Source organism: Oncorhynchus nerka, linkage group LG7 (assembly GCF_034236695.1).
Source record: "Oncorhynchus nerka isolate Pitt River linkage group LG7, Oner_Uvic_2.0, whole genome shotgun sequence".
Classification (NCBI taxonomy): Eukaryota; Metazoa; Chordata; class Actinopteri; order Salmoniformes; family Salmonidae; genus Oncorhynchus; species Oncorhynchus nerka.
In genome coordinates, this window is record NC_088402.1 from 31310152 (window position 1) to 31382240 (window position 72089).

Consider the following 72089-nt stretch of genomic DNA (forward strand, 5'->3'; position numbering starts at 1 on the left):
TTGCCACATCTTTAATCTGAGTCTGGAGAAGGGTTTGTCCACAGACCTGGAGGGAAGCCAAAGTGATAGCACCGTGTTACCCCAAAATGGTAAAGCACCCTTTACTGGCTCTAATAGCATGCGTATAGGGAATGGTACTCAACATGTACTGCACTGACACACATTTCAGAATAATAATAAGTTTGTGGGAGCTGTATTGTTAGACTTCAGTACAGCCTTTGATATTATTGACCATCATTTGTTAAAATGAAAAAATATATATTTTTGACCATCATCTGCCATGTCATGGATGGAAAGCTTTCTATCTAATAGAACACAGATACTTTTTTAAATGGTAGCTTCTCTGGGGTAAAACATATAAAGTGTTGTATTCCACAAGGAACCTGTCTTGGCCCATTACTATTCTCTATTTTTTTTACTAATGATCTACCACTAGCCTTAAACAAAGCCTGTGTGTCTATGTATGCAGATGATTCAACGTTATACAGTGAACAAAAATATAAACGCATCATGTAAAGTGTTGGTCCCATGTGGTGGTCACACCAGATACTGACTGGATCTCTGATCCACACCCCTACCTTTTTTTAAAGTATCTGTGACCAACATATGCACATCTGTATTCTCAGTCATGTGCAATCCATAGATTAGGGCCTAATGAATTTATTTCAATTGACTGATTTACTTATATGAACTGTAACTCAGTAAAATCTTTGAAATTGTTACATGTTGTGTTTATATTTTTGTTCAGTCTATTTTTAGCTGTTTGAAGATGGTGTACAAAATCTATATTAAGATGGAAAAAATGAATCTTAACGGGAAGCATTGAAATAGCTATGTAAACTTGGTCGGGTCATCAAAGAAGTTACATATTGCAGTTTGAAGTTGAAAAATTGATAATTGGTGGAGCACTGTGGATACTAATATCCCTGTGAGCCTCTCAGGCCAATGTTTTTAAATAGGGAGCAAATTTGTTTTGAGCATTTTATTTCCATGACTGATCAAACATGCTTTCTCATGGCTCGAATTTGTCCCTCTGCAGCAGACATATCGTGAGCAATATGTTTGGAACATTGAATCGCAATACAATCACAGTATGGAATCACAATACATAGTGAGAATTGCCATACATATAGTATCTGCATCTAAGCATCGTGATAATATCGTATTGTGAGGTCCCTGGAAATTCCCAGCCCTAGTCTGTATGATGTCAGAGTAGTATTGAGGAAATTATCATTCCATCAAAAGCGCCTGGAAACCTCTATGCTTTGATGGTGTACAGCAGGGTTCCCCAACTGGTGGTCTGCGGGCAGGATTCGGCCTGCAGGTGGTTTGATTTGACCCCCCAAGTTATTTTTTATTGTTTGACATAAGCAACTATAAAAACACCAGGAAATCAGCTCTAAGTGATTTTAATTTTGTTAATGTGTTCTTAAGTATTCCAACGCATAATAGAGAGACACTTGTGATCGTACACAAACGTAAGCAAGGTTTGAAATAACTGGCTAAAGTTGGCGAGCTTGTTAGCTAAAACACAAATGAGAGAACACCTCACTCTGACAATTTTACTCATCCTAGTAGATGTGGTTAGGCTGTTCTCATGGAGAACTGGAAATAATTTAATAACGTTATTTTTGCTGACATTTATATTCAACAGGTGTTGCGTGTTTGTAAATTTATCAGTTATTCTGCGCTCTGATACACTCATACGAGAGTGCTTTGAAATTGGAATAGATAGCCAGAGTGAATTAACGAACACACTCAAAGTAATGGTTCATATAGTTCCTTTTCGTTCATTTTTTTAACCTTTGAAATCAACATCGTTTTTACATTTAGCTAATTATTTTACCTCACCAGTTAGCACGTTTAATTGGTCATTTAGGCTATTACTAACATTATAACTTCACAGAATTACGAAATTATATACTAGACATTAGGAATATTTTTGGAATAAAAAACAACATTAGTAATCAGTTCTCAAGAGTTGAAAATAAAGGTTCTGTTCCAGAATACTAGAGATAACTTTCGTTCTCGGTACTGTTTATATTACTCAAAAAAATGTTGTTCTATTTCCAGCTTTCAGTTCTGTTCCCTGAACCGGTTCCAACCCCTGGTTATAATTGCCATGTTGTCTGTACAATCTAAAATGCCCTTGATCCAGAGAGTAGAGGGTATGCAAATGTACAGGTCTGTTTCCAAATTGTACCGGATAAGCTCACCCCACAGCATTTTCAGTGGCTCAACTGGTTTGGACTTCAAGCAGAAGTGCGGTCATTTGTGTTGGCGAACACAGGACTATTGATTCGAGCCTAGTGTTTCTGTTTAATTTAAACTTTATTTAACTAGGCGAGTCAGTTAAAACCTCTACGGGATCGGCGTCCCCCCGCGGGACAGTTGAGCTAATGTAGGCTAATGTGATTAGCATGAGGTTGTAAGTAACAACAAATATTTCCCAGGACATAGACATATCTGATGTGGGCAGAAAGCTTAAATTCTTGTTAATCTAACTGCACTGTCCAATTTACAGTAGCTATTATAGTGAAAGAGTACCATGCTATTGTTTGAGGAGGGTGCACAATAATGAACTTGAAAATCTATTAATAAACCTATTAGGCACATTTGGGCAGTCTTGACACAACATTTTGAACAGAGATGCAATGGTTCATTGAATCAGTCTAAAACGGACACACACTGCTGTCATCTAGTGGCCAAAAGCTAAATTGTGCCTGGGTTGGAATAATACATTATGGCCTTTCTCTTGCATTTGAAAGATGATGGTACAAAAAAAACGTCGTGTTTTTTCTTTTTGTATTATCTTTTACCAGATCGATTGTGTTATATTCTCCTACATTAATGTAACATTTCCACAAACTTCAAAGTGTTTTCTTTCAAATGGTATCAAGAATATGCATATCCTTGCTTCAAGTCCTGAGCTACAGGCTGTTAGATTTGGGTATGTCATTTTAGGCAAAATTGAAAAAAAGTGTCTAATCCTTTTAAGAACAAATTCTTATTTATGATGACAGCCTACCCCAGCCAAACCTGGACCAAGTGTGAGCCACCCTATGGGACTTCCAATCACAGTCAGATGTGACAGAGCATGGATTGAAACCAGGGACTGCAGTGATGTCTCTTGCACTTAGATGCAGTACCTTAGAACACTTCTCCACTCAGGAGCCAGTAGAGGAAGCAAAGATGTTGGCAGGACAGTGCCATCATTCACACAAACACATGGCCCTTCTTTTATTGGAGATTAGATAAGACACATCAGATTTATTTTACTAGGCAAGTCAGTTAAGAACAAATTCTTATTTTCATTGATGGTGGGAACAGTGGGTTATAGGTGCCTGTTCAGGGGCAGAATGACTGACCTTGTCAACTCGGGGATTTGAACTTGCAACCTTCCAGTTAATAGTCCAACACTCTAACCACTAGGCTAACTTGCCGCCACAATTGATGTATAATAAAATAAATGTGTTCCTGTACAATAAAATAGCCAAGCCTTTTTGTGAAATAGCACAAAGGTCTTTACACTCTCGCTGTGCAATGGTACCTTTCCCAAACGGCACCCTAGTCCCTATATAGTGCACTACTTTTGAGCAGGACTGTCCTTCCCGCTCTCCCTCGTTTCCCTGTCCGATCGTGCTGGTATTTCTAAATAATCCAGTAGGTGGCAGCCCAAGTAAAGTGTGGCCTTATCTTTACCCTGCAATTTCAAAAAATGACCAGCAGAGATCAGAGTACTCACATTTTTGACAGCTGAAGAACAAGCATTTTAGCTTCGACAATGCAATCATATCATATTAAGATAACTTTATTGATCAATTGCACACAAGGTCCAACCGACATTTTACTTCCGCTTTTAACCCTACCCCCTCCGAAAGACACATACATACATAGGATTTTGGAGAGGCATGGGGGGTTTAAGTGCCTTGCTCAAGGGCACAATGAATGTGGGCAGACCCACGAGCAACTGCGCCCTCTCATGATGAGTTAATATTTTTGTGGCCACCACCCCCATCTATCGCTTGTTAGGATAGGCCTATCATCATACAGTCAGTCATCTATGATTTTGAAATCAACTCCAGTCATTTGGAGATGGGAAGGGATATTATTTTCCGTGGTCCAGCGAACACTAACAATGCACCTCACAGTCAAACAAACATTTTGTTGTGTCAAACTTTACGTGACATTTCATTACCATTCCATCCTCGGAGTGGCCGCATTGTTTGTACGAGCTTAGCTAAACATTTCTACCCTCGATGTATACGTTTGTTTCCAGTGCATTCTTTCTTTTGATTCTCAATGTTTGGAAAGCACAACCATCTACAATAGTAGGCCGCAAAAAAAAAACGAATAACCTACAGGTCACTGCAAATGTGGTGCGCCTCATTTGACATCTTCAGTGCGCCTGTGCAGACTCACTAATCTGTCCACTTTCAACAGCGATTTCTGGGCACAGTTTTCAAATTGGTAGCTAGCTACTACGTAAGTTAATATCTATCTAAGCAGTCTATGTGCAAATGAAAATGTATACACTATAGTAACCTGATATTAGTTGTTGCTTGAGTTTTGGCACTTTAGGTAGCTAAATTAGCTGGATATTTTAACTAGTTCCGGCGTTGTAGCTAACACGGGGATTTAAGTCGAGCGACTCAGCTTTTGGAACAATATTTCAAAGGTAAGTGCATAGCTAGCTATTATATCTTATTTTTCAAGATACATAACCGTCTCACTGAGAACATGCATTATTGTGTTCATTGTTAGGTCAGGAAAGTAGTTAACTGGTTAGTGAATAGCTAGTCATTCAGACATTAGCCGGAACTCTGAACTACTATAGCCACCTGTTGCTTGCTTACGTCAACTATTTTACTTGTAAGTTCCAGTACTTTTACTATAGTAGTGTATCATATCACATACGTTTTGTGTATCAACATGCTAGCTAGCCTTTTCATTAACGTTATAGGTAAGGTCAATCTTTATTCTGTCTGACTAAATGTTCTTATAGCTAACCAGCTACAGTAATTATATGATAAATTAGTGCAACTAGCTTGCTGGCTATCCAGCCAGGTAAAGTCGGGTGCAATGCACAACCCCATTTTCCATAACATAACTCGTTTGCCGATTATTTTGTGCCACTATAACGTTAATGGCACAGTCAACATTTTGCCGATCAAATACTAAGTTGATGGTAAGTTAGTTAGCGCATTAGTTATTTCTGCTTGATGATAGACTCAGTCAGTGCCCTGCTCTGGTTTGCCCACCTGTAATGCCAATCTTATAGGTTATTGAAGGCCGAATAGACTTGACTTTTACCACAATTTCACACTATTTCCATCTGTATGCCATCAAATAGGCATAAAAGCAGTTTAACACACACACACACACACACGTGCCAACAAAATCTGTTTTAAATGGGCTAGGTCTATTTTGTCTACGACAGTCATCAGTTGGAATGTAGATGATGTAGATGCACTATTGTAAAGTGGCTGTTCCACTGGATGTCTTAAGGTGAACGCACCAATTTGTATGTCGCTCTGGATAAGAGCGTCTGCTAAATGACTTAAATGTAAATGTAATGTAATGAATGTTTTCAGGACATTGTGTATCATCATGTCAGCAAAAAAACAGATTGGGCCATTGTTTACAGATGGCTCATTTCTGGGGTCCTTGATCAACCAAACCTAAACTATTAGTTTTCACCAAAATAACGTTTCATGTCGAGGCATATCTAATATCTCTTGAAACAATACTTACGATTCACCTCCCTACTATTTGGTGAACAAACGCTCACACTTGACTTTGCTGATAGTAAGTACATTTTAACTCAATAAAGTAACTATGACTGATATGTGGTTGTCCCACCTAGCTATTTTAAGATGAAAATACACTCGCTGTAAGTCGCTATGGATAAGTGTCTGCTAAATGACTAAAATATAAATGTCAGGTTGAATGTGTCTTTCGCTATCAAAGAAGTGTTTAAAACCCGTTTTTATCCAGGGTCTCTTGTAGTGTGATTTGAATGTCGCTTACTCTCGCGTGGTCTAGAATGGACTACAATGGCAGCCCACAGGTAGAAAATGGGAGACTCTAAATAAAACTTATTTTAAATGCTTATTTGATAGCGAAGGACACATTCAACATGCCAAATCGTAAGTATTGTTCCTAGAGATATTGGAAATGCCTCTGTTGATGGGAAACTTTATTTTGGTGAAACAGTAGTTTAGGTTTGGTTGATCAAGGGTGCCAGGCTGTAAACAATGGCTCGTTGCAGGACTAAGCAAACAGTAATAACCCTTTGAGGGTTGTCATTCAGCATGATTAGTTTCTCCAGTTTAATTACCCTGTGCCTCATTCAGTTTGATCTCTCTGGTTTCATTACGGTTGTGATTTGAATTGAAAAGAGACCGCTTGTGTAACCATGTAAAACATAAGACTGTCATGTTGCTGGGTGTTTTAGTTTCCACTCATTTAGAGAGTAGAGGAGCAAATACCTCTCAGGAATTCCTTTACAGCCATTTCTGCTTGTTCCAACAAGTGTCAAGTGCCTTCAGTGCTGACTGGAGGTGGTAAACAGCTCTGTAGAATAGGATACCTCAGGGTTTGTCTGAATCGTCCGTTTTTTTTTAGAGAGAAGATGAAAGAAAGGGATTGTTTTATCAGATCGAGGTACTCAATTGTATGCTAGTCAGTCATTTTAAAGGTAAGACTATTGTTTCACTTTGTTTTATATAGGCTGCTTTAACACTTCACTGCAAAAGGTGATGGATATCTGTAGTCTGGGTTCAAGTCCATGGTTTTAGTGAGGAGGTTGTAATGTAATTTTTCTGAACAGAAAATGATAGATTTCTTCACTTTCCAATTCAGCACATCGTCACATCCATGCTACCTGATTAATAGGCCTACATGTAGTTAATTAGGGCCTATTTGTTTCCAATGGAAAGTTAATGATGTGTGGTTCATTGTTTCAGACTTTTAATGGTTACTGTTCTGCTGTCAGTTGGCTATATGAATAAATTATAACAAGCCCCCCCCTCTGTGTGTTGACATGGCCAGTGCTGCAGAATGAACCCGACACAATGGGTGATTGTACCCACCCAGGTCTTCCAAGCTCTTCCCAGGCTCGCAGCATTACGCTCTGCTCTAGGAACAAGCCTTTAATAAGATGTCAGGGAGTACAGAATAAGCTGCACTGGTTGTTGCTCTCTACAATATTTATGAACGCTATCTCACAATGAAAATGGAGAGCAGCTGATTTAGCACCAGAAGTAAATTTATGTATGCATTTTTAGCCTGATGTAGGCGTTTTGTTGCTTCAGTTTGAGAAGTTACTTTTCAAATGCCAGGTACAGGTGGCATTACTAATCTGTAGCCTAATAGGTAAAACATCAAACATTAGGTAGGTGCTTATATTTGTTAGATCTCACATGTACAAGTGTGTATTATAAACGTGTGAATTGTAAATGTGTGTTTTTGCTTATTGTAACTCCCCCTGAGACACCCTCGGATAGTAGGGTCATGGCCAGGGTCTGGCATTATCAATGGCAATTCTGACGCAATTAGGGTTAGGTGCCTTGTTCAAGGGCACATTTGCCGATTTTCTTTCACCTTAATGGCTCAGGGATTTGAACTAGCAACCTTTCAATTACTGGCCCATGCTCTAACTGCTAGGCTACATGTCGCCCATGTAGGCAATGTGTGTATGTAATTGGTACAGTCGAAGGAGCACCCACACGGTCACACACGCACTTTCATTTTGATGAAAGTACCCAAAATCTCATGGCTGCATCACCTTACCAAACCTGAAAATCTGGCTTCCTTCACCTGTCACTTCATTCCTTTTTGTGTCAGGTTCTGGTTTCCTAATGCAAGAGAGAGGCCATAGGACTCTAAAACAGTCAAACAATCACCTAAACATACCAATAAGCACAGAGAGATGGGTCATTACCTGCTCTGCTCACCATTTTAAGTTCAATGGCGCTAGACCGAGGTGTGTGAGACTATCTGTTACTTTTTCAAGTGTTCAGGACATATTGTGCATTATGGAGGCCTAGTCTAACCTCTAGTTTACTCTCAGATTGGCCACACAAAGGAGCAGCAGCCAGGTGAACATTTTGTTTGCCTTTCCTGCCTGCTCATAACAGGTCATTTGTTGCTTTTTAAAAGCTAGCCTAGTCTACCTCTCCAGATCTGCATGGGAATTGAAGTAGTCTATGAGCTAGGCCCTAATGCACAGCTTGGAATTTTGAGTATGGAACTGAGTGAAGCACAGATCTTTCTCGGTAGTGAACAATTTGTGGGCAACCTCACATTGGCTTTACTCAGGCATCCATGTGAAGGTCAAAGACATTGGCTATATACATGTAGGCCTATAAGAAATAGTCTACTGATTATGCCATTCAATATAAGCAAGCATAATAACCAGGCAGATACTTGGCAAGCTCTGTCTAGTTCCACAGGTGCCTGAGCCTAATGCCCTGGCAGTGGGGATTAGTTAGGCTAATTTAAGTGGCGTACAGACGTACACTGCTACTGCCGTGGGGAATGACATCACGTGTGTCTGTTTCTGTGTCAGTGTCTACTCACTGCAGGGACATTGCCAAACCGGTTAGACAGAGCATAGCTGACCATGCGTGAGATTGCTGCAGCTGAAACAGGACGGCCTAGCCTATGTTCTGACTGTTCTAATGGTTATTTACATCTCCAACGTGCAGCAGCTACGTTCATGTTTAGGTTCATCAGTTCAAGCGGTTTGTTTTTCATGTTGTCAAGGTGAAGTTGTCATGATGTGTCTGGATGTATTAGTCCCTAGTGTCCGTCCCTGACCTTCTCCTTGGTAGAGATATTGATCTGTATGCGTTTTATCGGCCCCAGAGGGCTTCAGTGTTGTCAGCACTCTCTAGTACAGTACAGCGCTATACAAATCTGCAGTAGTAGTCACACCTCCAGTCTGTCAGGCTGTTTTCCATGAGGAGTATGTTATTTTGTTTGACCTTCACTGACTTTGTTTTTCTCTTTTTATATAGAAATAATTCAAGTCCTTCACAGAAGTCAGCAATCCCAGACACTACTTGGCTCTAATCACAGGAATCCCAGACACTACTACTGACTGGGGACGTTACAAGGCCTATGGTCTTCTGAAGTGAGTAAGTAACCTAGCTGTTGGCCCAGAACGGGCTCTACTTAGTCCAAGTCGTGCTCACTGGCCACCTTGCCAGGGCTGTTACCTTCTGATTGATACAGTGGTTCCTCCTTTAACTTCTTGACGCTACCCATCCCTGTCGCGGGATCATTGTCATCAGCAACCGCTGAATAGCATAGCGCAGCAGTCATAATATTACTAAAAAAATATTCATATTCATAAAATCACAAGTGCAATATTGCAAAACACAGCTTATCCTTTTGTTAATCCACCTGTCGTCTCAGATTTTGAAATGTTACTTTACAGCGAAAGCAATCCAAGCGTTTGTAAGTTTATCGATAGCCTAGCATAGCATTATGTACACTTAGCATCAGGAAGCTTGGTCACGAAAATCAGAAAAGCAATCAAATGAACCTTTTACCTTTGATCTTCGGATGTTTTCACTCACGAGATGTTCCTTTTGTTCCATAAAGATTGTTTTTGTACCCAAAATACCGACGTTTGTCGCATTATGTTCAGAGCGGTCACGACATCGCAGATGGAAATTCCAAATAGTCTTCATAATGTCCACAGAAACATGTGGAACATTTTTTATAATCATTCCTCAGGTAGTTTTTAAAATATATATTCGATAATATATCAACCGAGTGTTTAGGTTTTTCAATAACAGCGGGAGGAACAATGGCGGCTTTACTCTGTAGCGCAAAAACTCACTCCGAGAGCCCCCACCTATCCACTTACGCAATGATCTTTCTCGCTCATTTTTCAAAATAAAAGCCTGAAACTGTCTAAAGACTGACACCTTAGGGAAGCCAGAGAAAAATGAATCTGGTTGATATCCCTTTAAATGGAGGATAGGCATGCAAAGGAACAGAAGGTTTTCAAAATAAGAGGCGCTTCTTGATTGGATTTTCCTCAGGGTTTCGCCTGCAATATCAGTTCTGTTATACTCACAGACAATATTTAGACAGTTTTGAAAACTTCAGTGTTTTCTTTCTATATGCATATTCTAGCATCTGGTCCTGAGAAATAGGCCGTTATTTTTCCAAACATAAAAATAGTGCCCCCTAGCTTCAAGAAGTTAACACCCCCGCTTCATTGATTTTCCTCACTTTGAAATGAGGGGGTATATAAGCCAACCCGACTTGCTGAAGGTGTGTGCACACTACGGTCGGATATCCTCAAAAGGAAACCCAGTCGATCACGCCTAGCGGTATCACCGAGGCTTTTCTACTTTACATACTGTGCATCAGTAGATAAAAGTTGCGAGCTTACGCCGTGGGACTTGGAGGTAATTTGTGGTTCAGTACGGTACCCTGCGTCACCACTTCATTACTCCAGACCAGCGCGAAGGAGTTAGACACTGATTATGCTTTTGGGTCCTACTGTGTCTCTAACTGACAATGAATGGGCGACATAAACCTAAATGGTAACTGATAATTGTGCACGACTTCAGTATTACTTACTAAAATGTAACACTAGGGTTTTTAATATTTTATTTTGTTAGGATTATTTTGCTCATACTGTAGTACTGTATGCCACTCCCGTCCGGTCACATTGTACAGCACCTGAGTGGCACAATGGTCTGCATAGCAGTGCAAACTGTGTTGCTACAGATGTTGGTTCAATACCCATGGCGGCCTCGACTGGGAGACCCATGAGATGACTGTAGGTTTTTCTCCCTCTAAAAAAAATATTCTAAAACTGGCTTTATTTACAAATTAGTAACAATGTCTCGTCCCATGTTCAAGAAGGGCCTCTTTCTCCCTCATTTTACATTATTTGAAAACAAAATCATTTCCAATTATTTATTTTTTCAACAAAGTGATTATTATTAATTTAGAATGATATCAAATCCCATTTGATATTCTCACAGATATATTATTAACCTTGTTATTAGCAGGACAATATATATTGTGTGCCCGAGTGGCACACAATGGGACTGCCTTGAAGTTCTCCAGCTGTATCCACTGAAAGTGCGTAAGGTTCAAGGCGCGAGGGCAGGGGGCAGGGGGCACAGGATGGGCTGCAGAGCCACGCACAGAAGACCGACCGAGCCCATGGGGAAGGGAGGAAGGGGGAGGGGTTGGACCGCCACACTGACAACACTTTAGGGGCATTTCACTAATAATGGCGCTGACTAGGGAAACGTTCCCACTGTTCTGTTCTTAGTGCCAGTCTGCAGGTTCAAACTAAAACAATGTAATTAATAATGACATCTTTATGCTTTCGTTAGTAAAATAATAAAAATACTCTTTCAAAATGCTGATGTTTATTTAGTTATGGATCCATAATGAATTACTATCACTGAATTACAGAAATATTGGAACAAAGTTTTCTAATGAAGGTAAGCAAATTGTTGCATACTGGAAAATACTTTTCAAACACACAGTTAGGTTGTACGTACCATTATGGCTATTAAGCAGGGCTATATTTTGGCCTTTATGGGTGGTGCACAATTGGCCCAGCATTTCTCTCCCTCTAAAACAGAAATAAATGTTTTTGCCTTTACAAATATTTTTGCCTTTATTCAGATTACAATTGCTTTATTCAGATTACAATTGCTCTCTTTTAGTGTTTTTGAAAACTAAATAACTGTCGTTCTCATCTTCATTATATTATCAAAATAAGAATTGAACTGAAATAAAGGTAAAATTAAATTAAAATTAAATATATTATCAAGTTGATAGCTGGCACCTATATAAAGCTGAGTGACTCACTCATTCATGGCTTTAGATGAAAATAAATAAGTACCAACTTTCTTTCTGATAGTCTTTAACCTCTTGCTTCTACTCGGGACGCTTGCGTCCCAACTAGAGCTCTGGAAATGCAAATGCACTACGCTAAATGCTAATAGTATTAGTTAAAACTCAAAAGTTCATTAAAATACACATGCAGGGTATCGAATTAAAGCTACACTCGTTGTGAATCCAGGCAACAAGTCAGATTTTTAAAATGCTTTTCGGCGAAAGCATGAGAAGCTATTATCTGATAGCATGTAACACCCCAAAAGACCCACAGAGGACGTAAACAAAATAATTAGCATTTCGGCGTTACACAAAACCGCACAATAAAATAGAAAACATTCATTACCTTTCACCATCTTCTTTGTTGGCACTCCTAGATGTCCCATAAACACTATTTGGGTCTTTATTTCGATTAAATCGGTCCATATAAAGCCTAGATATCGTTATATGTAGACTGTGTGATAAACGAAAAAAACATCGTTTCAAAACGTAACGTCATTTTTTAAAATTCAAAAAGTCGACGATAAACTTTCACAAAACACTTCGAAATACGTTTGTAATGCAACTTTATGTATTAGTAAACGTTAATAAGCGATAAAATTAATCAGGAGGCGATGTAAAGATCATTAGCTGTCCGTCTGGAAAAATGTCCGGCTAGAAACTCAACGAAAATATCCGGTCCTAGACCTGAGGAGATACGGTGCCCTGCATGTGTTTGACCAAGAAAAAACTCGAAGGGAAATGACAAGACTCTAGACACCGTGTGGAAGCTGTAGGTACTGCAACCTCAGTCAATTCATTGTGGTTCACCTTTATCAATGGGTTCAAGTAGCGCATGGATATATTTTCCCATTTTCAGTGATCAGTTTTTCCTGTGCTTTTCGATGTAAATGCCGTTCTGGTAAAGCCACAGCAGTGATTTAACCAGTTTTATAAACGTCTGAGTGTTTTCTATCCACACAGACTAAGCAAATGCATATACTATATTCCTGGCATGAGTAGCAGGGCGCTGAAATGTTGCGCGATTTTTAACAGAATGTTCAAAAAAGTAGAGGGTCGACTTAAGAGGTTAATAAAGAAATGTTTTGGTAATCCTGACCTGGACAGCATGTACAGTATTATAATAGCCCATTATGGGCTATTAGCAGGACAATATACCTTTACCAACACCTCTCTGTATTTTGATACTTTGGATGGGGCTCCGGAGTGGATGGTAAATTCTTATTTACAAGGACAGCTTCATCCTTCCTCCCCGTCGGGGAATTGAACCCTGGTCTCCAGCGTGCCTACAGGACACTGGATTCTTTAGCTAAATAGACCAGTACTGTACTCCCGACCGTCATATTAGCGCCATATTTTACGTTCCATCCTAATGGAAACCCAGAGGGTTTTTGTTTTCTTTGGAAGAGAAACAACCTAATATTAATTAAGCAAGTACCAGTCAAAAGTTTGGACACAGCTACTCATTTCAGGGTTTTTCTTCGTTTTTTACATTGTACAATAATAGTGAAGACATCACAACTATGAAATAACACATATGGAATCAGTTAAAAACAAAATATTATTTACGAGGACTGCCTACTCCTTCTTCCCTGTCGGGGATTTGAACCCCAGTCTCCCGCGTGCCCGCAATCTCTAATACAGCTATTATTGCAGGCTTCCAAATGCTTCTCAAAGATGCCCTCTGGTGGTCAAACTAGCACTAACTAGCATTAATAGTACCAGTGGTTCACACATAAATAATGTGGCATAGAATTCTGCGGCATCATGCAAGCTGCGCCGCAGTACGCTGCAACTTTTAAAGGAGGAACCACTATGTAGGTCAAAGATTTGACTTCCTGTTTGAGATTTGGACCCATGTTCACTAGGCACATGTTGATGAACGTTGCAGATAGAAATGTCATATAGAGCAGACAAGAGTCCTTATTCTACATTTCAGAGGGCTTCTTTGTTCTACATGACGTGCAGTGCCTTCATAACGTTTTCACACCCCTTGACTTTTTCAAAATGTTGTTTTTACGTCCTGAATTTGAAATGTATTCAATTGAGATTATTTGTCACAATAATGTCAAAGTGGGATTATGTTTTTCTAGATTTTTCAACCCCTTTGTTATGGTAAGCCTAAAGTTCCCGGAGTAAAAAATGTGCAAAGTCACTTAAGTTGCATGGACTCTGTTCAATAATGGTGTTTAACATGATTTTTGAATGACTACCTCATCTCTGTACCCCACACATACAATTATCTGTAAAGTCCCTCAGTCAAGCAGTGAATTTCAAACACAGATTCAACCACAAAGACCAGGGAGGTTTTCCAATGCCTCTCAAAGAAGAGCACCTATTGGTAGATGGGAAAAGAAAAAATCTGACATTGAATATCCCTTTCAGCATGGTGAAGTTATTAATTACACTTTGGATGGTGTATCAATACACCCAGTCATTACAAAGAGATAGGTGTTCTTCCTGACTCAGTTGCCGAAGAGGAAGGAAACCGCTCGGTGATTTCACCATGAGGCAAATGGTGACTTTAAAACGGTTAGAGTTGAATGGCTGTGATAGAAGAAAACTGAGGAAGGATCAACAACATTGCAGTTACTCCACAATACTAACTTAATTCAGAGTGAAAAGAACGAAGCCTGTAAAGATTGCAAGTATTCCAAAACATGCATCCTGTTTGCAACAAGGCACTAAAGTAATACTGCAAAGAATGTGGCAAAGCTATTCAATTTTTGTTCTGAACACAAAGTGTTATGTTTGGGTCAAATGCAATGCAACACTCTCCATAATTTCAAGCATAGTTGTGGCTGCATTATGTTATGGAATGCTTGTAATTGTCACATGCCAGATCCAGTGGGAGGCACGGTGCTGAGGATGCAAACACTCTTATTTAATATCTGTACACTGTGAGTGTTGCTTTACCACTCTCCATCACTGATGTGGAGTACACCTCCGCTGGTATGTTTTGTGCAGAGGGGGGCAACTCCCGCTTTTGTTTATTCACTGTTCCGAGCAGGCTAGTCTATGCAATCAACTTGTCTGCCATGGAAATTGATGTGAAGTTGTCCGTGGTCACATTTCTGCCTTTGCCCATGTAAGGCTCCCCGAGTCTCAAAGCCACAGTCTCGGACAGTTGCTCACCCGCTGGCCTTGTCTCATCTTTCCCCAGATATGAAAAGCCTTGATTTCGACACTGGCGGCTAACCAACATTTTACTGAAGTCACATGCACCATTATCAGTTTCTATCTGGTTTCTAGCACCCATTCATTGAAGACAGAATAGCATATTTTAATTTTACGATTATTATGTTTCTAGTTTTTGCTTATAGTAGCCAGAGCAATTCTGCTGCGTGAGTGGTCATGTGCCTAATGCACATGGACAACACGGATATTCTTCGAAAAATTGTCGTTTGGACCTCTTGAATTTGGAGTTATTTGACAAAGGTAATTGTCATAGAAACTGCAGAATATTATTTTTCGAATATTATTTTTCGGATACTATATAGAAATGGGGCGGCAGGGTAGCCTAGTGGTTAGAGCGTTGGACTAGTAACCGAAAGGTTGCAAGTTCGAATCCCCGAGCTGACAAGGTACAAATCTGTCGTTCTGCTCCTGAACAGGCAGTTAACTGTTCCTAGGCCGTCATTGAAAATAAGAATTTGTTCTTAACTGACTTGCCTAGTAAAATAAAAAATAAAAAAATTAAAATCACAATGTTTTACCTGCATGTGACTGAAAGAGGATTTGATAAAGGAATGCTCCTTTCCCCACATCTGTCAATTACAATATGCGCCCTTCTCTTCATGTACAATTTGAATTTCCTAATGTTGTCACTCATCAGGTTATTGTCGATTTAACCTTGTCTATAGGTTAACTCTTATGTGTGAAATTAGTTTTGGTGTAATTTCAATGTGCAGGTTGACTGGCATCATTTGTTTCCCCCTCATCAACTTGGCTAGAGTCAAGGCGGTTTTGTATTATTTTAAAGGCCTTCTGCAACACATGGCATGTTTTCATTTCCCTTACATTAAATTAGTAATAGTTACAGTAAATTAAACATTCCTGTAACGGCTTCTTTTTACAATGTAAAACGTCAGAGAATGGGATCAACCTGCAAGGTGTGCCATCAAATTATTAAAATGAGTGCCAACGCTGATAAATAGGCAGCTCATCATCACACTATTGTTCACACTACTCATCATCACACTACTACAGTCCTAATTTAAATTCTATTGTGAAGTAACTTACACAATTATCGCCCATTTGCCATTCATTAAGTGGGCTGGCATCGTTTGCTTTGCTAGATAGTCAAGTATATGTTTTGCATTATTCTAAAGGCCTACTGCAATATGTAGCATGTTTTCATTTCCATTCCGATACATTTGATTAGTAATAGAGTTATAGTAAATAAAACAGTCCCATAACAGCTTCTTTTTAAATCATAAAAGAGAATGGTATCAACCTGCAAGGCATGCGGTCAAAAGATTTACTGCTGATTTTAATAGGCATAACACAAACTCATTGTGTTTCTAAATGAAATCAACCTCTTTTACCCTCCTTATTCAGTTAGGCCTAATTTAAATGCAATTGTGAAGTAAGGTGCACAATTATCCATTTGTCATTCATTCAGTGAAGAGCGAGAGACTGCATTAGTGCCTGGCTGGGTTCCAAAGTCCTACAGCACATTGTGTTGGCTGATTTTAAGTTAGGAATAGGTGTGAGGAAAAACAGGTACAAGGGCTCATACTTTTCAGTGTGTGATTTTCAATTCTGACAAATGAGCAGTGTAAAATACCAACCTTTTTTAAGGAAAAGTCAGGGAAGGAGCAGGTCATAGCTTTTTTGTGGGCTGATAATTTAAATCATAATGTGGCCTACGGCAGTTCAAGTGTTAACTGGGGAGTGTTTCAGGATACAAAATAAATGCAATTGACCTAAGCACAGGCAAAATCCTAGAGGAGAACCTGGTTCAGTCTGCTTTCCATGAGATTAATTCACCTTTTATCAGACAATAACCTAAAACACAAGGCCAAATCTACACTGGGGTTGCTTACCAATAAGACAGGGGAATGTTCCTGAGTCGCCTTGTTAGCTTTTTTGTCTAAAATCTGGCAAGACCTGAGAATGGTTGTCTTTCACATTTTATTTAACTAGGCAAGTCCGTTAAGAACAAATGTTTATTTGCAATGAGAGCCTTCACCGGCCAAACCCGGACGACGCTGGGCCAATTGTGCGTCGCCCTATGGGACTCCTAATCACGGCCGGTTGTGAAACAGCCTGAATACGAACCAGGGTGTCTGTAGTGATGCCTCAAGCACTGAGATGCAGTGTCTTTGACCACTGCTTCACTCGGGAGCCCCAGTCTTGCAATGATCAACAACCAATTTGACAGAGCTTGAAGAATAATGGACAAAGGTTTCACAATCCAGGTGTGGACAGCTCCAAAGGTAATTCTAAATTGTATTGACTCGGGGTTACCTATCTAATCAAGAAATACTATTGTTTTTTTTATTATTATTATTTTTACAAATGTTCAAATTTTGTTTGAGTATTTTGTGTACATTGTAAAAAATATATATTTAAAGACTAAATAAATTTTAATCCCACTTTGTAACACACAAAAAAAAAAAAAGTCCCGGGGTGTGAATACTTACCGGCCTCCACTGTATTTCTATCTAGACATTCTACAACGTTTTGAATAGCTGAACGCAACCCAACCTTGTTTCTGCTCAGGTTAGTCACGTGGGCAGCAGGGAGGGATTCTTTTTATTTTGGTCAGGAGACTTTGTTCAGGGACTACTACATTCCAAAGTGCTGTACTTACCACTCACCGCCCTACCCATTTCCTGCTATGATATTCCAGGACCACACCTACTCCTCACAAGCTGGGTGACCACATAATTCTGTGTTGCTGCATTGACTGTTCAATTCTGTAGTGATCTTCATGGGATTGGCCCTTTCTGGTAATCCACTTTGTCAGGTCCTGATCCAGCCCTGGGTCTGGTTGCATCTGCTTCAATGAACAAACAATCCCACTGACTGTTTCTCTCTCAGTTCATGGAGCTGCTCTGAGCCTCCCTGTATACCCTGTTAAGCTGTCCTAAACTGTGATTACAGGAAAGGTATCTGATCACTTGAAGAGGTGATTGTTCCTGCAGACCATATACAGACATAGGCTTCCATTTAATGTAATAAGTCACCGGCTACACTTGGCCCGTCCCATTGTCAGAATAGAGAGTAACGTAATTAACTGGTGCTTTGTTTATACATTGTTTGTCATGTAATAGGCTGTAATAAAGAAACCCTACATGATATCGCCTCCACATGTCAAAATCAAATTGTATTAGTCACATGCGCTGAATAGACCTTACAGTGAAATGCTTACTAACCAACAATGCAGTTAAAAAACATAAGAAATAAAAGTAACAAATAATTAAAGAGCAGCAGTAAAGTAACTATGGCAAAACTAATATATATATATATATATCACACACACACACGGGGGTACCGGTACAGAGTCAATGTGTGGGGGCACTAGTTGAGGTAATATGTACATGTAGGTAGAGTTATTAAAGTGACTATGCATAGATGGGGGGCAATGCAAATAGTCTGGGTAGCCATTTTGATTAGGTGTTCAGGAGTCTTATGGCTCGGGGTAGAAGCTGTTTAGAAGCCTCTTGGACCTAGACTTGGTGCTACGGTACCGCTTTCCGTGCGGTAGCAGAGAGAACAGTCTATGACTAGGATGGCTGGAGACTTTGACCATTTTTAGGGCCTTCCTCTGACACTGCCTGGTAGAGGTCCTGGATGGCAGGAAGCTTGTTTCTGTTAATAAGCGGAAGCTGTGCAGCTGGTACGGTGGTGGTTGTAATTGGCTAACAAACATTTAGGACCTGTGATGCAACCCTGCTTGAATCTGTTCCCTAAGCTTGCTTGGAGCACATCAAAAAGACTGGGCAATAGACAAGTCAGCCCCTGATGGCTTTTGGCTGGGTTTTAAAATCCAGACAGACATTCACACTGACACTGGTTCATTTCTCCATAACCTGGGTCTCTTTCACATTGCCTCCCCCTTCACTTCTATCTGCTCTTTGGGATTGTGTAAATCATCAATCTGAGTCTTGAAGATATTGTGGCCTGTAACACTAAATCTATTTGTTTGGGGGTGGTGAATGGAGGTAGAGGGGGTCTCTGATGGTTGATGGGCAGCTCTCGGGGAATTGTGGGGGAATCTTGGATGGTTGTTGGCCTGGCTGATGGGAGTTTAGGTCGGTGGCCGATAGGTCACTGGTTCGGGTCCTGATTTGAATTGGTGGGAGATCTGTCGACATGCAGTTGGGCGGGGAGCTTGACCTTGGGTCGCTCTGGATGGGAGTCTGCTAGATGACTGAATGTAAATGTTCAGCAGCTTCACTGCAGGTTGTATGTATGTTATGTTATGGTTTGGTATGTATGTTTGTTTTAAAAACAACTGTCCCATGTGCCCAGAGTCCTAAATGAATCGTGTGTATGAGTAAACATGGCATGTGTTTCTGTGTCTGAAGTGGAAAGCTCAACATCAATTAATTATTTTCCTGTCTGTTGAGGGTCCATTAACGCAGTGAACACCACCGGTAGTTAGCAGCCAGAGGATTAAGGGCCATGTTCATAACTTGGGACTGCCAGGGAAGGCGAGAGACTGATTTCTAAGCTCCATGTGTTAGAGACTCTGATAAACCATTTTGAATATGGGGCTAGAGCTATTCATTTTACGGTAACTAAACTTCTTCTTCCTGATTGAGGTTTGTCTTAGTCTGTTGGGGAGATGAGAGGAGAGCACCATTTTACTACTCTGTGGCTCCTCTCCCCCTCCTTAAAGACAACGCTAGGCCTGCTGGAAAGATGATCTAATATGGTGTGAATTACTCTTTTTAACCAACACTCTTATATGAGGGATAAGGACATCCGATGATGGTCTCCATTGACACACACACAGTCATTGCATTTGTTTGTGTCTGATGGTGCCTATTTTAATCTGTTAATTCTACTTCCTCATTTGCTCAGTTTCGTCCCTTGTTTTGTCTGACTCAGGAGCTGTTGTCTGCTGTGCTTTGGACTCTGTGATGGCAAATCGGGGTAAGAAAAGTATGATTTCTATGTAGGCCTGTATCCTATTCTATCATAGCCTGCTTAATTTCTAACATGTCATACATGTCATGTGCTTTTGGAGATTACTATCAGACATGGTATCAGGAAAGCCGAAAGTGGTGAGTCAACACTAATAGTATAAAGTGGCTGCGTTGGCGATACTCTGTAGTCCTATCCCTTATGGGGTGGCCTCAACGCGACACATAGCCCCTGACTGTTTCAACAGAGCTATTTGATTGGGCCTGTCCCAGAGCACCCACCTGTATGGGGCTATCTGATTGGGTCTTTCCCCAAGCATAGGACACACCTGTAAAGGTTAGGAAACAGCTGTTTTTCTCTACCAGCCCCACACAGCCTTGGCTCTAGTCTCTTGTTTCAACCGCAGAAGGACCTCCGTGTGAGTCCATGGAAGAGGACATAGTATCTGGTCCAGACTCTGTAGTTGCTGCCTGTCCTTGTCACAGACGTATCTGTTCTGTTAATTGATCTATGAAAGGCTCAAATGGTTGTACAATCAGAGTATAGATGTGAGTAAAATGCTGTTTCTGTTGGTGATTTTGTTTGTTCTGATGAATGTTTTTTTATTTTTTTTCTGAAACTGTTGAACAATGTCAGTTATTTGTAAGGTGGTTTTATCTGAAAGACTGAATATGATAATTGAATGAGAGGTGTGACTTGTTTGTACTGGAAGCTAATCCACATCATGTGATGGTTACTGTGTGTGTGGCCTTCCTAAGCCAGGCAGTGAAAGATGTGTGGGGGCTGGTCTGGGTTCTCATTTATTAAACTGTGCAGAGGATTCACGTCAAATGGTGGTGTACGGACAAAAATATTCTGATATATAACACAGTTATACACAGTGCGCACCCATGTCCCACGCCGGTTCCCCTTCATAAATCACGATCAACTCGAAATTTGGAGCGCCTTGTCCCCGCCCTTTTTAACGGCCATAGTTTCCTAGAAATAGTCAGTGAAACGCCACTAATTAATATTCATCCATACTGTGTGCATGACGGCAAATCCCGAGGTTGAAGCAAGAAAATAAAAAGTGTGGACACAGTGTATGCATTACAAATGCCAAAAAGGCGCTTGTGGCAGATGCTCTGGATGCTGGTGGAGGGGGACACAGACAATTCAGGTATGTAATTAGTATTCCCTCGTTTTGAAAAGAGTAAACCAAATGCATTCAAGTTGTTTTAAACATTTATTTACACAAACAATTGGCATTTTCTATTGTTTTTGGTCGCTGCCTGTACCAACTGGGTCAGTGGAGCTGCAGCTGAGCAGGAGCTGAGTGCGCCCAGCCGCCACTGCACCTTGTGCGTCACAACCCTCCAGTGTCCGTGTTCACACAGATGCAGTCCTGCAAACGCAAAGAGACACCATCGACCATATTAATGAGACTGCCAGGGAGTTGAAGGAAATAATACATATTTTGTGTGATATAAGCTGTACATTGAAAGAATTACCCCAAAAATGTTATTTGTTTGCATACCTTGTGTTTTTACAAGCGATGAATCACATCCACACGCTGGCTTACGGCAGCTGCGTTTGGTTCAAACGCCTGGGGATAGTGGTCGGGGCCAACACAACCAACAGCGTCAGGGGGTAAAGCCACGTTCCTTAGCTGTGCAACATTATGTATATCACAGCACACAGGCCCCACAATGTCACAGACCTATTCAGGCTTGTATAAAAGGTTTCCGCCTGAGTCGTCGCTTCTGCTCTTCAGAAGCCCGATGGTGTGTTCCACAACAGCACGTACCTGGCAATGGTGCACATTGTAGTTCCTCTGTGCTCTGTGGGTTGGAAAAAGGGGTGTGCAGCCACCGCTTGAGGGAATAGCCACTGTCGCCTGCAAGATTTAGTGAATGGGTTAGGCACTGCAGTAGAGAAATTGCAATTGATTTAGAATTTCTACATTACTCATCCGTAACTAGAAGCCAGCCATCACGCACAGCTCCGGCCTCAAGTCTGCACCCAACACTGCTGTTTCTCCATATCAATGAGTCATGGGTTGACCCAGGCCACCGAGCCACTACATTAGTCAGTACCATGTCCGCATCACATTTGATTTAGACATTAATAGAATGCAAATGCTTTCGATTTAATGAAAGCTAATTCATTCTTACGCTGTGACCTTATAGCAACATGAGTGCAGTTAATAGCACCGAATACATTTGGGAAACCGAACATTGCTGCAAATTGCACTTTTTTAATTTGCCTGTTCACACACCGTGTAAGGAAACTTATCTAGAAGTGCGTCAATCCAATTATACCTCCTAACACGTCTGGCATAACATGACTAAAGGTAGGTCAGGGATCTCTCAGCCAATTCCCTTTGAAAAGTGCCGGTTGCCAGAAATCCGAGGGTTGTTGGGACTTGAAGTAGGACAGGCATGGCTTGGTATCTGCGGGTGCTTCTCTGTAAAGCTGGGCCCAATACAGCACAGACATCCAGCTCTTGGTAATCTGAACCGCCTCATAAGTCACTAATCATTGGCCAGTAAATCTCGCTGGTCTCTGAAAATTTGATCTCTCCAAATTCTTCCATTTGGCAAATCTTCCAACAGTGCCAAAGCAGCCATTGTGCATCATTACACATTGTAATTGCATGTCTTTTTATACCCACCCATTTGATTGTCAAAGCTACCCAATTGCATAACACCTTCAGGTGTGGTAATTACCCTGATTGTAACTGACAATGGCAGGGCCATTATTACATTGACAGTTCTGCACAACGAACATGTGATAACATGTATCTGCCCGACTGAGGCATTGAAAACGGCATCAGTTTAAATGTCATTTGTCCTACTGTTCACCTTATTATTTGAGAATACATTTCATAACATGCAACTCTTGTTTAATAATTACAGATCCAATTAAATATGACTCCCAATTAAGCTGTACAATTTATTTGAGGGGTTATTTTGCAAAAACCAATCTCTTTTGAATAATGATCCAACGTGTTTTTTTGTGTGCACTCCAGGGAACTCTTCTTCATATATAATATGTGAGATGTAATATTTCTATGTTTTACACAATGGTATACATTTCTAAGCGTTTCTCGAGTTTCATCCACCTGCCATCAGTCGCAGTTTCTAATTTCTCCAGTTTTTTTTGTGTGTTCGTATGGGTCAAAGTGTCCATGGAGGACCGCACATTCTCACGTCAATTTAGTTTTTTAAAATATATGCCAAAGTTTGCTTACAGTGGCGTATGCCTTCCTTTGTGCCTACGGAACGTTTATAAATATGGCCCTTGGAAATGTTAGGGCCTGGTTGACCAACACACATTAGGCCTATAGCAGTCGTCACCAACCGGTCATCGCAATCCAGACCGCAAATTAAGTGCACCTGTAGGTCTACGGCTCAGATTAATGTCTGCAAAGTTTCCTCGTGCCATAGACCGTAAGAAGCCTCCAACGCAAAGCAAAGTTGATTAATGTGAGATTTTTAACACTTTTTTAAAAAAACATATCTAGAGAGACGCAATGAATACAGCAAAGAGCTGCTGTTTTTATGAGTAAGTTTAAGTAGTTATCAAACTATAGTTTTGGCAAATCGGTTAGGACATCTACTTTGTGCATAACGCAAGTACATTTTCCAACAATTGTTTAGACAGATTATTTCATTTATCATTCACTGTATCACAAATCCAGTAGGTCCGAAGTTTACATACACTAAGTTGACTTTGCCTTTTAAACAGCTTGGAAAATTCCAGAAAATTGTCATGGCTTTAGAAGCTTCTGATAGACTAATTGACATAATTTGAGTCAATTGGAGGTGTACCTGTGGATGTATTTCAAGGCCTACCTTCAAACTCAGTGCCTCTTTGCTTGACATCATGGGAAAATCTAAAGAAATCAGCCAAGACCTCAGAAAAATAATTGTAGACCTCCACAATTCTGGTTCATCATTGAGAACAATTTCCAAATGCCTGAAGATACCACGTTCATTTGTACAAGCACGCAGGTATTAACACCATGGGACCATGCAGCCGTCATACCGCTCAGGAACAAGATGCTTTCTGTCTCCTAGAGATTAACCTACTTCAGTGCGAAAAGTGTATGTCAATCCCAGAACAACAGCAAAGGACCTTGTGAAGATGCTGGAGGAAACGGGTACAACATAACCTGAAAGACTACTCAGCAAGGAAGAAGCCACTGTTTTCAAAACCGCCATTTAAAAAAAGCCAGGCTATGGTTTGCAACTGCACATGGGGACGAAGATCATACTTTTTGGAGAAATGTCCTCTGGTCTGATGAAACAAAAATAGAACTATTTGGCCATAATGACCATCGTTATGTTTGGAGGAAAAAGGGGGAGGCTTGCAGGCTGAAGAACACCATCCCATTTGTGAAGCACGGGGGTGGCAGCGTCATGTTGTGGGGGTGCTTTGCTTCAGGAGGGACTGGTGCACTTCACAAAATAGATTGCATCATGGGGAAAGAAAGTTATGTGGATATATTGAAACAACATCTCAAGACATCAGTCAGGAAGTTTAAGCTTGGTCGCAAATAGGTCTTCCAAATGAACAAGGACTCCAAGCATACTTCCAAAGTTGTGGGAAAATGGCTTAAGGACAACAAAGTCAAGGTATTGGAGTGGCCATCACAAAGCCCTGACCTCAATCCTCTAGAACATTTGTGGGCAGAACTGAAAGTGTGTGCGAGCAAGGAGGCCTACAAACCTGACTCCGTTACACCAGCTCTGTCAGAAGGAATTGTGGGAAGTTTGTGAAAGACATTTCACATTCTTAAAATAAAGTGTTGATCCTAACTGACTGAAAACGGGGAATTTTTATTAGGATTAAATGTCAGGAATTGTGAAACTGAGTTTAAATGTATTTGGCTAAAGTGTATGTAAACTTCCGACTTCAACTGTAAGCAATAAGAAGACCATATTTGCCCTTGACTCCTGTGTGTGACTTGATAACACAAATTCCACAATACTGATGAATTGAGTCATGCAGTAGCATGTTTTTATTCAGCTTAACTGTTTTTTTTTCCATAGTAGATGTGACGAGGAGAAAAAAATCTACCTATTCATTTTCACAGAATCTGTTTCCTATGGTTTCCCAATAGAGACCAGCTGACAGCCAGGGATGGTTCCCAGGGTAGTGGGCCTGATTAGGACCTTTTTATCAAAAAGATCACCTATAGCCTCGCATTCCTAACATTCCTGCCTGTCATTTCCCCTTGAAAGAGCTCTTTTGTGTCGTTACTTGGTTCCACCTCTAGAGAGGGCTACAGTGGTGTGCGCTATAGCTCAACAGAGGCAAAGGTTTTGGAATGGAGTCGTGTCAGATTTGAGAAGACGCACGCACACACACACATTCAAAGTTAAGGTAATTCACTGTGGACATTCACACACTGACAACTTCATTCAGAATAGTTGGCTACTTTTTTGGGTTACACATGTAAAAATATCTACTGTTTGAAACATTGACATAGGTTTGAACTTGTGTGAAGTAAGTTATTGAGCCAAGAATTGTTCTACCTGTAATTGAACGGTTTAGGTGTTATGTTCCGTGTCAACTCATTGACTTCATCATAGTTGCCTGTGCCATTGAGGTGCTTTACAGTGTCAACAAACAAGCTGCACATTCGCACAGACAACTAGTCTGTCAATCGTTCATTGATTTATGGTGTAGCTCAGTTAGTAGAGCATGTCACTTGTAGGTTCAATTCCCGGCACCACCCATAAGTTAAAAAAAAAAAAATAATAATTTTAAAAAAGTAAAAAAATATGCATGCGCCTCTAAGTCACTTTGGATAAAAGTGTCTGCCAAATGGTTTATTATTATTATTATTATTATTATTATTACACTGTGGCCAGTTTGTTAGGTACACCCATCTAGTATTGGGTCAGACCCCCCCTTTGCCTCCAGAACATCCTGAATTCTTTGGGGTATGGAAACGTTGCTCAATTGGTATCAAGGGACCTAACATGTGCCAGGAAAACATTCCCCACACTATAATACCCCTGCCACCAGCCTGTACCGTTGACACTAGGCAGGATGGGGCCCTGGACTCATGCTGCTTACACACAATCCTGACTGCCATCAGCATGACTCAACAGGAACCGGGATTATTTCTCTTTCGACCTCTCCTCAAGAAGATGTATGTGCCCACAGGACTGGATGTTTTTTGTTTGTCGTACCATTCTCAGTAGCTCTAGACACTCATGCTTGAAAAGCCCAGGAGGGCGGTCCGTTTCTGAGATACCGGAACCGGCACGCTTGTCTCCGACCATCAGACCTAGGTCTGTTACGGTGACCGTTTTTACAGCCACATCGGCAGTCACAAGTCACGAACGCAGTCAAACTCCACGTGACCGTTTTGCCACGGTAACTAGGCTTGTCCAAGCTCTGATGCTGTTGATGGTCATTAGTCTACCAAACTTGCTAACTGCCTGGTACTGAGCACTCTCTTGTCCCTCATCACTCTGACATCAATGCAAATGTAACGTTCAATCAAACAGTAACTGAATGCTTCGTTACCTGTCTGCTTGCTTCATATAGCAAGCCACAGCCACGTCTGTTAGCACGAACCATTTTATTCACACAGTTCAACTCGGGCTATGTGAGTTTGGTTGTCTTTTATTGTAGGCTAGTCTTTAATGGTTGAGTAAATGCAGTTCTGTGACTGCGTAGGTTAATTAGGCTACTAATTCACTTAGTCTTAGGCAATTATAGCTAGGCTAAGGGAAGGAGCAACTGTTGATTCCTTCATGCTCCCAATCATAGTTTGAGATGGACTTTCTGCACGTTGCTATTGGTATTACTTAGAGAAAACATTTATCTTCCAGCAAGGGTTACTGTGTTTTTCATAGCAGTTTATCACATTTTTAGGTGGGCTAATCTGTTATGTTTTGCCACAGACTGAGTTTGAGTGTAGGCATTTATTAATCTCTGCAAGATTTATTTTCCAGGAGCGATTCAAAATCCTCGCTAGTTTGTTAGGTTATAGGCCTAGCTATTCACAAATTTGCTTCGCAGTCGACCAGGCAACACTGACTGGTCTGGCAATTGTCAAGTCTGCTGTTTGATTGTCAGTACATGGAATGTGTTTGCAGACTTGAAGGGGTTGCATCCCTAGTCTAGTGCACAGCCCTCTCTGACATACCTTCTTCTTACCTCCATCCCTCTAACTAACCTTATCTCCTTAGCTATTTCTCCCCTCTCCCTTTCACTCTAAACAGACTGATTACATGTAACCACACCACTCACTGCTAATACAGTTCAGTACAACAGGACTGAAGGAAGATTTGCTGTTTCTCCATGCTTAACAGGGATTTCTGACTGACACATGAAGCATTCACTGAAATCTCCTGCTCCTCTGTTAGTTCACTTCCCCCAATAGTCCCACTGTGAAAGAATGGACGGTTTTAGAAAGCAGAAACGCCTATTGAGGAAATATGTGCTTTGGTTTAGAATTTAGCATGCACTGAGATATTGTGGTGTTGATTTAGCATTGTGTTGGGGCATCTTAGGTGAGCTGTTATGCTAGTGTCTTCTCTCCTCCTCAACAGTTCTCTCCTCAAGCTGTCCATCCAAACAATCCATCCATAAAATAAGAAAAGTGTTTCAATTAAGCTGTCAGCAACAGCTCTAACATTCAGCTGGCCTTCTGTACAACATCACATGTACATTATCGGCTATATGGTTGACTTCGGGTGTGCAACATGACACCTGAGTGACATCACATCGTCTCTGGCTGGTGCAGAGCTCCACCTAGACTCGTCTCACCTTCCACCACTTCTCATGTTACAGTGAGAGGGAGAGACCTCCCCTCCAGTTACCAACCACTTCTCCTCAGGAGAACTGGGATCAAATACCATTTTAATTCTCTCAAATACTGTTTTGCCTCCTGTGAACTTTGCCATGAGGAATGACATGCTTCGGAGTCTGCCGGTATGCAACTGCCTTAACTGGTGTACCTTATTTATGAAGTCAGCTACACAGACGAGGGACTTTGCAAATTGTTTGAGTGAGTAAGTAAGTAAGTGTGTGTGTGTGCGTGTGAGCGAGACCGAAACACACAGTGAAATAGACGGAGGAAGGAAAGGAACAACGTGACCAGAGGGAGTAGGAGAGTCTTGGGTTACAGGAGCATTAAGGCGGTTGGGTTTGTTGGCGAGGATCTTAGCAGGGGATCTATTTTTCCTCTGTATCCCTCCTCCCTACCGTGGACACCTGGAGAGTTGGGGGCCGGTGGGTCAGAGGGGACAAGGGTGTGGGGTAGCATGGGACAGAGTGCCAGCGACGTGGAGACAGTGCCCCGGCAACACCAACCGCAACCTGCTCAACACAACACTGGTGAGTCCAAGGACAGAACGGGAACCTGTACAGAACTTGAGGACATGAGCTTTTGTATTTGTTTTTGGAGGAGGAGTTTGAAGTAGCCTACTCAGGAAAGCACTATTTGTTTGTTTTAGCATGGAAGAACCTGCTTTTGTATTGCTGCCTATGGAAGAGGAGTTTGTTTGTCGAATGTTTTGTAGAGAACTGTTTGTGTTAGCATGGAACGAATGGGTAGGTGGATATGGAAGATACGTGTTGCAGAGGTTTTTGTTTTGGAAAGCGAGACTGAGAGAGAGGAGGCGGAGATGGGCAGGCACAGACAGGTGAGGGAATGCATGCTGATGGAATGTGGTGATTGTGTAATACACCGACCTCACCGACCCACACTGCTGTCTAAACTCCTCTTTTCCCCTCACTCTCCCCCCCCCCCCCCCCGGTTTTTACGACGGAACATGGGATTTTTTTGTTAACAGTGGTGCTGGGAGTGCAAGGCACCATGCTGTATCACAACCGGACGTAATTGTACGCCACCCTATGAGACTGCCAATTGGCCCACTTCGTCCGGGTTTGGCCGGTGTAGGCCGTCATTGTAGATAAGGATTTGTTCTTACCTGACTTGTCTAGTTAAAAGAAATCTGCCGTTGTCTGTTTCTCAGGATTCCATCATTAATTATGGTGCTGTACCATTTGCCTAGCCTAAAGCCCCCATCGTTCCTCTCTAATATACAGAGACAAACACAGAAACCTGTTTTTGCCGCTGTGACTGTCTGTCAGAGGGCGGAACACATAACACTTGAATTTGGACAACTTGACTGCTCCATAGTAAACTGTGCAGGGAGGGGTCTCTTGATGGTGTGGTGGCTCACTGTAGTTTATTAGGCTTGGATTGTGAGTTCTAGTCAGTGAGAAGAACACATTACAGTTTGATTTAGGCCTAATTGTCTCTGTACCATGCTGAGTTTAGGTGGGGGTGGTGGCTCATCTGAGATTGTCTTAGACGGGTTGGAATAAAACAGCATGCTACTTTCTGTGGACAAAGTCATCTCCATATTATCCTGCTTCTTCTTGTGCTCAAGTTTATTGGGCTTGTATTTTGACTTTCTAATCTCTCTTTAACTTAGCCCCTGTAGGTTTATTTGCTTAATAAAAATGTGAACCACATGACACGGTCTGGTCAGTCAGTGTTTGCTGTGTCATGTTGTGGACTTTAATAGGTTAGCATTGTTTTGTTGTGCACTGTACTTTCAACTCTTTAATAACTAAACAAATTGCATGCCTTGGTTTAGCTATTTGTTTCTGAACAACTGGGTTTTATATTGGAGCCCTTTGGGGAATGTTAATGTAGTGTAGGCCTAGTATTAGTTGGAATTGCATACTTTAGACTGACTTGGTAATGTAGTTATTTACATACAATAAACTTGTAACACATGGTGGCAAATACAGTGGAGCACATGCCTTATTCTAAAAATGATAAAATAATGACCAAAGCGAAAACAGGTTTTTAGAAATTTGTGCGAATGTATAATAGAACAGATACATTTTCATAAGTATTCGGACCCTTTGCTTTGAGAAAATCCAAGCCATGAGGTTGAAGGAATTGTCCGTAGAGCTCCGAGACAGAATTTTGTCAAGGCACAGATCTGGGGAAGGGTACCAAAAAATGTGTGCAGCATTGAAGGTCCCCCAAGAACACAGTGGCCTCCATCATTCTTGAATGGAAGAAGTTTGGAACCACCAAGGCTCCTCCTAGAGCTGGCCGCCCAGTCAAACTGAGCAAGCAGGGGAGAAGGGCCTTGGTCATGGAGGTGATCAAGAACCCGATGGTCACACTGACAGAGCTCCAGAGTTCCTCTGTGGAGATGGAAGAACCTTCCAGAAGGACAACAATCTCTGCAGCACTCCACCAATCAGGCTTTATGGTAGAGTGGTCAGACCGAAGCCACTCCTCAGTAAAAGGCACATAACAGCCCGCTTGGAGTTTGTCAAAAGGCACCTAAATAAGTTTCTCTGGTCTGATGAAACCAAGATTGAACACTTTGGCCTGAATGCCAAGCGTCACAACTGGAGGAAACCTGGCACCATCCCTACGGTAAAGCATGGTGGTGGCAGCAACATGCTGTGGGGATGTTTTTCAGTAACAGGGACTGGGAGACTAGTCAGGGTCGAAGGAAAGATGAAAAGTACAGAGATCCTTGATGAAAACCTGCTCCAGAGAGCTCAGGACCTCAGACTGGGGCGAAGGTTCACCTTCCAACAGGACAACAACCCTAAGCACACAGCCAAGACAACGACAGGAGTGGCTTCGGAACAAGTCTCAATGTCCTTGTGGCCCAGCCAGAGCCCGGACTTGAACCCGTTCGACCATCTCTGGAGAGACCTGAAAATAGCTGTGCAGTGACATAGCCCTTCCAACCTGGCAGAGCTTGAGAGAATCTGCAGAGAAGAATGGGAGAAAGTTCCCAAATACAGGTGTGCCAAGCTTTGTAATGTCATACCCAAGGAGTGTCGAGGCTGTAATCGCTGCCAAAGGTGCTTCAACAAAGTACTGAGTAAAGGGGTCTGAATTTTTATGTAAATGTAATATTTTGTTTTATTCTTAACCTGTTTTTACTTTGTCATTATGGGGTATTGTGTGTCGATCGAGGGGGAAAAAATATTTAATCAATTTTAGAATAAGGCTGTAATGTAACAAACTGGAAAAAGTGAAGGAGTCTGAATTCTTTCTGTATGCACTGTAAGTATAATTGTATTTCTTTACTACAGTACTCCTGTGCATGCTTCCACTCCATGCGTATATGGTATACCACCACCGTGCTATGCTCATAGCAATAGAATGGCATTCGAACTTCATGGCTACACTACTCCATGTAGTTGTCAGAAACTATGTTGACTCAGTGCGTGTCATGTCATTGTTATGGGTCATTTACCTTATGGACCATTCAGTATGACTGCTGGTTGAGTAAGAGCAAACCAAGGCTTCTCTAGCAGCTCTCTCTGCTTCTCTCTGCTTGTCATGTTCACCACGAAACAATGGGTACATTCACCTTGACAATATTGTCACAGATTTCTGTTCAAACAAGACGTGTGCGTTGTAAAATATGTAGCCAGTAAGACAGTGCTCTGCCTGTAGATGGATGTCAAACTGTTTCTTTGATGGCCTGTCAGTCTCTGTGGAGCAGTGGCCTGTCAGTCTCTGTGGAGCAGTGGCCTGTCAGTCTCTGGGGAGCAGTGGCCTGTCAGTCTCTGTGGAGCAGTGGCCTGTCAGTCTCTGTGGAGCAGTGGCCTGTCAGTCTCTGGGGAGCAGTGGCCTGTCAGTCTCTGGGGAGCAGTGGCCTGTCAGTCTCTGGGGAGCAGTGGCCTGTCAGTCTCTGGGGAGCAGTGGCCTGTCAGTCTCTGTGGAGCAGTGGCCTGTCAGTCTCTGTGGAGCAGTGGCCTGTCAGTCTCTGTGGAGCAGTGGCCTGTCAGTCTCTGGGGAGCAGTGGCCTGTCAGTCTCTGTGGAGCAGTGGCCTGTCAGTCTCTGTGGAGCAGTGGCCTGTCAGTCTCTGGGGAGCAGTGGCCTGTCAGTCTCTGGGGAGCAGTGGCCTGTCAGTCTCTGGGAGCAGTGGCCTGTCAGTCTCTGTGGAGCAGTGGCCTGTCAGTCTCTGTGGAGCAGTGGCCTGTCAGTCTCTGTGGAGCAGTGGCCTGTCAGTCTCTGTGGAGCAGTGGCCTGTCAGTCTCTGGGGAGCAGTGGCCTGTCAGTCTCTGGGGAGCAGTGGCCTGTCAGTCTCTGGGGAGCAGTGGCCTGTCAGTCTCTGGGGAGCAGTGGCCTGTCAGTCTCTGGGGAGCAGTGGCCTGTCAGTCTCTGGGGAGCAGTGGTTACCATCAGTCAGTCCAGGGTTGTTTGACTGTGCCGTCACCTTTTATTCCCAAACTCTGATACCTGCTTTCTCTTCTCACGTTGTCGCGTTCTATTGTAACACAAGGACGCCTCGCCCCACACAGACAGAGCCCCTTCCAGCACCAATTAGTGTCTGTCTGTCCAGGAACAGCTGTGAGGCTAATGTGTTTGACAGAGGGAAGGTTCAACGCCCACCACCGCTCCCTGTCCCCCACATCACTGCAGTGCCATACAGTTCAGGTTAGGACCTCTTGGTCAACTGGGGATCACACGAGACCCATATAGGAACTAAACGGACAAACAGACTTGTTTATCTCAAAGAGATACGTGCATCTGACAACATGGTTGTGCATTTAAAGGGACTTAAAAAGGAACACTCATTTTGAATGAGATGAATCATTCACAGCAACGTAAACTAAGGCTTAGACTTCATCCGAAATGAGTTAATGTACTATACAGTGTAGCTAAGCTGACAGTTATGGTAACTTGGCATAGTGATTGCTGGTGTTTTGAAGTTCAGTTGGTATTGATAGTTCTGGTGACCATGATAAAGTATGATTCCTCAGTTGTTCCTGTATGGAACTGTCTGTACCCAAATGAAATGTAATATCCTGAGCTTTGCTGCTTTCACATTTAGCTTAGACTAACCTTGAGAAGAACAACAGTATTGCTGGGAACTGTTTCCAGACCAGCACAATTACCATGTGGCCTGGATGTGGAACTACAGTATTTACAGTATATATTATGCATACTAGATGCATATTCTCAGATGAATATTGGCATTAGGTCTGACGTAATCTTCAGGCTAGATGCTACAGACAAAACAACTGACCTCAAAGTTCTGGTGGGATTCTCTAATTGTTTTGTTTTTGCTGGCACTGACTGGCTTGTCTCGCTCACTCTCAAACTGTTTTCTGTGGAACTGGCGCCTGCCTGCCACAGGGATATCAACTCTCATTTTTCCCCTTATGAATCCTGGCCCCGTTTCACACGACTTCCCATGTCTTGTCTCCGACCCCTCTCCTTTTTGCTGTTTTGCTCTCCCGCTTTCTTTCTTTCCTCTCTCCCTCTCTCCACTAGTCTTTTATAACATTATCTATTTGTTTAACAAACGCCCTCAGTGAATTGCACTGGTATGCAGTTTTTAGCATTCATTTACTATTTAGGGGCATGATATACCTGTGTCTGTCTGTCTCTGTAAAATTATCAATCAAGTGAATTCGATCGGTTTCTCTCCGCTTACCTTTCATCCCTCTTTCTCATGCCAGGGTGTTTTCTGGTAAGAGTCAGAATACAGGGGGATGAGGGATGAATGAATGAATTTGAGGATGCAAATTGCCACTGTCCCCCATAGACTGGACTGTTGTGACCTCATCAATATAAGGCCGATGACTGTAACATATGTCTGGTGTTTTTATATAGATCTCATGCTATTCAAAGCTTCCTGGTTTGTTCCTTAGGGAGTGACTCAGTCAGTCAACCATCAACATGCTGTATGTCCAAAGCACCGTCCTCTTGTGCAGCAAGTGTGTGTACGTGTGGTTGACTTATCACCTAAGAATGTGTGGATATTTCACGCCCATAATAAGTCTTCCTTGCTCTATTGCATGGTTTACAGCAGCATGTGACATCATCAGCTGGAGACCAGTTATGAGTCATGATTTCTGGGAGACTAACCTTATCCTCTCCAATGTGTTGCTTGTTTGTTTATTCTGCTCTCTGTCTGCAGTTTCTGTAGTAATTATGTTTGTACTCTTGACAGGAACTATGTTTGTATTGAAACCGTATTGAAACCATCCCACTGTCTTTCCATGCTGGTGGGGAGAAGTCTCAGTTCAATGTTAGAGACTCGGCAGCCAATAAGAGTGGAATTCAGAGCAGCCTTCAGCTTTAAGCCTGGCTGAGTCTGTATTGTGGTCTAGTATAACACTCTGTACAGTCGTGGCAAAAAGTTTTGAGAATTACATAAATATTAATTTTCAAAGTCTGCTGCCTCAGTTTGTATGATGCCAATTTGCATATACTCCAGAATGTTATGAAGAGTGATCAGATGAATTGCAATTAATTGCAAAGTCCCTCTTTGCCATGCAAATGAACTGAATCCCCCAAAAACATTTCCACTGCATTTCAGCCCTGCCACAAAAGGACCAGCTGACATGTCAGTGATTCTCTCATTAACACAGGTGTGAGTGTTGATGAGGACAAGGCTGGAGATCACTCTGTCATGCTGATTGAGTTCGAATAACAGACTGGAAGCTTCAAAAGGAGGGTGGTGCTTGGAATCATTGTTATTCTTATGTCAACCATGGTTACCTGCAAGGAAACACCTGCCGTCATCATTGCTTTGCACAAAAAGGTCTTCACAGGCAAGGATATTGCTGCCAGTAAGATTGCACCTAAATCAACCATTTATCGGGTCAAGAACAATTGAACAGAGAGCTGTTCAATTGTTGTGAAGAAGGCTTCAGGGCGCCCAAGAAAATCCAGCAAGCGCCAAGACCGTCTCCTAAAGTTGATTCAGCTGCGGGATCGGGGCACCACCAGTACAGAGCTTGCTCAGGAATGGCAGAGGGCAAGTGTGCATCTGCACGCACAGTGAGGCGAAGACTAATGGAGGATGGCCTGGTGTCAAGAAGGGCAGCAAAGAAGCCACTTCTCTCCAGGAAAAACATCAGGGAGAGACTGAGATTCTGCAAAAGGTACAGGGATTGGACTGCTGAGGACTGGGGTAAAATCATTTTCTCTGAATCCCCTTTCCGATTTGTTTGGGGCATCCGGAAAAAAAGCTTGTCCGGAGAAGACAAGGTGAGTGCTACCATCAGTCCTGTGTCATGCCAACAGTAAAGCATCCTGAGACTATTCATGTGTGGGGTTGCTTCTCAGCCAAGGGAGTGGGCTCACTCACAATATTGCCTAAAAACACAGCCATGAATAAAGAATGGTACCAACACATCCTCCGAGAGCAACTTCTCCCAACCATCCAGGAACAGTTTGGTGACGAACAATGCCTTATCCAGCATGATGGAGCACCTTGCCATAAGGCAAAAGTGATAACAGTGGCTCGAGGAACAAAACATCGATATTTTGGGTTCATGGCCAGGAAACTCCCCTGACCTTAATCACATTGAACTTGTGGTCAATCCTCAAGAGGCAGGTGGACAAACAAAAACCCACAAATTCTGACAAACTCCAAGCATTGATTGTGCAAGAATGGGCTGCCATCAGTCAGGATGTGGCTCAGAAGTTAATTGACAGCATGCCAGGGTGGATTGCAGAGGTCTTGAAAAAGAAGGGTCAACACTGCAAATATTGACTCTTTGCATCAACTTCATGTAATTGTCAATAAAAGCCTTTGTAATTATACTTCAGTATTCCATAGTAACATTGGACAAAAATACCTAAACACTGAAGCAGAACTTTGTAGAAATTAATGTGTCATTCTCAAAACTTTTGTCCACGACTGTACTTAAACATGACAGTGGAATGTAGCAACAACCAGCTCAGGCCTAGTTCATACTGTAACGTTACTGTTGAAGACATACTATAGAGTTATTTAGGGCCCAGTCTATAGAGGAAAATCAATCCCTTTTTACGAATAGGGCAGCAGTAGGCCTATTATCATTTTCTATCCCCCTTGCCTTCATCTTATATCTTGTAATAAGCATCATGCCATTCCCCTCCCTCTCTCCCTCCCTCTCTAGATGATGAGGTGGACTTGCAGCATAGTACGACAGGGAGCGAGGGGGGGAACTCATCAGGCGAAACCCCTCCCTCCAAACGCAAGGGCAAGTTCTCCAGCTTCGGCAATATGTTCAAGCCCTGGAAGTGGAGGAAGAAGAAGAGCAGTGAGACGTTTCTGGAAACTTCAATAGGTACCTACCCTTTAGAAATAGTAACCTTGATGTATGGATTGTACAACTGTAAGGACCTGTTATCTTAAGTCAGCTCAAGTCTTCATGGTCTCAGACAATGTTACTCATCAAGCCACCTCTGTTACGGGAAAATGAAACATTTGTTTACTTTCAGTGTTGGAGAGGAAGATCTCAGTAAGGAGACCTCGTCAGGAGCTGATTGACAGGGGAGTGCTGAAAGAACTTCCAGAGAATGGTATGCAGACCAATGCCCGTATCCACAAAGCCCCTCCGAGTAGGAGTGCTGATTTTGGACCGGTTTAGCCTTTTAGATCATAATGAATATGATTATATGGAAAGATCCTAGCTCTGCACTCCGACTCTGAGATGCTTTGTGCATACAGCCTTGATAGGTAAAGGACCTACAGAGATACTAGTGGCCTATATTTTATGAACGAGAATCAAAACTATAGTAGGGTAACAATTTTAGAGAATATTGATGTAGAGAATATCTTTGCTGACCTCAAATTCCTTATCCGTATGTGTTTGTGTGACAGAGAGCAACGATGTGAACCACTCAAAAGTTCCGGGGGTGAAGAATGGCCAGCCAGTATCCATGGACGTTGAGCGGGTCTCCGAGTCGGGGGTGAGGGGGTCGCGGGGGGAGCCAGGCCCAGGGCTCAACCCCACTTGGCTGCCCCAGGGAGTGGACCCCCGGCGGGGCACTGTCCCTTCAGACGACCCCCGGAGCAGGATCAGGGTGCCCTCCGATGCCTCTCGCTCCAACCGAGCCCCACTGGACGTTGACTCGCACGCCAGGCTATCAGCCATAGATCTGGAGAGACGGAGCAGACTGCCCTCTGACGTGTCGGAGAGGAAAGGAGGGTCACTACCGAGAGGACTTGCTCCGGAGGACGGGAAGCACCGGAGAGAGGGGAAAGAGGACAAGCGAGAGGAGAGGAGAGATGGGAAAGAGGAGAGGAGAGATGGGAAAGAGGAGAGGAGAGATGGGAAAGAGGAGAGGAGAGATGGGAAAGAGGAGAGGAGAGATGGGAAAGAGGAGAGGAGAGATGGGAAAGAGGAGAGGAGAGATGGGAAAGAGGAGAGGAGAGATGGGAAAGAGGAGAGGAGAGAGAGGAGAGATTTGAAAGAGGAAAGGAAAGAGAGGAGAGATCCTTGTGATGAGAGAGAAAGAAAGGATCAGAGGGAGGAGAGAGACCGGGAGGGAGGCGAATGGAGGGATGATAAAGACAAGGAAAAGAGAGACAGGAGAGATGACAGGGAAAGGAGGGACAGAGATTATCGAGAGGAGGACAAGGAGAAGAGAGATGGGAAAGGAGAAAAAGATGACCGGAGAGAGGGAAAAGAGAAAAGAGACGAGAAGAGAGATGATCGAGAGAGGAGGGATGACAAGAGAATCGATTGTGAAAGGAGAGATGCTCGTGATCGCAGGGACGATGGGGAGGAGAAGGATAGGAGAAGGAGTCCTAGGGCTGGGAAAACAGAGACTATCTTGAGACCTGTAGAAGGGAGTCGTCCGGTGGTCAGACCCCACTCTGAGATGGAGCTGAGGCCCAGTCTCCAGAAGACCTCCTCAGAGGACCCCCGTAGCAGGGTCCGCCCTGCCTCCGAGACTAACTGTGGAAGCACCCTGCCCAGGTACATGCCATCTGAGGAGACCAAACGAGGGGAGACCCGCGGAAGAGCAGGTAAGAAACTGCCTGGAATGTGTAAGTAAATCCTCTCACTTGTACGTCTGAAGGTTGCTCTTCAGCTGTTTCAGAAGTTCAACAATTATTAGTGGAAAAAAGCATTTTAAAGCAGTTTATTGGGCACTTTGCAAGGGCAATGTCTGCTAATTGAGTGTCTAGGAGATTCTTTCAAATCTACTATGTTGTGTATATATGGTAACTTGTAAATCTCCTTGTTCTCACCCCTGTGAAAGGTGTGAGGACTTGACCAGTATCCGTCTTTAGTTAGTTAATCTGTTAAAAAGCTGCTTATTGTCTAACGTTGAGTTGCAGCTTATCTCAGCTCTGTGTTCTATGTGCTCAGCACTGTACAGTAACAGTGTGTGTTTGAGGCTGCACTTTGAGCCCCAAGGACCAGGTGGAATAGAAACACTTATTATCCTTCTGACATCCGGTCTGTCTCTGTGTTTTGTCTCTGTCGGTCTCCGTGTTTTGTCTGTAGAGTCCACTGGTGTCCGCTTTGCCCCAGGCCCCACCCCAGACCCTGACTCTGCCTTTAACTCCTCTTCCTCCCGGAGAGCTCAGCCTCCTGCCAAACAGGCCATGCTCCCTCCCAAGGGCCAACCCACCACCACCTCCTCCATGGAGCCTGGCCGGACCTCCACCCCACCTTCCTCCTCCTCCTCCTCTACTTCCTCCACCTCCTCTGCAATAGCGGTGGCCAAGCCACCCAGGACTGTTTCCCTGGTCATCAGTGATGACCCTCCTCCCAGCCCCGTCCCCCCTGCGCGGTTCAGCCATGTACCCCCATCCTTCATCCCGGGAGAGTCGGCCACCCCTCCCCCTGTACCCCCCCATGCCAAGCAGCCACCTGTACCCCCACCCAAACCCACCAACCGCAACAGCAACCTCGCTCTGCTTGGTGAGTTTACCCTGCCTCTGCTCCCTGTTTGTACTGCTGTTTCACTCCATTATGTTACTGGTTATCATTGTTTTACGTAGGTTTATGGATGAGGTAAGTCCGGTACCCCTCAAGTAAAGTGTTACAATTACGTTTGAACTTTTTGAACCCAAATCAATGACTCTGGTGTTTCTAAGTGTCCTGTTTCAACAGAATATGTCCTCCTGCAGTATAGTGGTTGGTCTCGATGTGTACTGAAACACAGGGTCTTCTGTGCAGTACTTAGGCCTTTTCTCAATTGGATTTGCTCAACTCCTGCATCCTCTCTCACATCCTTTTGAAAAAAGTCAAAGTTAATCGAAGAGAGGGAATGTGGAAGAAAATGCGTTTGTATGAAATGACTGTCCTCTGCTCACATCAGGCAAATTACTTTTACAGGGGTGGACGCCCAAAATAAATGTATAAAGTAATAAAAACAAATTATGTTAGTTTAGTAAGACATTTTTATAGATAAAATGTTTGCATCATTTTCTCCTTCGAGAAAACAATGGTATGTGGCAGAGTTTAAAACTCTTCCGTAAAGGACTTGAGTAGGATATACTTGTGCTTCTTCGCCAAAACAAGGCTATTGAGGAGGGGAGGACCATCTTCCATTTGCCTACTAACGAATTGACACGTTCCTCGACCACTCATCGGTTTTCCGGTCACAGAGGAGAGAGGGCGGAGGACAGACTTATGTCCAAACAAGAAAAGGCCCTAGTCTGCAGTTTGTGTACAGCGAGACAGTCTCCAAAGAGAGGGCCAGGCAAGGGCTTTTCTTTACCGGGGTTATTCAAGCTCAGCTCACACACACACACACACACACACACAATGCTGTGCTGGCGCTCTTCCAACAGGCCTGGAGCAACTCCAGAGCATCCAGGGCTCTGATTTGCTGCCTCAGTTTTCCATATCCTCTGCCCCAGCTGCCCTAGGTCTGGAGCCCATTACAACAGTCTGTATAGTGACAGTTGTTGTGACTAGGGCTGTTGTGGTGACCGGTAATTAGTAGCCTACCAAATTTGCTAACGGCCAGGTACTCAGCACTCTATTATCCCTCTAATCACTCTGGCATCAATGAAAATCTAATCAAATCCTTCATGAGAGCCCATGAGCTCATGTTGTACAACATTTCTATAGGCTATCAAACGGTGTTGGCCTCTATTAAAAAGAGGAGGATCCCATTAGATTTCTATTGGCTAGACCTACTGTATTTCTCAACTTTCCTAATATTAAGCAAATATTAAGCACATTGCTTATCATTACAACAGGAGTATAGCCTACCTGGTTGGCATTAAAATGAACTACAGGAAAAGCATCCTCCATTCACTATTTAAGTGCAGAGATTACATGTATTTTTTTCACCTGCCCCTGTTTTAAAACAGGTGCATGACAATGATCCATTCTAAATCAAAACGGATTTCACACATATATTATTTAGTATATGTAAAGACAAGATTAAATCAAGAATAGTCTGATGGGTGACAATATTAGCCTATCACTTGTGAATGATATATTATCACTTGTGAACGATGCCCAGCTTAAGGCAAGAAACAATGCCTTTTTTCTTATTTTAACTTTTTCGAGTCCTAGTCCACACCTCATGTAGCCTAGCCCATAGGACAATATGTTTTGAAAAGGTTTGCATCACAGCTAAAATGACCAAATAGCTCCTTAAAATGAAGCACATGAACCCGCTTTCCAACCGGTGTGGAGCCTAACTGGCATACATAAGCAGCACGAGTTTCAAGTTTGGGGAAGATTATTTTCACCATTTAAAAATGCACCTTTATAATAAAAGCATTGCATGCATAACCTCATTTGTGGTCACTTTTGATAAAGGTGTTTTCCCACTAATGTAACATTGGTGCTTCTAGCCTACTGCCGTGTGCATTGCTGCGCTTCTAGTGTGAAGCAGGCAGCACTCAGGGAGAAGGGCTGCAAAAGGCATGGATTATTTTTACGGTACATTATTTCCACACAAAGAGGATGCCGCCGGGAAATTCAAAGCATTATCAGATGCTTCTCAAATTGTGAATGAGAGACTGGTGAAGTGTGAACAGCCTGCGCAAAAAACAAAGCAGAGCTCATGCCTTTCAAGTGAATTATTTTCAAATCATCATTAGTTGCATCATGAAGCCTTACAATGTATTAAACATCAAAACATATAGCCATACATATAACATATAGTATTAAACATCAAAACATATAGCCATACATATAACATATAGTATTAAACATCAAAACATATAGCCCGATGTTTGTAGAACAACTATAGTTACATTATTAACTCTGAATTAACCATATAAGAGTACCTATTTTGTTGTTAACCGCTCAGCACATGTCCGCACTTCCTCAAATAATTTGGAGAAAATATCCATTATTTTATTCAGCTTTGTTCAGTTGTGTTCTTCATACTATAAAATAATGCCATGGAATTTTAAGCAAATCTTGTCTGCTAAATTAACTAGTGTAGCCCACAGCCATATGGCATAGCCAGATCAGTACTTAACATAAGGACAACTCGGTATGCTATTCTGTTCTTACGAAGTGGACTACATTTTCTTCATATGCTTCTTCAGACCTGTCTAAAATAAGTAATGAATTTATTGTGAAAGTGTAGGCTATAATACATGGATTTATTAGACTTAAAATGTAGATGTTCCAAAGGTCAGCATCAGTGGTTTGTAGGTGTGTGTGGAAGCCAGGAGATGCTTAATGTGTTTTTTTAAATCAATGGTCAAATACCATGAGACCGACAGTTATTTTCTTGACAATCACCCTGTGATGAAATTTCGTGACCGCCACAGCCCTAGTTGTGACACAATTCAGAAAGTCCTATGCCATTCTGAGGGCATATAGTCCTCATAGATACGTTACTCCATTTCACAATCGCATCTGGCTGACAGAGTTGTGTACAGCAGAAATTATAGTATTCATTATGTGGATCTCCTCCCTGATAGGCTTTCTGAGTCTGTATTCTGATTGGCTGCTACACTGACACACAGTGCATGTCTCCTGGCTAATCCCAAGAGTGGCGTTTGTCGATGGTTATGTAACCCTGTCATTGGTCGTATACCATACAGGATCCACAGAATACAAACATCCATTCTGTCACTGCAAGAGAGAGCAGGTTTATGTATCACAGTATATACCTACAATAGGCCAACGTCCTCACCAGTCTGTCAACAGACAATCACGCTGCCTGGCAGTTTTCTATATCCGAAGCCTATCTGTAGGTTAGATATTAGATATAATAAGATGTTAGATATTGAGGTAACAATCTGCCTAGCTGGGCAACAGTGGCCAGTTATTCAGTGTCCCGCACCTTCAACCAGCCTGCTGAAGGCCTTGACCTCTGACCTCACTCATCTCTGTCAGCATCCACATTGAACGGAGCCTCAAGGGTCCACGGTCCCCATCCTCCGCACGACTGGACAAGTTGAAGGCAGGGGGAGCTGGGCCTCCTCTCCCTGTCCACCAACCTCCGCTACCGACGGGCTGAACATGCGTCAGATACCCTGTCCTGAGGGGCACAAGCCTGCCATGCTGTTACGCTGTCCATCCATGGGCTTAGCACTGAATAATCGTAACCGTTCCACAGCACGTGTTGTGACACAACCAAGTCTGATGGGTTAGTCTGACAGGAACTGATGACACTGAAACAACTGTTCCCCGTTCTGCCCATAGCAAGTGATGTGATGCACCACCAGCAAAGATTGATTGTCCCCCACTTTATTCATTGCATGTCCGATTGAGTTGTGGCTGAACTGACTGCACTAACTTGACTTGGTTGGAATGAAAACAATGCATGGAAGTTAGGCTAACTGCCAGGCAGTGTGCCCTAGCTTGTTGGTTGTCTTCTTTGACTTTAAAGAGAGGTCAAGAGAGACTGCTGAGGCGTGTGAAGTGACTTAAAAATAATGGATTAAGACTAATAAAATGCTTTTTAGGTTGTTTTCAAATTCCGGTTTTGATACTGCATGGAATGATTTTCATCTGAACCATAGGATAAGATATGGGCCATGCTGCTAATATCCAGATTTGATATCATCATGATTTAAAAAATATATCCCATCCATCCACAGGTTAAAAATGCATTGTGCCTTCATGAAACTAAACAACTCATCATAATCCTTTTAACCAGTTTGCTTAAGTGTGAATGTGATGCTTTGATGCCCTCTCTCCCTCTGACCTCTGTCAGTTCTGTCCTTGTAAATGACCAGTATTCATTCTGTTGTGTGTTTTTTGTTCCATAGCAGAGCTCTCTCAGGCTGGCAGTGGTGTCATCGTGTTTCCTGCCCCCACCAGGTGCTCTCCACCCACTCCGCCCAAGAGGATGACCCCCGTCACCAAGAGCCTCTCCGACGACCCGTCCCTTGAGGCAGAGACCTCCTTCCCATCTAGTTCTGCCCCTGTTCCAGTCCCCATACCTACTGTCTCTGTACCCCCCAGCGCTGACCAAGATGCCAATCGGGACACCCTTAAAGCAGTAGGCTTCCAACTACCCACCTCTGACCCTGTACCACGACCTCTGTCCCATATACCCATGTCCACTCCTAGCTCCCACCCCCACCTACCTCTCCCCAACTCTGTCTCCGTCCCCCTCCCTATCCATCAGAAGGATCCTCCCAGCCCCACCACAGAGCCACCCAACCAACCCCCAGCCTCAGTCCCAGCCATCCCCCTGCACATCCTGATCCAGCGGGCCCTGTGCTCCCCCAGCCCGGCCCAGGCTAACCCAGACGGATCCCAGAGAGCCCACTCCATGCTGTTTGAGTCCCCTCCAGAGTTCCTCACTGAGGCTGGAGTCCGACGCTCTCTACCCATCACCATAGAACTGCTCAGACTGTGAGTGCTGAACTTATCATGCTTCCATAATGTCACAGCATGTCTATTAACCACAATATCAACTGGAACAATATTGAGCTAAAAATGTGGCTCCAATCATAACAACAGAACAATTATAGACATACTTCAAACACACGATCACACACTATTCAAGAGTCAGACTAAAATTGTTGACATTTGTCCCTCTTTCTTTCGATCCCTCTCTCCAGACCTGAGGATGATGACTTCAACATGGAGGAGGAGTTGGAGAAGCTTCACCCCAGGCGGATGCTGCCCTCCCAGCCCCCCAGGCAGCCTGAGCTGGAGCCCAGGAGCAGAAGGGGTCTGATGGGGGAACCCAGGGTCAGTGTGATCCCAGAGGGCCGGGGGCACGGAGACAGCAGTGAGGAGGATGAAGATGAGGAGACGGACTCTGACGGACCCATCCTCTACAGAGATGACGACGAAGACGAGGACGAAGATCCACCAAGTAAGTAGATCTAAAGTCTGTTGATGATATCACATGGGGCTGGTGTTTATTGTAGATCTGAAGTCTGTTGATGATATCACATGGGGCTGGTGTTTATTGTAGATCTGAAGTCTGTTGATGATATCACATGGGGCTGGTGTTTATTGTAGATCTGAAGTCTGTTGATGATATCACATGGGGCTGGTGTTTATTGTAGATCTGAAGTCTGTTGATGATATCACATGGGGCTGGTGTTTATTGTAGATCTGAAGTCTGTTGATGATATCACATGGGGCTGGTGTTTATTGTAGATCTGAAGTCTGTTGATGATATCACATGGGGCTGGTGTTTATTGTAGATCTGAAGTCTGTTGATGATATCACATGGGGCTGGTGTTTATTGTAGATCTGCTGGATGATATCACATGGGGCTGGTGTTTATTGTAGATCTGAAGTCTGTTGATGATATCACATGGGGCTGGTGTTTATTGTAGATCTGAAGTCTGTTGATGATATCACATGGGGCTGGTGTTTATTGTAGATCTGAAGTCTGTTGATGATATCACATGGGGCTGGTGTTTATTGTAGATCTGAAGTCTGTTGATGATATCACATGGGGCTGGTGTTTATTGTAGATCTGAAATCTGTTGATGATATCACATGGGGCTGGTGTTGATTTCAATCTCCGAAGTAAAAAAGTACAATACTATTAGGAAGACACTTTCATTATTAGTGAACATCAATAAGGGAAATTCAATTTGTCCCTGTGTCTTTCGATTTTCTTCCTTCATTGTATGCGTTTTACTACTTGCAAATGAGTAGTCTAATGTGATGCAGAGCTCCAAGTTAAACTGTGTCTGTTTTTGTCTGCACCACCCAGGTGCCTTGGCGAGCCGTGTGACGAGGAAGGACACCCTGGCCCTGAAGCTGGAGAGACAGCAGGAGAGAGAGGAGCAGGAGGGAGGAGAAGGACAGGACGGAGTCGGCTGGCAGAGCAGAGAGCAGTGGGAGGCACTCAGGAACAAGATCGGTACCACGCTCAACAGGTAACTACATCCAGAGACGGGTGTGTGTTGGGTGGGGGTGTTCCCCTATCATCAACATGCGTGTGTTGTGTGTTTCTTTAATCAGGAGGTTGAGTCAGAGACCCACAGCAGAGGAGTTGGAGCAGAGAAACATCCTTCCAGGTAACTCTCGCTATCATATTTTTTGTCTGCATTTTTACGTCAGGTTTTATTATAATGTTTCCAGTCAATATCAACTTCATGCTTCATTCAGTTGCTTTAATGTCTGTTACATCTAGATAGACAAGCATCTCTCTGGTTTTACTAGTAACCAAAACTGTATCTAATACAGTGTGAGATGTCAATGTGTTTTAGACATCTGCCATACATCAGTCTACCCTCTAGTGGTCTGTAAAAGTACTTCCATACAAGAAAAGATATGGCTTGCTTCACTGTGTAATTTGACCATTGCACTTGTTTGTTCTTGAGTTTAGCATTGGGACGAAAACGGTAGTGCCAACACTTTTTAAGAAGATTATATTTTCTAAAACATATTTCTGCTCAGGTATCCAAAATGGAATGTTTTCACATGTCTTATGGTTGTCCTCAGACTACTCTGAAAGCGCTACTTTAAAGCTTTGTCCTTAGACAGCTTTGCAAAAGGACTACACAATGTGCAGAGTTCGTCTTAGACAAAGGACGTCCTTGTCCCCGAGAGGGGAAAGACTGATTCAAAACAACTCCTGTGCTGTGTAGACGCCAGGAGAAGCTCAGGGCCCTGAGTACTTGTCTAGGATCAGGTCCCCCCTGACCATATAATCATATTCATTATGATCTAAAAGGAAAAACAGATTCTAGATCAGCACTCCTATTCTGAGACGCTTAGTGAATATGGGTGCTGTCTGTCTGTCTCTCTCTCTATATGTCTCTGTCTGACTGCCTGCCTGCCTCTGACCGACTGCCTGCCTGCCCGCCTCTGACCGACTGCCTGCCTGCCCGCCTCTGACCGACTGCCTGCCTGCCCGCCTCTGACCGACTGCCTGCCTGCCCGCCTCTGACCGACTGCCTGCCTGCCCGCCTCTGACCGACTGCCTGCCTGCCCGCCTCTGACCGACTGCCTGCCTGCCCGCCTCTGACCGACTGCCTGCTGCCCGCCTCTGACCGACTGCCTGCTGCCCGCCTCTGACCGACTGCCTGCTGCCCGCCTCTGACCGACTGCCTGCTGCCCGCCTCTGACCGACTGCCTGCTGCCCGCCTCTGACCGACTGCCTGCTGCCCGCCTCTGACCGACTGCCTGCTGCCCGCCTCTGACCGACTGCCTGCCTGCCCGCCTCTGACCGACTGCCTGCCTGCCTGCCCGCCTCTGACCGACTGCGGTGTTTCTGTCTTGCCTCTGACTGACTGCCTGCCTACCTCTGACCGACTGCGGTGTTTCTGTCTGTCTTGCCTCTGACCGACTGCGGTGTTTCTGTCTGTCTTGCCTCTGACCGACTGCGGTGTTTCTGTCTGTCTGTCCTCTTAACTGACTGCGGTGTTTCTGTCTGTCCTCTAACTGACTGCGGTGTTTCTGTCTGTCCTCTAACCGACTGCGGTGTGTCTGTCTGTCCTCTAACCGACTGCGGTGTGTCTGTCTGTCCTCTAACCGACTGCGGTGTGTCTGTCTGTCCTCTAACCGACTGCGGTGTGTCTGTCTGTCCTCTAACCGACTGCGGTGTGTCTGTCTGTCCTCTAACCGACTGCGGTGTGTCTGTCTGTCCTCTAACCGACTGCGGTGTGTCTGTCTGTCCTCTAACCGACTGCGGTGTTTCTGTCTGTCTGTCCTCTAACCGACTGCGGTGTTTCTGTCTGTCTGTCCTCTAACCGACTGCGGTGTTTCTGTCTGTCCTCTAACCGACTGCATTGTTTCTGTCTGTCTGTCCTCTAACCGACTGCATTGTTTCTGTCTGTCTGTCCTCTAACCGACTGCGGTGTTTCTGTCTGTCTGTCCTCTAACCGACTGCGGTGTTTCTGTCTGTCTGTCCTCTAACCGACTGCGGTGTTTCTGTCTGTCTGTCCTCTTAACCGACTGCGGTGTTTCTGTCTGTCCTCTAACCGACTGCGGTGTTTCTGTCTGTCTGTCCTCTAACCGACTGCGGTGTCTGTCTGTCTGTCTCTGTCCTCTAACCGACTGCGGTGTTTCTGTCTGTCTGTCCTCTAACCGACTGCGGTGTTTCTGTCTGTCTGTCCTCTAACCGACTGCGGTGTTTCTGTCTGTCTGTCCTCTAACCGACTGCGGTGTTTCTGTCTGTCTGTCCTCTAACCGACTGCGGTGTTTCTGTCTGTCTGGCCTCTGATGGAATGTCTTGTCTTATTGTAGCCAGGAACGAAGCTGATATCAGGGCAGAGAGGAGCGAGATCAAACGCAGACTAACGAGAAAGGTTAGCCTGACACACACACTGCAGAATGAAAACACACAAAGATACAGTACATTATCCTGCATATATACACACACTCCGGTGATAAAACAATCATACACAGATATACAAATAAAACACTTAAATGTAACTAATCACCATAAAGTGTTAACTTAGCATTTTAGTTCCAGACAGTCAGTGTGTTTTCTTTCTACCCGGCAGCTGTCCCAGAGACCCACCATAGCAGAGCTTCAGGCCAGGAAGATCCTGCGTTTCCATGAGTACGTAGAGTGTACCACAACTCAAGACTACGACCGCCGTGCAGACAAACCCTGGACCAAGCTCACGCCCTCTGATAAGGTGAGACTCAGTTCAAAAATGTTCAACTTCATATTAATCATCTCCAGCACCATCCCAACATCATGTGAAAATGGTGCGTTTATATGTTTTGTGAAAAAAAGATGAAGGAAGATGGATGTTTCCAATGACATCATCAGTGTGCATCATGTGATTTTGACCAACTATGAGTATGCATTAACTACAAATTGCCTAATTGTCTCTAATTGGTAGATGTCATCTTTTTTTACTACAAAACATAAACATAGCTATTTTCATATGCTGAGGTGGTCCTGGAGATGATGAATATAAGGTTGTAAAAAAATGGTAAGTGTGCTCCTCAACTGTAATAGAGAGTCATAGTAATAACAGCCTGTCATACACTTTTAAAGGAAGTCTTCTGAGGTTTAAACCTCTTCATACTGAGAGATCTTTTATCATTTCAGCAGGGTTTTGAATTCCAGACACATACTGTGTCAAACAAAAATCCCAAGAATGCAATATAATTGCTACTTAATGGCTGTGCTGAGTTGTCCCCAGGATATTACCTGGTCCAGTGAAGCTAGGAGAAGAGGTTGAAACAGAAATTATAGCATACTTTCTGCTATTCAGAGGTTTAAAATCCGTCACCATTTCTTAGATGAGAACTGACATTTGCGGGTTTTATTTTTAATTTGCAGAACTTTTATTGGCAAGTTAAACTATTGAGAAGTTCATATTTATGATTGGATGGAAGTTCTGAGGTGCCAGGATTTGGATATGAGGCAGGATTTGGATACGTGTGCCATCGCAAAAAAACTCTGCAAAAAAAGAAAGGTCCTCCTACTGTCAACTGTGTTTATTTTCAGCAAACTTAACATGTGTAAATATTTGTATGAACATAAGATTCAACAACTGAGACAAACTGAATAAGTTCCACAGACATAAGTGTAAGTAACTGAATAAGTGTCCCTAAACAAAGGGGGGGGGTCAAAATCAAAAGTAACAGTCAGTATTTGGTGTGGCCACCAGCTGCATTAAGTACTGCAGTGCATCTCCTCCTCATGGACTGCACCAGATTTGGCAGTTCTTGCTGTGAGATTTCTGGGGGGAAATAGCCCTGGCCCTCACCCTCCGATCCAACAGGTCCCAGAGGCGCTCAATGAGATTGAGATCTGGGCTCTTCCCTGGCCATCGCAGAACAAATCATGCACAGAACAGGCAGTATGGCTGGTGGCATTGTCATGCTGGAGGGTCATGTCAGGATGAGACTTCGGGAAGGATAACGCACAGCGTTGAGATTGCCTGCAATGACGACAAGCTCAGTCCGATGATGCTGTGACACACCGCCCCAGACCATGATGGACCCTCCACCTCCCAATCGATTCTGGTCCAGAGTACAGAGCTCAGTGTAACGCTCATTCCTTCGACGATAAACGCGAATCCGACCATCACCCCTGGTGAGACAAAACTGCGACTCGTCGTTGAAGAGCACATTTTGCCAGTCCTGTCTGGTCTAGCGACGGTGGGTTTGTGCCCACAGGTGACATTGTTGTCGTTGATGTCTGGTGAGGACCTGCCTTACAACAGGCCAACAAGCCCCCAGTCCAGCCTCTCTCAGCCTATTGCGGACAGTCTGAGCACTGATGGAGGGATTGTGCGTTCCTGGTGTAACTCGGGCAGTTGTTGCCATCCTGGACCTGTCCCTCAGGTGTGATGTTCAGATGTACCGATCCTGTGCAGGTGTTACACGTGGTCTGCCACTGCGAGGACGATCAGCTATCTGTCCTGTCTCCCTGTAGCGCTGTCTTAGGCTTCTCACAGTACGGACATTGCAATTGATTGCCCTGGCCACATCTACAGTCCTCATGCCTCCTTGCAGCATGCCTAAGGAATGTTCATGCAGATGAGCAGGGACCCTGGGCATCTTTCTTTTGGTGTTTTTCAGAGTCAGTAGAAAGGCCTCTTTAGTGTCCTAAGTTTTCATAACTGTGACCTTAACTGCCTACCGTCTGTAAGCTGTTAGTGTCTTAACGACCGTTCCACAGGTGCATATTCATTAATTGTTTATGGTTCACTGAACAAGCATGGAAAACGGTGTTTAAACGCTTGACAATGAAGATCTGTGAAGTTGTTTGGATTTTTACAAATTATCTTTAAAAGACAGGGTCCTGAAAGAGACATTTTTTTTTTTTTTGCTGGAGTTTGTCTGACTCAGCTGGAGAGAAGAGCAGACACTGGCTTGCTTGTCAATTGATTCTCATTGAAAAAAGCCTGAAGTCTAGGCACTAATCGTTTGATCTCTTTGTCTGTACTGTACAGAATTACAAAGTAGAACTGCTCTAGGTTGTTCCTGCCAGTACAGTGATTCCGGTGTTATGTGATGCATCTTCCCCCTCTATTATTCTAGGCTGCCATCCGCAAGGAACTTAATGAGTTCAAGAGCTCTGAGATGGAGGTTCATGAAGAGAGCAGGATCTATACCAGGTTAGTGTCCTATACAACACCAATATCTATAAATTATTCAAAATGACTCCTCAGATTTAGCTGAACACTTCAACATTTCTTCCAACTTTATGGTTCATATTTTATTTACTTATATCCAGGCCCGGAACTCCAAACTAACCAGGATTTCTCTAAAACACAACTGTTGTTGAATGTTGTAAGTTGCAGCCCTATATCTTCCTAGCCAGTGTGTATCATGACTTTCCTCCATCCTCACTCCTCAGATTCCATCGGCCTTAGCTGTGCTCCCTGGCCTGGCTGCAAAAGAAGAAGTTAAATGCAATACGGAGCCGGGGGTTTGCAGGACTCCAATATGGAACGCACAGACCCCCTGGTGACTGCAATACCCACATTCCCTTGTTATGGAACAAGCCTGTTCCTCTCCCGGAAGGCACAGTATTGATGGCTGTATCTGAAACCATGGCCTATCTGTGACCATTGACTATGAATTTGTGGCTGTGGTTCCTTGGTCAATCCAGTCATTGTTGAAGCCACGGACTAGAGGTGAGTCCCATCGGTCCAAGCCCTCAGATATGAAACCATGGGGCTACTGGTACTACTGCACTGCAGCGTTGAGCTTCCTGACAAGATGACCCTTGGCGGAGCAGGAGGAGAACAACAGAGGTGGTGGTTTAGGCCTATTTCAGAGGACATTTTGTTACTTCCCTGTGCCAACACTGTGACTTACGATAGGCATGACAAAAGGGACAGAGATTGACAGAGAATGTCCTGTTTTGTTCATCACATCTACATTCTCTGTCGCTACCGAAGGTAAGAATATTCTGCCTTCTGCACCTGCTCTTTAGACTTCCCTCAACACTTTGCCATATTTTTATTTGAGAAGAGGAAAGAATTGTGTACGTATTGATTGTTGATCATGATGATGTTTGACATTCATACACGGTGGTACTAATGATTTAATGTCCAAATAAATGAGATACTGAACTTTGTTAGACTACATGACACTGGTGAAACCCTCCAACGTGTGTGTGTGTACCCACTGGTACTAGCCTTATCGCTGTTGGGACAATACATGGAGGGGTATGAAAACTGTACAGAGGAAATGTGAAATGGCTATATGTAGCCAACATATATCAGTGACGGGTTTAGTTAAAGGAAACTCAAATGTAGCCTCAACTAGTCCGCTTACTAGCTGTTTTACATAGACCTAGATCTTATTCAACAGCTCCATTCTCCCCATACACAATGATGTGCATTTTTACTGTATTCTGTACATTTTCTGACAGCCAATAATACAAGCTAACTAATTGTTTTCTCAGGCATAGTAATAAGGCACCATATTGTTAAAATGGGAATTTAAAGTTTAAAAATGTAATTGTACAATTTGAAACATTAGAATAATTGAATAAGACCTAACAAAGCTTACATGCGCTATAATTATTTCACGGAGGGTGTTGAAGGCCTGCAGCAGGAACATGGATATATTTTTACTTAAACATTTTTTTATTATGTTACTTTGTATGTAGGCCAATGGTTGGCCTCAGCTGTATAAACTTATCCTGTAGATTTGACTTTATATTAAATACTGCATGTCTTCCTAATGTTAACAAAAATGTATTTTAAATGTAATTAAAGTATTACAACAGTGCTATTTTCTAATAATATTACAGAAATTGGTACAGAAAAAGCGTCCCCTTATTTTGCAGATGTTTTTTATGAAGAGATCTTTAAAATGATTTGCAAACCTATTGTATAAATGAATGGTCAACTTGCACTCAAATTAAAATAAATGGTTTATCATGAAGAATGTTGTCAACTTGTTATTTTCCCAACCATTTGCCTTTTAAAAAGTACTCCATGTGAGGGCAGTATTACACAAACTGTATAGTTTGTCTGCTACTTGCAACTTCTATTCTGGATGGAAAATACAGGGCATTTGTGTGTGTTTTTTTGGGTCAACAATAGCCTTGAAACTATTATGAGTCTTTCCTTTCGCCATACATGCAGATGAGAAGTGTAGTCTACCGTGTACCCTAACTATGGCAATAGAGTATTCTTGTGTATCTTCTTCGACCGCTGGTTCATGGGATAAACAGCCTTCCTCGATCAGACATGTTATATCATACTGCACATCGAGCCCCAAGTTAAATCGGGTCCTATTCGCTCCTCTCTTCAGCCTTTGAATTGCTAATCATGGAGTCGCGTAATAGAAATACATATTAAATGTGCCCATTCTACCTCATGTTAGTTCTTTTAAGCCAATTGGCCCAAGAATATTATTATGCCATTTAAAAAAAAAAAATTGCAAAGTGAACGAATATCTAATACTCTTCCACCCTTTCTTTATTGCCTTTCATCTTTGTTGATGTATTCTGTTTTTAAATGTTCAAGTTTTTTATTTCATTGAGTCTTTAGACTAACAATTGTGGACAATGTGTTCCACCCGCAATAGCCGTCAGTGGGTCCTTACCGATACCGACGTCATTAAGAACCGCTGCATCATCGAGAGTATCATGACTGGCTGCATAACTGCTTGGTATGGCAAATGCACAGCCCTCGACCGCAAAGCACTACAGAGGGTGGTGCGAACAGCCCACTACATCACTGGGGCCAAGCTCCCTGCCCTCCAGGACCTCTATCAGGCGGTGTCAGAGGAAGGCCCAGAAAATTGCCGTAGACTTCAGCCTCCCAAGCCATAGACTGACTCTGCTACTGTCTGGCAAACGGTACCGTAGCATTGGCTCTCGAACCATCAGGGGAAGGAAATAATATGTAAAATGAATGCACTCGCTACTTGTAAGTCGCTCTGGATAAGTCTGCTAAATGACAAAATAGCTTCTACCCCCAAGCCATAAGACGGCTAAATACCTCATTAAATGGTTACCTCGACCCTATTTTGCACAGACTCTATGCACGCTTTAGATGGGTTGGCTGACAATGTCACAAACGATGCCCGCGCATCGATGAGGCAGAAGGATGGGTGGTGTTATGATTCTGAAAGGTCAGAGCTCTAGCAACAATGACAAGAAGCTGCCATGTTGGGAATCGTATGTGGCTCTGGAGAAAACCAGGCACAGCTCATCACCCCGTCTAACACCATTCCTACCGTGAAGCATGGTTGTGGCAGCATCACGCTATGAGGATGCTTTAAATAGAGCCAAATACAGGCAAATCCTTGATGAGAACCCGCTTCAGAGTGCAAATGACAGACTAGGGCGAAGATTTACATTCCAACAGGACAACGACCCCAAGCATTCAGCCAAAGCTGGAATGGCTTCAGAACACAAATGTGAATGTCCTTGAGTGACCCAGCCAAAGCCCAGAATTGAATCCCATTTCAAATCTGAACTAAATTAAATTGCTGTTCACCGCCGCTCCCATCTAACTTAACAAAGCTTGAAAAAATCTGCTAGGAAGAATGGGAGAAAGTCCCTAAAACCAAATGTGCAAAGATGATATAGACATACCTAAGATGACTGAAAGCTGTAATTGCTGCCAAATGTGGTTCTACAAAATATGGAATAAGGGTGTGAGATATAGTTCAGTTTCAATAAATTTGCCAAAATTTCTAAAAACACTTTTTTACTGTGTCATTATGGGGTATTGTGTGTAGATGGGTAAGAAAAATACATTTAATCCATTTTGAATCCAGGCTGTAACAACAAAATGTGGAATAAGTCAAGAGGTATGAATACTTTCTGAAGGCGCTGTACACACACTCTCCACTGACACACAACCCACACAAGCATACATATACACATTTACACATCATTTGCTGCTGCTGATTTTGTCTATCCTGATGCCTAGTCACTTTACCCTGCTTTCATGTACATGTCTACCTCAAGTACCTCGTACCTCTGCACATTGATCTGGTATTCCCTGTATATACAGTGGGGCAAAGTATTTAGTCAGCCACCAATTGTGCAAGTTCTCCCACTTAAAAAGATGAGGCCTGTAATTTTCATCATAGGTACACTTCAACTATGACAGACAAAATGAGAAAAAAAATCCAGAAAACCACATTGTAGGATATTTAATGAATTTATTTGCAAATTATGGTGGAAAATAAGTATTTGGTCAATAACAAAAGTTGATCTCAATACTTTGTTATATACCCTTTGTTGGCAATGACAGAGGTCAAATGTTTTCTGTAAGTCTTCACAAGGTTTTCACACACTGTTGCTGGTATTTTGGCCCATTCCTCCATGCAGATCTCCTCTAGAGCAGTGATGTTTTGGGGCTGTTGCTGGGCAACACGGACTTTCAACTCCCTCCAAATATTTTCTATGGGGTTGAGATCTGGAGACTGGCTAGGCCACTCCAGGACCTTGAAATGCTTCTTACGAAGCCACTCCTTCGTTGCCCGGGCGGTGTGTTTGGGATCATTGTCATGCTGAAAGACCCAGCCACGTTTCATCTTCAATGCCCTTGCTGATGGAAGGAGGTTTTCACTCAAAATCTCACGATATATGGCCCCATTCATTCTTTCCTTTACACGGATCAGTCGTCCTGGTTCCAGTGCAGCAACACAGCCCCAAAGCATGATGTTTCCACCCCCATGCTTCACAGTAGGTATGGTGTTCTTTGGATGCAACTCAGCATTCTTTGTCCTCCAAACATGACGAGTTGAGTTTTTACAAAAAAGTTATATTTTGGTTTCATCTGACCATATGACATTCTCCCAATCTTCTTCTGGATCATCCAAATGCTCTCTAGCAATCTTCAGACAGGCCTGGACATGTACTGGCTTAAGCAGGGGGACACGTCTGGCACTGCAGGATTTGAGTCCCTGGCGGCGTAGTGTGTTACTGATGGTAGGCTTTGTTACTTTGGTCCCAGCTCTCTGCAGGTCATTCACTAGGTCCCCCCGTGTGGTTCTGGGATTTTTGCTCACCGTTCTTGTGATCATTTTGACCACACGGGGTGAGATCTTGCGTGGAGCCCCAGATCGAGGGAGATTATCAGTGGTCTTATATGTCTTCCATTTCCTAATAATTCCTCCCACAGTTGATTTCTTCAAACCAAGCTGCTTACCTATTGCAAATTCAGTCTTCCCAGCCTGGTGCAGGTCTACAATTTTGTTTGTGGTGTCCTTTTGACAGCTCTTTGGTCTTGGCCATAGTAAAGTTTGGAGTGACTGTTTGAGGTTGTGGACAGGTGTCTTTTATACTGATAACAAGTTCAAACAGGTGCCATTAATACAGCTAACGAGTGGAGGACAGAGGATCCTCTTAAAGAAGAAATTACAGGTCTGAGAGCCAGAACTCTTGCTTGTTTGTAGGTGACCAAATACTTATTTTCCACCATAATTTGCAAAGAAATTCATTAAAAATCCTACAATGTGATTTTCTGGATTTTCTTTTTCTTTTTTTCTAGTTGAAGTGTACTTATGATGAAAATTACAGGCCTCATCTTTTTAAGTGGGAGAACTTGCACAATTGGTGGCTAACTAAATACTTTTTTGCCCCACTGTAGCTTCATTCTTGTGTATTTAATTCCTTTGGTCTTTTTTACTACATTGTTCGGAAGGGCTCGTAAGCAAGCATTTCACAGCTGTATTTGGCGCATGTGACATAAAATGTCCTTTAAATTGAAACCGGTTTTTATAGAAGACCATATTGTTAGATTGGTGAGGCTTTGTGTTCCTGTTATATTACTTCCATTGAGTCCCTTGTAGAGCTTAAAGGAGGAATCCTACAGCACATCTACCAGAGGTGATCATACAGCTTCAGGTTCTGAGACATTTGGTGCTAGCGATTGCTCTGTAATAGTGATTGCAACCTATTATGCCCCACCCCCTCCTTCAAAAGAGAGTTAAAAGGATGACTAGATAAATGATAGGCTCTGTCTCAAATGGCTCCCAATTCCCTATATAATCACAACTTTTGATCATTTGGGACTCCGCCAGAGACTCCACTCACTGGTGTATAAAATGGATAGTAGAGTACTTATCTGGGGAGACGCAAGAAAATAAAATTGTGGCTTGCTCTTCAGCAGTAACCTACATTGCTATTATTTATAATGCATATTGGAGATCCATCTATATGCCCTTGTAGTTTTGTATTTCATCTAAAAGCATTTAGCCCATGGGCCCTCCCTGGTTCTGCCTTATTCAAGTTGCCATTGGAAACAATATGGTCCTGTTGAAAAAGTGTTAAATGGTGTTTCCTCTGAAGCAGATTATCAAAATCTTGTTAAACATTTCAAATACCGAAACAAAGGAAGGTATATTTAATGTACCTTCTTGGCTCCTGGAAATGGTGGACCTTTCCAAGCTACTAAGACAGTAAGCCTGATGTACTGTGAGATTTCCTTCTGGGCTATGAGAGTATGACACTTTAACAACCCAATACCGGCCATAACACTGACCCTACCTTTCCCTATGCAATGGACTGACAGTGGACGGATCTCTCTCTCTACCATGTAATTGTTGTTGTCATGTAGACTACTTTAGGCTTAGTTCCCTGTGACAGACGTTTGATTCTGGGTAACAAATCTATTCTATTGCACAACAGGTAAATGGAAGGTTTTGAAGTGTAATTACAGTTATTCAGCTGAGCTGAATGTCAACTGGCACTATACCACTACTTACTTGTTCACAAAACACCCACTTATCTACCCATCTATTTCTGTCTATGTATTTGTTCACTTTAGTAAATTCTCCTGTACAGGACAATGTTGATCATGGATCTGAATTTGTGTTTTTTTTATAATGTTTTTATCAACACTATGCCTTTGGAACACAGTTGCTTGGTAACTATGGACAAATCTGATATATGGAAGGGATCCTGGTTGTGTTGTCGATCTGGTATATTACAGTAATGAGAGAGAAATCCTTTCTCATACAGTTCTTCTCTCAGATGTATTATACTGTATATGTGAAGTGATACAAGTGTGAAAGTGACACTTACTCTATCCTCATTTTGTAGGCTAAGAATTAACCTCAAATGTGCATAGTCAAAGTCATGAAAAAGTGACCATTTAATCCATTTAATTCCATCGGTCACAATATTGCCTTAATTTTCAATACATTGAATTCATGATGCTCATGGTATAATAAAATATCTTAATGGGAAAATACAATAGCTCAAATGTTTTAATATATATATATAAGCAGATTTTTTGAAATTTTGTTCGACAATAGATATACTTGATCAAGAGAGTTTACAGATCATTTTACCATTATCCATTAGCCTTTACATACAGTATGTTTAAATCAGTGATTTTGAGTGTGAAATGTCATATTTGTTTATTTCAGGGGGAATTGGCCATGTATAGACCCATAAACTGAATGAATGTAATAATTTAACAAATAAATAATATCAATAAGTTTGTTTAGTGTCTCTTGCACAACGGTAGTGAGTTTTGATGACTAGTCACAAGGGTAGACCTGGTTTATCAGAGTATTGGAACATAGCCATAGGTGCAAACCTGGTTCGTATGGGTATTTCCGCTGAGATATGCAGGAGTAGATCTGGTTTATATTAGCATTGGGACTAAGTCAAAGATGTAAACCTAGTCAGAGTACTGGAGCTGTGGTGCAGGGGTAGAACAGGTTTACAATTTTAGTAGTCAGGCTTTGTCACATTTAGACCTGGCTTAGTTGACTTATTGGTTTCAAGCACAGGTGCATACTGTAGGTATGTAAATTGGACAGGTGTAGACCTGGTTTTTATGAATATTGGGGCTGGAATGCTGAAATACACATGGCCTTTATGTAGCAGTGGTAGACCTGTGTTATTGTAGGGCATGTGCAGCAAAAGCCCCAGGTTTTTTCTTATTCATATTCTTTAGCACACTACTCATCCTACACTGTTTAAGCTAGAAACGCTGTTCAGACGTCAAAACGTGTGGAATGGTCACACTCAAGTTGCTTGTATACAGTACAACTCTTTTCTTTGTCCTCCATCCGCTTTCATGGCATTTCTTCAACATTCTGAAGCTCTCCATTGCAGTGTTGCTAACTTAGCGACTTTTTCAGACCCCTCTAGCAACACATTTTCAAAAAATCGACTAGCGACAAATCTAGCGACTTTTTCTGGTGTTATTGGAGTCTTTTGGAGACTTTGACGTGAAAGCACGTATCGTTCTTACTCTTCTCAACGAGCAGTGGATGCTGCCTTGGGCCCCACCCCTGTCCCAAAGCACTCACAGGAGACCCAGTCCTCGCGCAGCAGTCCCTCCCAGTTGCAGTCAGAGCAGGAGATGTTCACCCCTCCTCGTCCAGACTGCAAATGAATCGAGCGTGCGGGAAGCAGCCACTGGCTGATCCCACCCTGGCTTACATTCAGGTCGGGATGTAAATGTAAAATGTTCTTTGTCTAAAATAATTCACTGCACAAAAATAAATCACTGCATTTGACTCACACAGCCTCAGTCACTTACTCACCTTGTCCACGTGTGTGTGCCTCTCTGTGACATAAACTAAACATCTAGCTGGCTAGCTCATCATGTCTCAGTCTAAACTGTACACTCAAAAATACAGAAAGGAGTGGGAATCAAACCCTGCATTCAGAGGCTGGTTGAAGCCGTTTATTGGAGATGATACAAGGGCATACTGCCTGTACTGTCAGGACGATTTCTAAGCCAAACTTAGTGATGTAAAAAAAACACATGACAACTCTAAAACATAGTCAAAAGGCAAAGCCTTATAACAGTTCCACCCAAAACAAGCTGCCATTTATGGTTAAAAAAATGACTCTGCAAAAAAGGCTGAGGCCACCAAGGCATTAGCTATCGCTGAACACTGTTCCATGCTGGCATGTGATCACATTGGAGAAGCATGTAGAGCTGCTTTCTCAGACTCCACTGCTGCTACCCACTTTTAAATGCACAGGACAAAGTGCACAGACATGATTAATGGTGTTCTAGCACCATACTTTCTGAAAAAGTTGGTCGCTGATGTGGTTGACCAGCGTTTTAGCCTCCTCGATGAGTCCACGGATGTAAGTGTTTCTAAGTACCTGGGGGTTGTGATAAGGTACCTTAGTGACACCAAGCAGACAATTGCATCAACATTTCTGGGGCTTGTTGAGTTGGAGGGAGGAGATGCCAAATCTATAGCCCATGCTGTTGTGGCTTTCCTCAAAGTGTTGTCTTAAAAAAGAGAAACTCCTGGGGATAGGGACTGACAATGCCTCTGTTATGACGGGGATTAACAATGGGGTCCATAAAGTGCTGAAGGAGGAGGAGTATGTTCTTATTCGCTGTGTGTGCCACTCTCTGCAGCTTGCTGTAAGTCATGCTTCCAATGACACCGTCCCCCGTAGTGTGGAGTACTTGGTGCGAGAGACTTAAAACTGGTTTTCAGTGTCACCAAAGCACAGGCAGGCCTACAAGGACATATATGAGACCATCAACTGTGGGGAGAAACCTTTACAGATAACCAAGGTGTGCCACACGTTGGCTCTCCATTGAACCTGCGGTTTCATGCATTTTGGACCAGTGGGAGGAGCTTAGGCTGCATTTTGCAGTCACCAAGTCCAGTGAACACTGCTACATGGCTGAGGTTTTATACTCCATGTACAGTGATCCTCAAAACATATTGTATCTGACTTTTTTGAAGTCAGTGCTGGGTGAGGTACAGTTGGCCATCAAGGCTTTTGAGGGAGAGCAAGTAGATCCTCTTAAGCTACTTGACAGCTCGGTTAGCCTGATCAAGTCTGTGAGCAGCAGGGTGCTGAATCCACTGGCAAATGTTGATGTACTCAAAGGGCCAATAGATGGATACATCAGTCCCAAACCGTACCTTGGTTACCTTTTTGAGTCGAAGGCAGCTGAGCTCCACCTTGCGTCTGAGGATGAAAACAATGTCTGAAAGCGGTGTGTAGCCTTCACCATATCCCTCACTAATGAGTTGAGGGTGAGCCTGCCAGACAACATCGAAGCATTGCAGTACATGTCAGTTTTCAATGTGGAGGAAACTCTAAAGCACAATAAGAGCCCTGGAGAAATAGAAAAAATAGCCAAGCTCCTTGGCTACTCCCCTGCAGAGATAGACAAGATTGTCCAGCAATGGCGTGCCATCCATCTTAGTAAATGGAACGAGACAAAAACACACTGGGCTTCTGGAGTGAGATTTGGAAGTTCAGCGATGCAGCTGTTATCAACCTGTTTCAAGAACTTGCCATGGCTGCTGTGTCTGTGTTGTCCTTGCCACACTTGAATGCTGAAGTTGAGAGAGTATTCAGCCAGATGAGTGTGGTAAAAAGCACACTTAGAAATCGGATGTCCTTGCAGACCCTTAACTCCATCCTGTACATTCGATATGGATTGAAGCTGTCTGGTGAGACTTGCAGCTTTTTGGCACATCAGCTGCTTACTCATTTAAGTCAGCTCCCTAAGTTGCTGAACCTGCCATAGCGAGCCTTGACCAAAATTATGATGACCCATTCTTTCTGTGAGCCAGCACAACCTGTGTGTGTGTGGAGGGGGGGTCTGTTAAAAAAAAAAAAAAAAGGGGGCCAAAAAAATGAGGGCCAGACTAGTTACCATAATTTTCTCACATTGCCATTGGCAGTTTTATTTTATTTATTCTATTGTCTCTTTTTGGTCCATTTAGATTGTTTATGTAGATTGTATACAAAAAAATGTTATGGTTAAAAATGTTCAGATTTTACTGTGACTTTAGGCTCTTAAGTGGACCATAAGGTTAAAAACCAAATTAAGACTAAAAACAACAAGTAACTCCGCCAGAGTGTCTCTTTTGGGTCACTTTTGCCGGTCCCAAGCCCGGATAAAGGAGGAGGGTTGGAATTGTGACATAAAAAAAACAAGAATCGACAGAAGAAAGTTCATTTGTAGTTCTAAACATATTTAGGGTGTTTTTACCTACTTTTTTGTCTCTCCCGCGACGTTATTCCTCTCTCCTACAGGGTCCATCACAATTACATGCACATGGCAAATTAAGTGATGATGTCATTTAGCGACTTTTAGGACAGCCAATAGCTACTTTACTGAGGAGTTGGCAACATTGTTCCATTGTGACAACATCACTTCCAACAGCCATTCTCCCTGTACATGGAATAATGCAACTTTTGACACAAATCAGCTACTTTGACCACTTTACAAGAAATGTTCACATCTTTGTATAATTCTCTGCTACTCACATCTGGCGTTTGAACAAAATATAATATTCTGATAAAAAGTTACAGCTGTTTAAGTAACTGCATACCGAACATTTTTGCGATTTTGACCACTACCCTCAACCAGTTAAGACAAAGTTAGTGTATGGAATATTTGTCTACCTCTCTGCTATTCATATCTGTTCGCGGAACCAAAATACTACAGATCTTACGGTACAGCTGTTTTATTTACTGTGTTACCACCTTTTCTTCCACCTTTTTCCAAACAGCTGCCATTTTGACCACTTACCCAACAAGTTAGAAACGTATTCAAAGGCATGAAACCTTCACTGACTTATTTGCTTGTCAAATCACCTGTAACTAGAGACGTTTTACGAACCCACTGCCTGCTCTCTTTCTAGCTGCAGTAAATCATGTCAGAAGCGATCAGATTAATTATTTACCAACAGCAGCTGCAATTTCCTATCAAACTACATCACGTTTTGAAGTTCACTTTCCTTGCTTTGTCTACCAACACTATCATGAATCTAGCAAAGTCGTTTTGTGGGTCAGAGTGCAGTGTTTAGTTCATATTAAAGAGCAAACTTACTATCTTAGCCTGCATCTCTCTTGCTTTCGTCAAAAGGCAGCAGTGTTGCCAAGGCTACTGTTGCCTAGCAACGCTAGTTTGCCTGTCTCTGAGGAGAAGGGTGGGCTATACCCCTCTGATGGAAAAGAGCGGATTAGGAATAGCTTCCACCAATAAAAACTAAATTGTCTGTTGGAGTTTAGAGTGACAAAAAGTGGCATGCTGACGTCTATTAACCCTCTCTTTCTAAAATTATCTCCCGAAATGGTTGCAACCCCTATTACTAGCCTGTTCAACCTCTCTTTCGTATCATCTTTCCAAAGATTGGAAAGCTTCCACGATCATCCCCCTCTTCAAAGGGGGAGACATTCTAGACCCAAACTGCTACAGACCTATATCTATCCTACCCTGCCTTTCTAAGGTCTTCGAAAGCCAAGTTAACAAACAGATTACCGACCATTTCGAATCCCACCGTACCCTCTCCGCTATGCAATGTGGTTTCAGAGCTGATCATGGGTGCACCTCAGCCACGCTCAAGGTCCTAAACAATATTATAACCGCCATCGATAAGATACATTACTGTGCAGCTGTATTCATCGACCTGGCCAAGGCAATTCTGTCAATCACCACATTCTTATCGGCAAACTAATCAGCCTTGGTTTCTCAAATGACTGCCTCGCCTGGTTCACTAACTACTTCTCTGATTGAGTTCAGTGTGTAAAATCGGAGGGCCTGTTGTCTGGACCTCTGGCAGTCTCTATGGGGGTGCCACAGGGTTCAATTCTCGGGCCGACTCTCTTCTCTTCTCTTCAAATGATCGCTGCCCGCACCTGCCCAGCATCACTACTGGACGGTTCTGACTTAGAATATGTGGACAACTACAAATACCTAGATTTCTGGTTAGACTGTAAACTCTCCTTCCAGACTCACACTAAGCATCTCCAATCCAAAATTAAATCTAGAATAGGCTTCCTATTTCGCAACAAAGCATCCTTCACTCATGCCGCCAAACATACCCTCGTAAAACTGAAAATCCTACCGATCCTCGACTTCGGCGATGTCATTTACAAAATAGCCTCCAACACTCTACTCAACAAATTGGATGCAGTCTATCACAGTGCCATCCATTTTTTCACCAAAGCCCCATATACTACCCACCATTGCAACCTGTACGCTCTCGTTGGCTGGCCCTCGCTTCATACTCGTCGCCAAACCCACTGGCTCCAGGTCATCTACAAGTCTCTGCTAGGTAAAGCCCCGCCTTATCTCAGTTCACTGGTCACCATAGCAGCACCCACCCGTAGCACGCGCTCCAGCAGGTATATCTCACTAGTCACCCCCAAAGCTAATTCCTCATTTGGCCGCCTTTCCTTCCAGTTCTCTGCTGCCAATGACTGGAACAAACTGCAAAAATCACTGAAGCTGGAGACCCAAATCTCCCTCACTAGCTTTAAGCACCAACTGTCAGAGCAGCTCACAGATCACTGCACCTGTACATAGCCCATCTGTAATATAGCCCATCCAACTACCTCATCCCCATACTGTATTTATTTATTTATCTTGTTCCTTTGCACCCCAGTATCTTTACTTGCACATTCATCCTCTGCACATCATTCACTCCAGTGTTTAATTGGTATATTGTAATTACTTCGCCACTGTCATGAAGTTGGCCTGGAGGTAGGTTTATGACAGTCATACATACATCTTCCCCCCCTTTTCCCCTCTCTACCCTACTGATGTTACATTTGCAAACAACATGGTTAACATAGAGATTCTGGAAACATCAGAAGGTGGGGGGAAATTAACTATATTCTGGTAATCCGACCAATTGAACATATGCGGTGGTATTTAATGAATATGCTGTCAGTTCGGTCGTCATCTGAGACATTCTCATCAATGATAAGATGACATAAACTCTACAGTGGAAAGTCTACACATCAGAGTTATCGGATTCACTTGGAATTGTTGTTCAATTTAAATGTTTGAATATTAAATTATTCGTGATGGGATGAAATGTGATTTTAGCTTCTAAAATGTGAGATTTGGGTTTTCATAAGGTTAGGGATAGGCTCAATCAGTGGCCCACCCCTGTGAAGGGACATGGGCTATAAAACTTTTCAAACACGCCCTCCTCTCCCTTCCTATATAAAGCCTTGACGACAATGTAACCTCCTGTTCCAAGGATGTGAGGACGACGGTTCGATGTCAGAATGGTTCAGATAATAACTACAGAACGAAGCCAACATTAGCGTGAGCTTTGGTTGCGAATGGTATGAACTTTGAACTCTTATTCACTACAGAAGTGATAGCCGTTGAGTTAGCAATAGCCGCTGCAAACGATGGTTAGGAAGGAACAAACAGAGCATCCCATCTATCACACAACGACTTTACTACAACGTATCTAATTGACCACCAGAGACATTCTTCAAATGACTCGGTTTGGCAACACGGCCTTCCATCGATCCACCAACCTACTGAAGCGCAGCTCAGAGTAAATATTTATTGCATTTTCCTTTTCCAAATGGGCGGTAATTTAGAATGCATAAGATATAGTATTTACGATAGCACAGCTTCACCCTTTGTTCCTCAGTCTTCCCGCTCTTTCACTCAAACCCAGCCCCTTTTCTTTTGTGTAACAAGCTGTCATATCTGTTCCGCCCGCTAGGGACGTTTTCCTTTATGACATAATTTGTAATCAAGTTTTGATTAATTATGTGTATGTGTAATTCTGTGTGATTAGTTAGGTATTTAGTAAATAAATAATTAAACCCAATTTTGTATTGCTGATTCAACTTGTTAGCCAGGGTTCGTGAAGATAACCAAGAATTTACAACATTCAGATGAGATTGAATTAAGATGACGATTAATATTGACTGCTATTGATGTAAAGTATTACTAGGTCTTTAAGAGTTTATTCAGAATAACAGCTCTATAAATATTATTTTGTGGTGCCCCGACTCTCTAGTTAATTACATTTACATGATTAGCTCAATCAGGTAATATTAATTACGGATAAATTATTTTATAAAATCGCATGTCATATCACTTAATCCGGCATAGCCAAAGACACGACACCACCATGGCCTATTTATTGCCTCACCTCCCTTATCTTACCTCATTTGACCACACTGAATGTAGATTTCTTTCTACTGTATTATTGACTGTATGTTTGTTTATTCCATCTGTAACTCTGTTGTACTGTATGTGTTGAACTGCCTGGTTAAATAAAGGTGAAATAAAAAAACAATAAATAAATAAAAATTAACATCTCTCTGTGTCATCAGTGAGTTGCAACGGAGCCATTGCTATGATACACAGACACAGAGCCCAAACATTATGAGGAGAGTGAAGAGTGACCACAATTACTGACCACAACAACACAAACAACTGAACCACACATCTACAGACCACAACCACACAACTACTAACCACAACCACACAAATGACTACACAACTACTGACCACAACCACACATCTCGTGACCACAACTACTGTCCACAATCACACAACCTCTGACCACACAACTATTGACCACTACGCTTTTGACCACAACTACTGACCTAAACCACACAACTACACAACTTGTGACCACATCTATTGACCACAACCACACAGTTACTGACCACAATCACACAACTTATGACCACAACTACACAGCTACTGACCACAACCACATAACTTATGACCACACCTACACTATTGCTCTCCACATCTAGTGACCACAAAAACATAACTACTGACCAGAACCACACCATTTCTGACCACAACTACACAACTATTGACCACTTCTAGTAACCACAACCACACAACTTCTGACCGCAATCACACAACTACTAACCACAACCACACAACTGCTGACCATATCTAGTGACCACAACCGCACAACTTCTGAGCACATCTAGTGACCACAAACACACAACCTCTGACTGCAACCACACAACTGCTTACCACATCTAGTGACCACAACCACACAACTTCTGACCACAACTACACAACGTCTGACCACAACTACTGACCACTCATTTACTGACCACAACTTCTGACCACAAACACACAAGAAATGACCACAATCACACAACTTCTGACCACACATCTAACTACTGACCATATCCACACAACTTTTGACCACAACCACACAACTACTGACAACTACTGACGAAATCTACTGAAAATTGATGGGAATTAAAAATGATTTCACTATTTCAATAATATAATCCAAGTACAACTTTGTAAACTTCTTTCACTAATACATTTTTTTTAAAGAACTTTAGCAAGCTCCACAACTTTACTTGTAAAGTTACCATCTAGTTGCAATCAATATTGGGTTAGACGTGCAGATGTACACCTGAGCTGTGTTCGAATATTCATACCGCAATAAACATACAATTTGTGACATAATTTGAGAATGTCATATGCTTATTGGTCATCGTGTGGATATAGTTAGTATTCCAAAAGTTCCCGGATGTCGTACTAAATTCGCCAAAATACAAAGTATACAACCAGTGGACACTATTTCTGTGCTTTTAGGGCCCATAATGCAATTCTTCAGAAAATGGCCGTTGCCTCGCAACGGTTTCAGATTTTAAGAAAATGGCGGAAAATATGCAGCCGAAGTCCAACGAGAGAGGATACAAATTCATTGCTTTAACTTATTATGACAAATGTTAATAAAATCTTGAGCAATGTAGTAAAGTAATGACTTTTCAAATATTTTTGACAATGTGTTAGCTGACGCTATCCTTACGAACCACATAGCATTACAGCAGAATGTTCCGATATGTTAGCTAGTTACCTAACGTTAGTTGGCTACTAATACATGGAACTTGCCAGGAAGTATATTAACTATAAGCTTTCTAACTACCCAATGTTTATTGATTTGATTATTCAAATCATTATTAGCTAAATGGTACAGTCGTTGTGCTTTCTCAATGGACATTGTTAATTCTGGCTATCTACTCCGATTTCAGAGCACCCTCATCTGAGCGTGCCAAAGCGCAGAATAACTGATGAATTTACGAGCGCTCAACACCCGTTGAATATGGCCGGTGTCAGTAAACGTTGGCAAAAAAAGTAATTCAATTGTTGTCAGCAGCACAATTACAGTCTCCAACGCTCTGGATAACATGAAAGCATAACCAGCTCTGCTAGTGTGAGTAAAATGGTCAGCGTGAGGTTTTCTCTCATTTGTGTCAGGAAGTAGCTAGCAAGCTAGCATTTAGCTTGGGTGCTTGACTGCCGATGTGAGGTCAGAATGCTTGGATCAACCCTACTCTTTGGCCGGAGCATCCAGTGTGCAATCTGAGAGCGAAACACTCTGAATTTAAATAAAATAAAATTTTATTGATCACATACACATGCTCGTACTTCTAGTTCCGACAATACAGTAATATCTAACAAGTAATCTAACAATTCCATAACAACTACCTAATACACACAAATCTAAAGGGAAGGAATAAGAATATGTACATACAAATATATGGATGAGCGATGACTGAGCGGCACATGCAAGATGCAATAGATGGTATAAAATATAGTATATAGAGTTGAAGTCAGAAGTTTACATACATCTTAGCCAAATATATTAAACTCAGTTTTTTACAATTTCTGATATTTAATTCTAGTAAAAATGTCCTGTCTTAGGTCACTTAGGATCCCCACTTTATTTTAAGAATGTGAAATGTCAGAATAATAGTAGAGAGAATGATTTATTTCAGCTATAATTTCTATCCCCACATTCCCAGTGGGTCAGAAGTTTACATACACTCAATTAGTATTTCCTCCTGACAGAGCTGCTGTAACTGAGTCAGGTTTGAGGTCAGGGCTTTGTGATGGCCACCTCCTCATGATGGCATCTATTTTGTGAAGTGCACCAGTCCCTCCTCCAGCAAAGCACCCCCACAACATGATGCTGCCACCCCCGTGCTTCACAAATGGGATGGTGTTCTTCGGCTTGCAAGCCTCCCCCTTTTTCCTCCAAACATAACGGTTGTCTTTATGGCCAAACAGTTGTATTTTGTTTCATCAGACCAGAGGACATTTCTCCAAAAAGTACAATCTTTGTCCCCATGTGCAGTTGCAAAACGTAGCCTCGATTTTTTTATGGCGGTTTTGGAGCAGTGGCATCTTCCTTGCTGAGTGGCCTTTCAGATTATGGCGATATAGGACTGTTTTACTGTGGATATAGATACTTTTGTACCGGTTTCCTCCAGCATCTTCACACGGTCCTTTGCTGTTGTTCTGGGATTGATTTGCACTTTTTGCACCAAAGTACGTTCATCTCTAAGAGATAGAACACCTCCTGAGCGGTATGACGGCTGCGTGGTCCCACGGTGTTTATACTTGCGTGCTATTGTTTGTACAGATGAACGGGGTACCTTCATGCTTTTGTAAATTGCTCCCAAGGATGAACCAGACTTGTGGAGGTCTACATTTTTTATCGGAGGTCTTGGCTGATATCTTTTGATTTCCCATGATGTCAATCAAAGAGGCCCTGAGTTTGAAGGTAGGCCTTCAAATACATCCACAGGTACACCTCCAATTGACTCAAATGGTGTCAATTACCATATTAGAAGCTTCTAAAGCCATGACATAATTTTCTGGAATTTTCCAAGCTGTTTAAAGGCACAGTCAACTTAGTGAATGTAAACTTCTGACCCACTGGAATTGTGATACAGTGAATAATAAGTTAAATAATCTGTCTGTAAACAATTGTTGGAAAAATTACTTGTGTCATGCACACAGTAGATGTCATAACCGACTTGCCAAATCTATAGTTTGTTAACAAGAAATTTGTGGATTGATTGAAAAACGAGTTTTATTGAATCCAACCTAAGTGTATGTAAACTTCTGACTTCAACTGTACATATGAGATGAGTAATGTAAGATATGTAAACATTATTAAAGTGGCATTATTTAAAGTGACTTTTGATCCTTTTATTGAAGTGGCCAATGATTCGAGTCTGTATGTAGGCAGCAGCCTCTCTGTGAGTGCTACGGGGCGATAGTCATTTAGTTCAGTTATCGTCATCTTCTTGGGTAGAGGAACAATGGTGGCCATCTTGAAACATGTGGGGACAGCAGACTGGGATAGGGAGTGATTGAATATGTCCGTAAACACACCAGCCAGCTGGTCTGAGCATGACCTGAGGATGCGGCTAGGGATGCCGTCTGGGCCGGCAGCCCTGCGAGGGTTAACACGTCAAAATGTTTTACTCACATTGGCCACGGAGAAGGAGAGGGGGAGCCTGCAGTCCTTGGTAGCGGGCTGTGTCGGTGGCGCTGTATTATCCTCAAAGCAGGCAAAGAAGGTGTTCCGTTTGTCTGGAAGCAAGATGTCGGTGTCCGTGACGTAGCTGGTTGTCTTTTTGTGGTCCGTAATTGTAGACTCTGACACATATGTCTCGTGTCTGAGCCGCTGAATTGCGACTCCACTTTGTCCCTATACCGACATTTTGCTTGTTTGATTGCCTTGCGGAGGGAATAACTACACTGTTTATATTCAGCCATATTTACGAACAGACAATCTGACAAAGTCCTGGATTTACTCTGGCACTCCAGATTGATTTTACGAACACACCCAAAACTGTAAAATGTCTAAGTAGTCATTTGTTACACTAACAAGCTAGCAAGAGGTTGCATAGCAACATCATCAACTTCCGGGAAGACAGGCGAAGTGCTAATACACTCAACTGAAACGATACTGTTCGTTTACAGTACAATAAAATGAACTAATAGTATGTAATATATACTCATTAAGTATGTAGTATACAATAAGTTAGTATGGGTATTCGAACACAGCTCTGGTCTTTCAGAATATTGAGGCTGAAGTACAAGTGTACACCTGGTTTGTATGAATGTTGCGGCTTGGGCAATGGGGTAGACCTGTTTTATATGAAGTATGCCAATGGATTTACATAGTTTATATGAGCAATGGGGTGAAGGGATACACAAGGCTCACACAGGGGTCTGGATTGAAGTCTGTTGCTCATTCAAATACTTTCTGGCTCCAAGTTTACAGTATGAAAAAGCAAAGGGGGCTGGGGCACATGTGTTATACCACTGTACTAGGAGTTTACCTATGAAATTATTAGCATATAAATCTCAGAAGTCACAGGACTAAGATAAGCAAATACCAGGGTGAGGGTGTGCAGCGAATGGCTGGATATAGGTTCCTATTGGAATACAGGCCTAAGGAAAGTGGTTAACAGAGTTGAGATAGGCAAGTAAACAGGGATGAGGTGTATTGGCAAAGGAACTGGGGTCTATGAGTAACAAATAGGGCCTTAGGGCTAGGATATGAGTGTATCTGTACTTGATTGTGTCAATATTAAGGTATTGGCATGTGGGTTCTAGGGTTAGGGTATGGGGGTAATTGGGTTTAGGTGTGTGGGTAAGTGGGCTGAGATAGTGGGGCTGAGGAATAGTGGTAAATGTCTGTTAATTTTATTATATTATTATTATTATTTTATTATAGGCAGAGGACTTCTTGTTCCCATCAGTCACAATCGTGACTGAGAATAATATATATATTTTTTTAACGTACTTTTGATTTTTAAAAAAGCATTATGGATTACTAATGGCATAAGATTTGCATTAGTGGCACGTCTGGGAAAAATGTAGGGAACAAATAGGTTAAGATATAAAAATGTGTAAGTGTTTACAAGTAAATTTACTTACCATATGCCGTATTTGACAGCCAAGATGAAGCCCGAAGCCGAGAAGTTTCATTACAACACATGAACTACAACTACCACCAGCTATATATGTCTCACTTTTATTGAATTTAGTACTTGCTGGCAACTTTCAGTAATTTTTTTTTTTAAACATAATCTAACATAAAACACATTCAATGTATTGGCCACTGGTCGGCCATATTGTAAGTGTCCATGATACTTTAATAATAACTGAACACGACTCAATACAAAAATAACAAAGTGAATGGAAACGAAAACCGAAACAGTCCTGAATGGTGACACAAACAACAAAACAGGAAACAATCACCCACCAAACACAGGTGGGAAAAGGCTACCTAAGTATGATTCTCAATCAGAGACAACTAATGACACCTGCCTGACCATACTAAAACAAAGACATAACAAAAGAACAAAGGTCAGAACGTGACACATATTGGTACTCCCTAGTAAGAGTGGTATTCCGTAGGAATGAGTGGAATTCTACACTATTTCAATTAAATGTTTCAAGGACAAATTACATGCATTTAAGTATTTTTTTGTTTTTGGTGGGACAGTAACATTAGTTCTCTAAAAATATATATAATTTAAGGAAAATAGTTGTATGTAATTATTTCATTTTTATGTTTAGCTCACAGTATAATTTCAAAGTCTGCATTAAGGTGTCTGTGATGGAATACCCCTTCAAACAGTATCTTAAATAATCCTCCTCCTCCTCACCTCGACCCCCCCTCAAAAAACATAACCAGCACTTGCAGTTGACACCCCCCCAGCTCTGACTCTGCTGCTAGCTACATTATTAGGGGAAATGTACTTTCTCTGCCTGTGATATGTGGTTGTCCCACCTAGCTATCATTAGGTGAATGCTGTTAACTGTAAATTAATCTTGAAGTCTAGTAAAGAGATTATGGAACACATCCAATGATTTATATACTGTACAGCCTACACTAGATGACTAATAGGGTGCGTTGTGTTGAAGCCACCCTGCCTCCATCTTGGCACTACCCCACCATTGTCAAACATAGTTTAGAAGTAACATAAATGCATTTATAAATGTCTACATTAGTTTTTACCACATTTTATTACAGACACAATGCATATGTTAAGTTATATTATGTAAGCTAAACATTAAAAACATGAACAAATATATATATTTTTTTAATACATCAGTAAATACTGATGTTACTGTCCCCAATACAAAAAAAGATATACTTAAATAGTTGGAATTTTGCCATTGAAACATAATGTAAATAGTGTAGAATTCCATTCATTCCTATGGAGGACTGCTCCTACTGGCGAGTGCCAACATGGCCGACCGGTGGCTTCAAAGCCTTTCAATGGCCAATACATAGCATCAGCAACCCAGGGTTTATATACATCATAGGACACAACCCGTAAGTCTGAAGTAGGAACGAGTCACATTCATATTGTATTAAAGCCACACAGTCTCCTTCCCTTCATTTAGTAGCTGATTAAAGGTCTTTGGTGATTGGGACATCCATCATGTTTTCATTAAGAAAAGCAATAACAAATTTATAGGGGAATATAGTATTGTGGCCTTCAATATGTTCCGGCTGTATTATAGCAGCCCTGCAG

At 42.5% G+C, this 72089-nt stretch overlaps 1 protein-coding gene across 6 annotated transcripts; it reads left to right on the forward strand.

Annotated features, from left to right (window-relative positions):
• The first annotated feature begins 4399 nt into the window (after window positions 1-4399).
• On the forward strand, window positions 4400-51958 carry LOC115131459 (phosphatase and actin regulator 4A-like). 6 transcript variants are annotated; one of them, XM_065020423.1, is made up of 15 exons: window positions 4400-4678; window positions 9024-9143; window positions 19951-19995; window positions 35894-36064; window positions 36219-36299; window positions 36601-37752; window positions 38237-38656; window positions 42934-43525; window positions 43735-43994; window positions 44853-45018; window positions 45104-45159; window positions 47333-47394; window positions 47593-47730; window positions 50096-50172; window positions 50415-51958. In XM_065020423.1, exons 3-15 carry the CDS (start codon window positions 19983-19985, stop codon window positions 50428-50430), a joined length of 3204 nt encoding a protein of 1067 aa, XP_064876495.1. In that variant the 5' UTR covers window positions 4400-4678; window positions 9024-9143; window positions 19951-19982; the 3' UTR covers window positions 50431-51958. The 6 variants fall into 6 exon arrangements, with proteins under 6 accessions (XP_064876495.1, XP_064876496.1, XP_064876497.1 ...); XM_065020424.1 differs by having other exon boundaries at window positions 9024-9139; XM_065020425.1 differs by lacking the exon at window positions 19951-19995 and having other exon boundaries at window positions 4401-4678.
• Window positions 51959-72089: the final 20131 nt, after the last annotated feature.

Excerpts from the sequence above, each read along its gene's own strand:
- LOC115131459 (XM_065020421.1), top strand. The coding sequence starts at position 28,257 with ATGGGACAGAGTGCCAGCGACGTGGAGACAGTGCCCCGGCAACACCAA. Across the intron at positions 38,657-42,933 it reads CAGCAACCTCGCTCTGCTTG|CAGAGCTCTCTCAGGCTGGC; the intron begins GTGAGTTTACCC and ends TTTGTTCCATAG. Across the intron at positions 47,731-50,095 it reads AGCTCACGCCCTCTGATAAG|GCTGCCATCCGCAAGGAACT; the intron begins GTGAGACTCAGT and ends CTATTATTCTAG.